A 72089-nucleotide genomic window follows, 5' to 3' on the forward strand; every position below is an offset into this window, starting at 1 on the left:
TACGCCCAGAACCATGGACCCGGTACTTGTGGTTCGGACTATCTCCAACCAGCCATAATGTTGTGAGAGTGAAATTATGTCTAAGTCCAGCTTTGGTACATTAGAAGCAACTCTCAAACTTAACCTAAGCGTTTTTCGAAGCTACTTTTTGGCTAACTTCTTATAGGAAGGTCTAGGAGCTACGAAAATGAATGTGCGCATCTTTCACTCTTCCCGAGGGACTTAGAAGAATTTTGTGATATTTTTTATTAAAATGGTGTATAAGGGTATATATATAAATATATTTTATGCACTGTATATGAGCTGGCGATTTCTAAGTCTGTGGTTCCGAGAGGGGGTAACCAGGCTCACTAATAAAGGTCAAGCCACTTGGCTGCCAGAATGCCCTGCTTCAGCACAGACCAGAAAGGCATTGTGATAAGCGTATCCCCGGTATAGTCAGGGGTTAATGGGAGTCGTTCCCGTCCCCCCCAGTATACGCCCAGAACCATGGACCCGGTACTTGTGGTTCGGACTGTCTCCAACCAGCCATAATGTTGTGAGAGTGAAATCATGTCTAAGTCCAGCTTTGGTACATTAGAAGCAACTCTCAAACTTAACCTACGCGTTTTTCGAAGCTACTTTTTGGCTAACTTCTTATAGGAAGGTCTAGGAGCTCTGAAAATGAACGTGCGCATCTTTCACTCTTCCCGAGGGACTTAGAAGAATTTTGTGATATTTTTTATTAAAATGGTGTATAAGGGTATATATATAAATATATTTTATGCACTGTATATGAGCTGGCGATTTCTAAGTCTGTGGTTCCGAGAGGGGGTAACCAGGCTCACTAATAAAGGTCAAGCCACTTGGCTGCCAGAATGCCCTGCTTCAGCACAGACCAGAAAGGCATTGTGATAAGCGTATCCCCGGTATAGTCAGGGGTTAATGGGAGTCGTTCCCGTCCCCCCCAGTATACGCCCAGAACCTTGGACCCGGTACTTGTGGTTCGGACTGTCTCCAACCAGCCATAATGTTGTGAGAGTGAAATCATGTCTAAGTCCAGCTTTGGTACATTAGAAGCAACTCTCAAACTTAACCTACGCGTTTTTCGAAGCTACTTTTTGGCTAACTTCTTATAGGAAGGTCTAGGAGCTCTGAAAATGAACGTGCGCATCTTTCACTCTTCCCGAGGGACTTAGAAGAATTTTGTGATATTTTTTATTAAAATGGTGTATAAGGGTATATATATAAATATATTTTATGCACTGTATATGAGCTGGCGATTTCTAAGTCTGTGGTTCCGAGAGGGGGTAACCAGGCTCACTAATAAAGGTCAAGCCACTTGGCTGCCAGAATGCCCTGCTTCAGCACAGACCAGAAAGGCATTGTGATAAGCGTATCCCCGGTATAGTCAGGGGTTAATGGGAGTCGTTCCCGTCCCCCCCAGTATACGCCCAGAACCATGGACCCGGTACTTGTGGTTCGGACTGTCTCCAACCAGCCATAATGTTGTGAGAGTGAAATCATGTCTAAGTCCAGCTTTGGTACATTAGAAGCAACTCTCAAACTTAACCAAAGCGTTTTTCGAAGCTACTTTTTGGCTAACTTCTTATAGGAAGGTCTAGGAGCTCTGAAAATGAACGTGCGCATCTTTCACTCTTCCCGAGGGACTTAGAAGAATTTTGTGATATTTTTTATTAAAATGGTGTATAAGGGTATATATATAAATATATTTTATGCACTGTATATGAGCTGGCGATTTCTAAGTCTGTGGTTCCGAGAGGGGGTAACCAGGCTCACTAATAAAGGTCAAGCCACTTGGCTGCCAGAATGCCCTGCTTCAGCACAGACCAGAAAGGCATTGTGATAAGCGTATCCCCGGTATAGTCAGGGGTTAATGGGAGTCGTTCCCGTCCCCCCCAGTATACGCCCAGAACCATGGACCCGGTACTTGTGGTTCGGACTGTCTCCAACCAGCCATAATGTTGTGAGAGTGAAATCATGTCTAAGTCCAGCTTTGGTACATTAGAAGCAACTCTCAAACTTAACCTACGCGTTTTTCGAAGCTACTTTTTGGCTAACTTCTTATAGGAAGGTCTAGGAGCTCTGAAAATGAACGTGCGCATCTTTCACTCTTCCCGAGGGACTTAGAAGAATTTTGTGATATTTTTTATTAAAATGGTGTATAAGGGTATATATATAAATATATTTTATGCACTGTATATGAGCTGGCGATTTCTAAGTCTGTGGTTCCGAGAGGGGGTAACCAGGCTCACTAATAAAGGTCAAGCCACTTGGCTGCCAGAATGCCCTGCTTCAGCACAGACCAGAAAGGCATTGTGATAAGCGTATCCCCGGTATAGTCAGGGGTTAATGGGAGTCGTTCCCGCCCCCCCAGTATACGCCCAGAACCATGGACCCAGTACTTGTGGTTCGGACTGTCTCCAACCAGCCATAATGTTGTGAGAGTGAAATCATGTCTAAGTCCAGCTTTGGTACATTAGAAGAAACTCTCAAACTTAACCTAAGCGTTTTTCGAAGCTACTTTTTGGCTAACTTCTTATAGGAAGGTCTAGAAGCTCTGAAAACGAACGTGCGCATCTTTCACTCTTCCCGAGGGACTTAGAAGAATTTTGTGATATTTTTTAATAAAATGGTGTATAAGGGTATATATATAAATATATTTTATGCACTGTATATGAGCTGGCGATTTCTAAGTCTGTGGTTCCGAGAGGGGGTAACCAGGCTCACTAATAAAGGTCAAGCCACTTGGCTGCCAGAATGCCCTGCTTCAGCACAGACCAGAAAGGCATTGTGATAAGCGTATCCCCGGTATAGTCAGGGGTTAATGGGATTCGTTCTCTTCCCCCCCAGTATACGCCCAGAACCATGGACCCGGTACTTGTGGTTCGGACTGTCTCCAACCAGCCATAATGTTGTGAGAGTGAAATTATGTCTAAGTCCAGCTTTGGTACATTAGAAGCAACTCTCAAACTTAACCTAAGCGTTTTTCGAAGCTACTTTTTGGCTAACTTCTTATAGGAAGGTCTAGGAGCTACGAAAATGAACGTGCGCATCTTTCACTCTTCCCGAGGGACTTAGAAGAATTTTGTGATATTTTTTATTAAAATGGTGTATAAGGGTATATATATAAATATATTTTATGCACTGTATATGAGCTGGCGATTTCTAAGTCTGTGGTTCCGAGAGGGGGTAACCAGGCTCACTAATAAAGGTCAAGCCACTTGGCTGCCAGAATGCCCTGCTTCAGCACAGACCAGAAAGGCATTGTGATAAGCGTATCCCCGGTATAGTCAGGGGTTAATGGGAGTCGTTCCCGTCCCCCCCAGTATACGCCCAGAACCATGGACCCGGTACTTGTGGTTCGGACTGTCTCCAACCAGCCATAATGTTGTGAGAGTGAAATCATGTCTAAGTCCAGCTTTGGTACATTAGAAGCAACTCTCAAACTTAACCTAAGCGTTTTTCGAAGCTACTTTTTGGCTAACTTCTTATAGGAAGGTCTAGGAGCTCTGAAAATGAACGTGCGCATCTTTCACTCTTCCCGAGGGACTTAGAAGAATTTTGTGATATTTTTTATTAAAATGGTGTATAAGGGTATATATATAAATATATTTTATGCACTGTATATGAGCTGGCGATTTCTAAGTCTGTGGTTCCGAGAGGGGGTAACCAGGCTCACTAATAAAGGTCAAGCCACTTGGCTGCCAGAATGCCCTGCTTCAGCACAGACCAGAAAGGCATTGTGATAAGCGTATCCCCGGTATAGTCAGGGGTTAATGGGAGTCGTTCCCGTCCCCCCCAGTATACGCCCAGAACCATGGACCCGGTACTTGTGGTTCGGACTGTCTCCAACCAGCCATAATGTTGTGAGAGTGAAATCATGTCTAAGTCCAGCTTTGGAACATTAGAAGCAACTCTCAAACTTAACCTACGCGTTTTTCGAAGCTACTTTTTGGCTAACTTCTTATAGGAAGGTCTAGGAGCTCTGAAAATGAACGTGCGCATCTTTCACTCTTCCCGAGGGACTTAGAAGAATTTTGTGATATTTTTTATTAAAATGGTGTATAAGGGTATATATATAAATATATTTTATGCACTGTATATGAGCTGGCGATTTCTAAGTCTGTGGTTCCGAGAGGGGGTAACCAGGCTCACTAATAAAGGTCAAGCCACTTGGCTGCCAGAATGCCCTGCTTCAGCACAGACCAGAAAGGCATTGTGATAAGCGTATCCCCGGTATAGTCAGGGGTTAATGGGAGTCGTTCCCGCCCCCCCAGTATACGCCCAGAACCATGGACCCAGTACTTGTGGTTCGGACTGTCTCCAACCAGCCATAATGTTGTGAGAGTGAAATCATGTCTAAGTCCAGCTTTGGTACATTAGAAGAAACTCTCAAACTTAACCTAAGCGTTTTTCGAAGCTACTTTTTGGCTAACTTCTTATAGGAAGGTCTAGAAGCTCTGAAAACGAACGTGCGCATCTTTCACTCTTCCCGAGGGACTTAGAAGAATTTTGTGATATTTTTTATTAAAATGGTGTATAAGGGTATATATATAAATATATTTTATGCACTGTATATGAGCTGGCGATTTCTAAGTCTGTGGTTCCGAGAGGGGGTAACCAGGCTCACTAATAAAGGTCAAGCCACTTGGCTGCCAGAATGCCCTGCTTCAGCACAGACCAGAAAGGCATTGTGATAAGCGTATCCCCGGTATAGTCAGGGGTTAATGGGATTCGTTCTCTTCCCCCCCAGTATACGCCCAGAACCATGGACCCGGTACTTGTGGTTCGGACTGTCTCCAACCAGCCATAATGTTGTGAGAGTGAAATTATGTCTAAGTCCAGCTTTGGTACATTAGAAGCAACTCTCAAACTTAACCTAAGCGTTTTTCGAAGCTACTTTTTGGCTAACTTCTTATAGGAAGGTCTAGGAGCTACGAAAATGAACGTGCGCATCTTTCACTCTTCCCGAGGGACTTAGAAGAATTTTGTGATATTTTTTATTAAAATGGTGTATAAGGGTATATATATAAATATATTTTATGCACTGTATATGAGCTGGCGATTTCTAAGTCTGTGGTTCCGAGAGGGGGTAACCAGGCTCACTAATAAAGGTCAAGCCACTTGGCTGCCAGAATGCCCTGCTTCAGCACAGACCAGAAAGGCATTGTGATAAGCGTATCCCCGGTATAGTCAGGGGTTAATGGGAGTCGTTCCCGTCCCCCCCAGTATACGCCCAGAACCATGGACCCGGTACTTGTGGTTCGGACTGTCTCCAACCAGCCATAATGTTGTGAGAGTGAAATCATGTCTAAGTCCAGCTTTGGTACATTAGAAGCAACTCTCAAACTTAACCTACGCGTTTTTCGAAGCTACTTTTTGGCTAACTTCTTATAGGAAGGTCTAGGAGCTCTGAAAATGAACGTGCGCATCTTTCACTCTTCCCGAGGGACTTAGAAGAATTTTGTGATATTTTTTATTAAAATGGTGTATAAGGGTATATACACTGGCGACACACTTTATTCGAGCTTGGCTAGTCCCACGAATTCGGGTATACCCGGGTGTATTGAGGTTTGTGACTGTTTTCTGCCCGAGTGCATTGAGTTATTTTCCAAGCAGGGATTGAAGCATTTTATTCCCGCTGGCTGCAATACTGCACAGTATATATATATAAACTGCATTACAATTCATAAATTTATGCCATCTGGTAGACACGCGAAGCATTGCAGCCTATTAAATCCTAATCATTATCATTTAACAGATCAGCCGCCCATCAGCCAGGCATGAACCCAGGCTGGGAAGGCAAATGCAACGGGGCTTGTCAGAGGTTAGGAGCGGCGCATTCCAGGTATCTGCCAGGTACATACCGGGTATTTGCTCGAATAAAGTGTGTCGGTGCAGTATATAAATATATTTTATGCACTGTATATGAGCTGGCGATTTCTAAGTCTGTGGTTCCGAGAGGGGGTAACCAGGCTCACTAATAAAGGTCAAGCCACTTGGCTGCCAGAATGCCCTGCTTCAGCACAGACCAGAAAGGCATTGTGATAAGCGTATCCCCGGTATAGTCAGGGGTTAATGGGAGTCGTTCCCGTCCCCCCCAGTATACGCCCAGAACCTTGGACCCGGTACTTGTGGTTCGGACTGTCTCCAACCAGCCATAATGTTGTGAGAGTGAAATCATGTCTAAGTCCAGCTTTGGTACATTAGAAGCAACTCTCAAACTTAACCTACGCGTTTTTCGAAGCTACTTTTTGGCTAACTTCTTATAGGAAGGTCTAGGAGCTCTGAAAATGAACGTGCGCGTCTTTCACTCTTCCCGAGGGACTTAGAAGAATTTTGTGATATTTTTTATTAAAATGGTGTATAAGGGTATATATATAAATATATTTTATGCACTGTATATGAGCTGGCGATTTCTAAGTCTGTGGTTCCGAGAGGGGGTAACCAGGCTCACTAATAAAGGTCAAGCCACTTGGCTGCCAGAATGCCCTGCTTCAGCACAGACCAGAAAGGCATTGTGATAAGCGTATCCCCGGTATAGTCAGGGGTTAATGGGAGTCGTTCCCGTCCCCCCCCCAGTATACGCCCAGAACCATGGACCCGGTACTTGTGGTTCGGACTGTCTCCAACCAGCCATAATGTTGTGAGAGTGAAATCATGTCTAAGTCCAGCTTTGGTACATTAGAAGCAACTCTCAAACTTAACCTAAGCGTTTTTCGAAGCTACTTTTTGGCTAACTTCTTATAGGAAGGTCTAGGAGCTCTGAAAATGAACGTGCGCATCTTTCACTCTTCCCGAGGGACTTAGAAGAATTTTGTGATATTTTTTATTAAAATGGTGTATAAGGGTATATATATAAATATATTTTATGCACTGTATATGAGCTGGCGATTTCTAAGTCTGTGGTTCCGAGAGGGGGTAACCAGGCTCACTAATAAAGGTCAAGCCACTTGGCTGCCAGAATGCCCTGCTTCAGCACAGACCAGAAAGGCATTGTGATAAGCGTATCCCCGGTATAGTCAGGGGTTAATGGGAGTCGTTCCCGTCCCCCCCAGTATACGCCCAGAACCATGGACCCGGTACTTGTGGTTCGGACTGTCTCCAACCAGCCATAATGTTGTGAGAGTGAAATCATGTCTAAGTCCAGCTTTGGTACATTAGAAGCAACTCTCAAACTTAACCTACGCGTTTTTCGAAGCTACTTTTTGGCTAACTTCTTATAGGAAGGTCTAGGAGCTCTGAAAATGAACGTGCGCATCTTTCACTCTTCCCGAGGGACTTAGAAGAATTTTGTGATATTTTTTATTAAAATGGTGTATAAGGGTATATATATAAATATATTTTATGCACTGTATATGAGCTGGCGATTTCTAAGTCTGTGGTTCCGAGAGGGGGTAACCAGGCTCACTAATAAAGGTCAAGCCACTTGGCTGCCAGAATGCCCTGCTTCAGCACAGACCAGAAAGGCATTGTGATAAGCGTATCCCCGGTATAGTCAGGGGTTAATGGGAGTCGTTCCCGCCCCCCCAGTATACGCCCAGAACCATGGACCCAGTACTTGTGGTTCGGACTGTCTCCAACCAGCCATAATGTTGTGAGAGTGAAATCATGTCTAAGTCCAGCTTTGGTACATTAGAAGAAACTCTCAAACTTAACCTAAGCGTTTTTCGAAGCTACTTTTTGGCTAACTTCTTATAGGAAGGTCTAGAAGCTCTGAAAACGAACGTGCGCATCTTTCACTCTTCCCGAGGGACTTAGAAGAATTTTGTGATATTTTTTATTAAAATGGTGTATAAGGGTATATATATAAATATATTTTATGCACTGTATATGAGCTGGCGATTTCTAAGTCTGTGGTTCCGAGAGGGGGTAACCAGGCTCACTAATAAAGGTCAAGCCACTTGGCTGCCAGAATGCCCTGCTTCAGCACAGACCAGAAAGGCATTGTGATAAGCGTATCCCCGGTATAGTCAGGGGTTAATGGGATTCGTTCTCTTCCCCCCCAGTATACGCCCAGAACCATGGACCCGGTACTTGTGGTTCGGACTGTCTCCAACCAGCCATAATGTTGTGAGAGTGAAATTATGTCTAAGTCCAGCTTTGGTACATTAGAAGCAACTCTCAAACTTAACCTAAGCGTTTTTCGAAGATACTTTTTGGCTAACTTCTTATAGGAAGGTCTAGGAGCTACGAAAATGAACGTGCGCATCTTTCACTCTTCCCGAGGGACTTAGAAGAATTTTGTGATATTTTTTATTAAAATGGTGTATAAGGGTATATATATAAATATATTTTATGCACTGTATATGAGCTGGCGATTTCTAAGTCTGTGGTTCCGAGAGGGGGTAACCAGGCTCACTAATAAAGGTCAAGCCACTTGGCTGCCAGAATGCCCTGCTTCAGCACAGACCAGAAAGGCATTGTGATAAGCGTATCCCCGGTATAGTCAGGGGTTAATGGGAGTCGTTCCCGTCCCCCCCAGTATACGCCCAGAACCATGGACCCGGTACTTGTGGTTCGGACTGTCTCCAACCAGCCATAATGTTGTGAGAGTGAAATCATGTCTAAGTCCAGCTTTGGTACATTAGAAGCAACTCTCAAACTTAACCTAAGCGTTTTTCGAAGCTACTTTTTGGCTAACTTCTTATAGGAAGGTCTAGGAGCTCTGAAAATGAACGTGCGCATCTTTCACTCTTCCCGAGGGACTTAGAAGAATTTTGTGATATTTTTTATTAAAATGGTGTATAAGGGTATATATATAAATATATTTTATGCACTGTATATGAGCTGGCGATTTCTAAGTCTGTGGTTCCGAGAGGGGGTAACCAGGCTCACTAATAAAGGTCAAGCCACTTGGCTGCCAGAATGCCCTGCTTCAGCACAGACCAGAAAGGCATTGTGATAAGCGTATCCCCGGTATAGTCAGGGGTTAATGGGAGTCGTTCCCGTCCCCCCCAGTATACGCCCAGAACCATGGACCCGGTACTTGTGGTTTGGACTGTCTCCAACCAGCCATAATGTTGTGAGAGTGAAATCATGTCTAAGTCCAGCTTTGGTACATTAGAAGCAACTCTCAAACTTAACCTACGCGTTTTTCGAAGCTACTTTTTGGCTAACTTCTTATACTGTAGGAAGGTCTAGGAGCTCTGAAAATGAACGTGCGCATCTTTCACTCTTCCCGAGGGACTTAGAAGAATTTTGTGATATTTTTTATTAAAATGGTGTATAAGGGTATATATATAAATATATTTTATGCACTGTATATGAGCTGGCGATTTCTAAGTCTGTGGTTCCGAGAGGGGGTAACCAGGCTCACTAATAAAGGTCAAGCCACTTGGCTGCCAGAATGCCCTGCTTCAGCACAGACCAGAAAGGCATTGTGATAAGCGTATCCCCGGTATAGTCAGGGGTTAATGGGAGTCGTTCCCGCCCCCCCAGTATACGCCCAGAACCATGGACCCAGTACTTGTGGTTCGGACTGTCTCCAACCAGCCATAATGTTGTGAGAGTGAAATCATGTCTAAGTCCAGCTTTGGTACATTAGAAGAAACTCTCAAACTTAACCTAAGCGTTTTTCGAAGCTACTTTTTGGCTAACTTCTTATAGGAAGGTCTAGAAGCTCTGAAAACGAACGTGCGCATCTTTCACTCTTCCCGAGGGACTTAGAAGAATTTTGTGATATTTTTTATTAAAATGGTGTATAAGGGTATATATATAAATATATTTTATGCACTGTATATGAGCTGGCGATTTCTAAGTCTGTGGTTCCGAGAGGGGGTAACCAGGCTCACTAATAAAGGTCAAGCCACTTGGCTGCCAGAATGCCCTGCTTCAGCACAGACCAGAAAGGCATTGTGATAAGCGTATCCCCGGTATAGTCAGGGGTTAATGGGATTCGTCTCTTCCCCCCCAGTATACGCCCAGAACCATGGACCCGGTACTTGTGGTTCGGACTGTCTCCAACCAGCCATAATGTTGTGAGAGTGAAATTATGTCTAAGTCCAGCTTTGGTACATTAGAAGCAACTCTCAAACTTAACCTAAGCGTTTTTCGAAGCTACTTTTTGGCTAACTTCTTATAGGAAGGTCTAGGAGCTACGAAAATGAACGTGCGCATCTTTCACTCTTCCCGAGGGACTTAGAAGAATTTTGTGATATTTTTTATTAAAATGGTGTATAAGGGTATATATATAAATATATTTTATGCACTGTATATGAGCTGGCGATTTCTAAGTCTGTGGTTCCGAGAGGGGGTAACCAGGCTCACTAATAAAGGTCAAGCCACTTGGCTGCCAGAATGCCCTGCTTCAGCACAGACCAGAAAGGCATTGTGATAAGCGTATCCCCGGTATAGTCAGGGGTTAATGGGAGTCGTTCCCGTCCCCCCCAGTATACGCCCAGAACCATGGACCCGGTACTTGTGGTTCGGACTGTCTCCAACCAGCCATAATGTTGTGAGAGTGAAATCATGTCTAAGTCCAGCTTTGGTACATTAGAAGCAACTCTCAAACTTAACCTACGCGTTTTTCGAAGCTACTTTTTGGCTAACTTCTTATAGGAAGGTCTAGGAGCGCTGAAAATGAACGTGCGCATCTTTCACTCTTCCCGAGGGACTTAGAAGAATTTTGTGATATTTTTTATTAAAATGGTGTATAAGGGTATATATATAAATATATTTTATGCACTGTATATGAGCTGGCGATTTCTAAGTCTGTGGTTCCGAGAGGGGGTAACCAGGCTCACTAATAAAGGTCAAGCCACTTGGCTGCCAGAATGCCCTGCTTCAGCACAGACCAGAAAGGCATTGTGATAAGCGTATCCCCGGTATAGTCAGGGGTTAATGGGAGTCGTTCCCGTCCCCCCCAGTATACGCCCAGAACCATGGACCCGGTACTTGTGGTTCGGACTGTCTCCAACCAGCCATAATGTTGTGAGAGTGAAATCATGTCTAAGTCCAGCTTTGGTACATTAGAAGCAACTCTCAAACTTAACCTACGCGTTTTTCGAAGCTACTTTTTGGCTAACTTCTTATAGGAAGGTCTAGGAGCTCTGAAAATGAACGTGCGCATCTTTCACTCTTCCCGAGGGACTTAGAAGAATTTTGTGATATTTTTTATTAAAATGGTGTATAAGGGTATATATATAAATATATTTTATGCACTGTATATGAGCTGGCGATTTCTAAGTCTGTGGTTCCGAGAGGGGGTAACCAGGCTCACTAATAAAGGTCAAGCCACTTGGCTGCCAGAATGCCCTGCTTCAGCACAGACCAGAAAGGCATTGTGATAAGCGTATCCCCGGTATAGTCAGGGGTTAATGGGAGTCGTTCCCGTCCCCCCCAGTATACGCCCAGAACCATGGACCCGGTACTTGTGGTTCGGACTGTCTCCAACCAGCCATAATGTTGTGAGAGTGAAATCATGTCTAAGTCCAGCTTTGGTACATTAGAAGCAACTCTCAAACTTAACCTAAGCGTTTTTCGAAGCTACTTTTTGGCTAACTTCTTATAGGAAGGTCTAGGAGCTCTGAAAATGAACGTGCGCATCTTTCACTCTTCCCGAGGGACTTAGAAGAATTTTGTGATATTTTTTATTAAAATGGTGTATAAGGGTATATATATAAATATATTTTATGCACTGTATATGAGCTGGCGATTTCTAAGTCTGTGGTTCCGAGAGGGGGTAACCAGGCTCACTAATAAAGGTCAAGCCACTTGGCTGCCAGAATGCCCTGCTTCAGCACAGACCAGAAAGGCATTGTGATAAGCGTATCCCCGGTATAGTCAGGGGTTAATGGGAGTCGTTCCCGTCCCCCCCAGTATACGCCCAGAACCATGGACCCGGTACTTGTGGTTCGGACTGTCTCCAACCAGCCATAATGTTGTGAGAGTGAAATCATGTCTAAGTCCAGCTTTGGTACATTAGAAGCAACTCTCAAACTTAACCTACGCGTTTTTCGAAGCTACTTTTTGGCTAACTTCTTATACTGTAGGAAGGTCTAGGAGCTCTGAAAATGAACGTGCGCATCTTTCACTCTTCCCGAGGGACTTAGAAGAATTTTGTGATATTTTTTATTAAAATGGTGTATAAGGGTATATATATAAATATATTTTATGCACTGTATATGAGCTGGCGATTTCTAAGTCTGTGGTTCCGAGAGGGGGTAACCAGGCTCACTAATAAAGGTCAAGCCACTTGGCTGCCAGAATGCCCTGCTTCAGCACAGACCAGAAAGGCATTGTGATAAGCGTATCCCCGGTATAGTCAGGGGTTAATGGGAGTCGTTCCCGTCCCCCCCAGTATACGCCCAGAACCATGGACCCGGTACTTGTGGTTCGGACTGTCTCCAACCAGCCATAATGTTGTGAGAGTGAAATCATGTCTAAGTCCAGCTTTGGTACATTAGAAGCAACTCTCAAACTTAACCTAAGCGTTTTTCGAAGCTACTTTTTGGCTAACTTCTTATAGGAAGGTCTAGGAGCTCTGAAAATGAACGTACGCATCTTTCACTCTTCCCGAGGGACTTAGAAGAATTTTGTGATATTTTTTATTAAAATGGTGTATAAGGGTATATATATAAATATATTTTATGCACTGTATATGAGCTGGCGATTTCTAAGTCTGTGGTTCCGAGAGGGGGTAACCAGGCTCACTAATAAAGGTCAAGCCACTTGGCTGCCCGAATGCCCTGCTTCAGCACAGACCAGAAAGGCATTGTGATAAGCGTATCCCCGGTATAGTCAGGGGTTAATGGGAGTCGTTCCCGCCCTCCCAGTATACGCCCAGAACCATGGACCCAGTACTTGTGGTTCGGACTGTCTCCAACCAGCCATAATGTTGTGAGAGTGAAATCATGTCTAAGTCCAGCTTTGGTACATTAGAAGAAACTCTCAAACTTAACCTAAGCGTTTTTCGAAGCTACTTTTTGGCTAACTTCTTATAGGAAGGTCTAGAAGCTCTGAAAACGAACGTGCGCATCTTTCACTCTTCCCGAGGGACAAGGAAGAATTTTGTGATATTTTTTATTAAAATGGTGTATAAGGGTATATATATAAATATATTTTATGCACTGTATATGAGTTGGCGATTTCTAAGTCTGTGGTTCCGAGAGGGGGTAACCAGGCTCACTAATAAAGGTCAAGCCACTTGGCTGCCAGAATGCCCTGCTTCAGCACAGACCAGAAAGGCATTGTGATAAGCGTATCCCCGGTATAGTCAGGGGTTAATGGGATTCGTTCCCTTCCCCCCCAGTATACGCCCAGAACCATGGACCCGGTACTTGTGGTTCGGACTGTCTCCAACCAGCCATAATGTTGTGAGAGTGAAATTATGTCTAAGTCCAGCTTTGGTACATTAGAAGCAACTCTCAAACTTAACCTAAGCGTTTTTCGAAGCTACTTTTTGGCTAACTTCTTATAGGAAGGTCTAGGAGCTACGAAAATGAACGTGCGCATCTTTCACTCTTCCCGAGGGACTTAGAAGAATTTTGTGATATTTTTTATTAAAATGGTGTATAAGGGTATATATATAAATATATTTTATGCACTGTATATGAGCTGGCGATTTCTAAGTCTGTGGTTCCGAGAGGGGGTAACCAGGCTCACTAATAAAGGTCAAGCCACTTGGCTGCCAGAATGCCCTGCTTCAGCACAGACCAGAAAGGCATTGTGATAAGCGTATCCCCGGTATAGTCAGGGGTTAATGGGAGTCGTTCCCGTCCCCCCCAGTATACGCCCAGAACCATGGACCCGGTACTTGTGGTTCGGACTGTCTCCAACCAGCCATAATGTTGTGAGAGTGAAATCATGTCTAAGTCCAGCTTTGGTACATTAGAAGCAACTCTCAAACGTAACCTACGCGTTTTTCGAAGATACTTTTTGGCTAACTTCTTATAGGAAGGTCTAGGAGCTCTGAAAATGAACGTGCGCATCTGTCACTCTTCCCGAGGGACTTAGAAGAATTTTGTGATATTTTTTATTAAAATGGTGTATAAGGGTATATATATAAATATATTTTATGCACTGTATATGAGCTGGCGATTTCTAAGTCTGTGGTTCCGAGAGGGGGTAACCAGGCTCACTAATAAAGGTCAAGCCACTTGGCTGCCAGAATGCCCTGCTTCAGCACAGACCAGAAAGGCATTGTGATAAGCGTATCCCCGGTATAGTCAGGGGTTAATGGGAGTCGTTCCCGTCCCCCCCAGTATACGCCCAGAACCATGGACCCGGTACTTGTGGTTCGGACTGTCTCCAACCAGCCATAATGTTGTGAGAGTGAAATCATGTCTAAGTCCAGCTTTGGTACATTAGAAGCAACTCTCAAACTTAACCTACGCGTTTTTCGAAGCTACTTTTTGGCTAACTTCTTATAGGAAGGTCTAGGAGCTCTGAAAATGAACGTGCGCATCTTTCACTCTTCCCGAGGGACTTAGAAGAATTTTGTGATATTTTTTATTAAAATGGTGTATAAGGGTATATATATAAATATATTTTATGCACTGTATATGAGCTGGCGATTTCTAAGTCTGTGGTTCCGAGAGGGGGTAACCAGGCTCACTAATAAAGGTCAAGCCACTTGGCTGCCAGAATGCCCTGCTTCAGCACAGACCAGAAAGGCATTGTGATAAGCGTATCCCCGGTATAGTCAGGGGTTAATGGGAGTCGTTCCCGTCCCCCCCAGTATACGCCCAGAACCATGGACCCGGTACTTGTGGTTCGGACTGTCTCCAACCAGCCATAATGTTGTGAGAGTGAAATCATGTCTAAGTCCAGCTTTGGTACATTAGAAGCAACTCTCAAACTTAACCTAAGCGTTTTTCGAAGCTACTTTTTGGCTAACTTCTTATAGGAAGGTCTAGGAGCTCTGAAAATGAACGTGCGCATCTTTCACTCTTCCCGAGGGACTTAGAAGAATTTTGTGATATTTTTTATTAAAATGGTGTATAAGGGTATATATATAAATATATTTTATGCACTGTATATGAGCTGGCGATTTCTAAGTCTGTGGTTCCGAGAGGGGGTAACCAGGCTCACTAATAAAGGTCAAGCCACTTGGCTGCCCGAATGCCCTGCTTCAGCACAGACCAGAAAGGCATTGTGATAAGCGTATCCCCGGTATAGTCAGGGGTTAATGGGAGTCGTTCCCGCCCCCCCAGTATACGCCCAGAACCATGGACCCAGTACTTGTGGTTCGGACTGTCTCCAACCAGCCATAATGTTGTGAGAGTGAAATCATGTCTAAGTCCAGCTTTGGTACATTAGAAGAAACTCTCAAACTTAACCTAAGCGTTTTTCGAAGCTACTTTTTGGCTAACTTCTTATAGGAAGGTCTAGAAGCTCTGAAAACGAACGTGCGCATCTTTCACTCTTCCCGAGGGACTTAGAAGAATTTTGTGATATTTTTTATTAAAATGGTGTATAAGGGTATATATATAAATATATTTTATGCACTGTATATGAGCTGGCGATTTCTAAGTCTGTGGTTCCGAGAGGGGGTAACCAGGCTCACTAATAAAGGTCAAGCCACTTGGCTGCCAGAATGCCCTGCTTCAGCACAGACCAGAAAGGCATTGTGATAAGCGTATCCCCGGTATAGTCAGGGGTTAATGGGATTCGTTCCCTTCCCCCCCAGTATACGCCCAGAACCATGGACCCGGTACTTGTGGTTCGGACTGTCTCCAACCAGCCATAATGTTGTGAGAGTGAAATTATGTCTAAGTCCAGCTTTGGTACATTAGAAGCAACTCTCAAACTTAACCTAAGCGTTTTTCGAAGCTACTTTTTGGCTAACTTCTTATAGGAAGGTCTAGGAGCGCTGAAAATGAACGTGCGCATCTTTCACTCTTCCCGAGGGACTTAGAAGAATTTTGTGATATTTTTTATTAAAATGGTGTATAAGGGTATATATATAAATATATTTTATGCACTGTATATGAGCTGGCGATTTCTAAGTCTGTGGTTCCGAGAGGGGGTAACCAGGCTCACTAATAAAGGTCAAGCCACTTGGCTGCCAGAATGCCCTGCTTCAGCACAGACCAGAAAGGCATTGTGATAAGCGTATCCCCGGTATAGTCAGGGGTTAATGGGAGTCGTTCCCGTCCCCCCCAGTATACGCCCAGAACCATGGACCCGGTACTTGTGGTTCGGACTGTCTCCAACCAGCCATAATGTTGTGAGAGTGAAATCATGTCTAAGTCCAGCTTTGGTACATTAGAAGCAACTCTCAAACTTAACCTACGCGTTTTTCGAAGCTACTTTTTGGCTAACTTCTTATAGGAAGGTCTAGGAGCTCTGAAAATGAACGTGCGCATCTTTCACTCTTCCCGAGGGACTTAGAAGAATTTTGTGATATTTTTTATTAAAATGGTGTATAAGGGTATATATATAAATATATTTTATGCACTGTATATGAGCTGGCGATTTCTAAGTCTGTGGTTCCGAGAGGGGGTAACCAGGCTCACTAATAAAGGTCAAGCCACTTGGCTGCCAGAATGCCCTGCTTCAGCACAGACCAGAAAGGCATTGTGATAAGCGTATCCCCGGTATAGTCAGGGGTTAATGGGAGTCGTTCCCGTCCCCCCCAGTATACGCCCAGAACCATGGACCCGGTACTTGTGGTTCGGACTGTCTCCAACCAGCCATAATGTTGTGAGAGTGAAATCATGTCTAAGTCCAGCTTTGGTACATTAGAAGCAACTCTCAAACTTAACCTAAGCGTTTTTCGAAGCTACTTTTTGGCTAACTTCTTATAGGAAGGTCTAGGAGCTCTGAAAATGAACGTGCGCATCTTTCACTCTTCCCGAGGGACTTAGAAGAATTTTGTGATATTTTTTATTAAAATGGTGTATAAGGGTATATATATAAATATATTTTATGCACTGTATATGAGCTGGCGATTTCTAAGTCTGTGGTTCCGAGAGGGGGTAACCAGGCTCACTAATAAAGGTCAAGCCACTTGGCTGCCAGAATGCCCTGCTTCAGCACAGACCAGAAAGGCATTGTGATAAGCGTATCCCCGGTATAGTCAGGGGTTAATGGGAGTCGTTCCCGTCCCCCCCAGTATACGCCCAGAACCATGGACCCGGTACTTGTGGTTCGGACTGTCTCCAACCAGCCATAATGTTGTGAGAGTGAAATCATGTCTAAGTCCAGCTTTGGTACATTAGAAGCAACTCTCAAACTTAACCTACGCGTTTTTCGAAGCTACTTTTTGGCTAACTTCTTATACTGTAGGAAGGTCTAGGAGCTCTGAAAATGAACGTGCGCATCTTTCACTCTTCCCGAGGGACTTAGAAGAATTTTGTGATATTTTTTATTAAAATGGTGTATAAGGGTATATATATAAATATATTTTATGCACTGTATATGAGCTGGCGATTTCTAAGTCTGTGGTTCCGAGAGGGGGTAACCAGGCTCACTAATAAAGGTCAAGCCACTTGGCTGCCAGAATGCCCTGCTTCAGCACAGACCAGAAAGGCATTGTGATAAGCGTATCCCCGGTATAGTCAGGGGTTAATGGGAGTCGTTCCCGTCCCCCCCAGTATACGCCCAGAACCATGGACCCGGTACTTGTGGTTCGGACTGTCTCCAACCAGCCATAATGTTGTGAGAGTGAAATCATGTCTAAGTCCAGCTTTGGTACATTAGAAGCAACTCTCAAACTTAACCTAAGCGTTTTTCGAAGCTACTTTTTGGCTAACTTCTTATAGGAAGGTCTAGGAGCTCTGAAAATGAACGTACGCATCTTTCACTCTTCCCGAGGGACTTAGAAGAATTTTGTGATATTTTTTATTAAAATGGTGTATAAGGGTATATATATAAATATATTTTATGCACTGTATATGAGCTGGCGATTTCTAAGTCTGTGGTTCCGAGAGGGGGTAACCAGGCTCACTAATAAAGGTCAAGCCACTTGGCTGCCCGAATGCCCTGCTTCAGCACAGACCAGAAAGGCATTGTGATAAGCGTATCCCCGGTATAGTCAGGGGTTAATGGGAGTCGTTCCCGCCCTCCCAGTATACGCCCAGAACCATGGACCCAGTACTTGTGGTTCGGACTGTCTCCAACCAGCCATAATGTTGTGAGAGTGAAATCATGTCTAAGTCCAGCTTTGGTACATTAGAAGAAACTCTCAAACTTAACCTAAGCGTTTTTCGAAGCTACTTTTTGGCTAACTTCTTATAGGAAGGTCTAGAAGCTCTGAAAACGAACGTGCGCATCTTTCACTCTTCCCGAGGGACAAGGAAGAATTTTGTGATATTTTTTATTAAAATGGTGTATAAGGGTATATATATAAATATATTTTATGCACTGTATATGAGTTGGCGATTTCTAAGTCTGTGGTTCCGAGAGGGGGTAACCAGGCTCACTAATAAAGGTCAAGCCACTTGGCTGCCAGAATGCCCTGCTTCAGCACAGACCAGAAAGGCATTGTGATAAGCGTATCCCCGGTATAGTCAGGGGTTAATGGGATTCGTTCCCTTCCCCCCCAGTATACGCCCAGAACCATGGACCCGGTACTTGTGGTTCGGACTGTCTCCAACCAGCCATAATGTTGTGAGAGTGAAATTATGTCTAAGTCCAGCTTTGGTACATTAGAAGCAACTCTCAAACTTAACCTAAGCGTTTTTCGAAGCTACTTTTTGGCTAACTTCTTATAGGAAGGTCTAGGAGCTACGAAAATGAACGTGCGCATCTTTCACTCTTCCCGAGGGACTTAGAAGAATTTTGTGATATTTTTTATTAAAATGGTGTATAAGGGTATATATATAAATATATTTTATGCACTGTATATGAGCTGGCGATTTCTAAGTCTGTGGTTCCGAGAGGGGGTAACCAGGCTCACTAATAAAGGTCAAGCCACTTGGCTGCCAGAATGCCCTGCTTCAGCACAGACCAGAAAGGCATTGTGATAAGCGTATCCCCGGTATAGTCAGGGGTTAATGGGAGTCGTTCCCGTCCCCCCCAGTATACGCCCAGAACCATGGACCCGGTACTTGTGGTTCGGACTGTCTCCAACCAGCCATAATGTTGTGAGAGTGAAATCATGTCTAAGTCCAGCTTTGGTACATTAGAAGCAACTCTCAAACTTAACCTACGCGTTTTTCGAAGATACTTTTTGGCTAACTTCTTATAGGAAGGTCTAGGAGCTCTGAAAATGAACGTGCGCATCTGTCACTCTTCCCGAGGGACTTAGAAGAATTTTGTGATATTTTTTATTAAAATGGTGTATAAGGGTATATATATAAATATATTTTATGCACTGTATATGAGCTGGCGATTTCTAAGTCTGTGGTTCCGAGAGGGGGTAACCAGGCTCACTAATAAAGGTCAAGCCACTTGGCTGCCAGAATGCCCTGCTTCAGCACAGACCAGAAAGGCATTGTGATAAGCGTATCCCCGGTATAGTCAGGGGTTAATGGGAGTCGTTCCCGTCCCCCCCAGTATACGCCCAGAACCATGGACCCGGTACTTGTGGTTCGGACTGTCTCCAACCAGCCATAATGTTGTGAGAGTGAAATCATGTCTAAGTCCAGCTTTGGTACATTAGAAGCAACTCTCAAACTTAACCTACGCGTTTTTCGAAGCTACTTTTTGGCTAACTTCTTATAGGAAGGTCTAGGAGCTCTGAAAATGAACGTGCGCATCTTTCACTCTTCCCGAGGGACTTAGAAGAATTTTGTGATATTTTTTATTAAAATGGTGTATAAGGGTATATATATAAATATATTTTATGCACTGTATATGAGCTGGCGATTTCTAAGTCTGTGGTTCCGAGAGGGGGTAACCAGGCTCACTAATAAAGGTCAAGCCACTTGGCTGCCAGAATGCCCTGCTTCAGCACAGACCAGAAAGGCATTGTGATAAGCGTATCCCCGGTATAGTCAGGGGTTAATGGGAGTCGTTCCCGTCCCCCCCAGTATACGCCCAGAACCATGGACCCGGTACTTGTGGTTCGGACTGTCTCCAACCAGCCATAATGTTGTGAGAGTGAAATCATGTCTAAGTCCAGCTTTGGTACATTAGAAGCAACTCTCAAACTTAACCTAAGCGTTTTTCGAAGCTACTTTTTGGCTAACTTCTTATAGGAAGGTCTAGGAGCTCTGAAAATGAACGTGCGCATCTTTCACTCTTCCCGAGGGACTTAGAAGAATTTTGTGATATTTTTTATTAAAATGGTGTATAAGGGTATATATATAAATATATTTTATGCACTGTATATGAGCTGGCGATTTCTAAGTCTGTGGTTCCGAGAGGGGGTAACCAGGCTCACTAATAAAGGTCAAGCCACTTGGCTGCCCGAATGCCCTGCTTCAGCACAGACCAGAAAGGCATTGTGATAAGCGTATCCCCGGTATAGTCAGGGGTTAATGGGAGTCGTTCCCGCCCCCCCAGTATACGCCCAGAACCATGGACCCAGTACTTGTGGTTCGGACTGTCTCCAACCAGCCATAATGTTGTGAGAGTGAAATCATGTCTAAGTCCAGCTTTGGTACATTAGAAGAAACTCTCAAACTTAACCTAAGCGTTTTTCGAAGCTACTTTTTGGCTAACTTCTTATAGGAAGGTCTAGAAGCTCTGAAAACGAACGTGCGCATCTTTCACTCTTCCCGAGGGACTTAGAAGAATTTTGTGATATTTTTTATTAAAATGGTGTATAAGGGTATATATATAAATATATTTTATGCACTGTATATGAGCTGGCGATTTCTAAGTCTGTGGTTCCGAGAGGGGGTAACCAGGCTCACTAATAAAGGTCAAGCCACTTGGCTGCCAGAATGCCCTGCTTCAGCACAGACCAGAAAGGCATTGTGATAAGCGTATCCCCGGTATAGTCAGGGGTTAATGGGATTCGTTCCCTTCCCCCCCAGTATACGCCCAGAACCATGGACCCGGTACTTGTGGTTCGGACTGTCTCCAACCAGCCATAATGTTGTGAGAGTGAAATTATGTCTAAGTCCAGCTTTGGTACATTAGAAGCAACTCTCAAACTTAACCTAAGCGTTTTTCGAAGCTACTTTTTGGCTAACTTCTTATAGGAAGGTCTAGGAGCTACGAAAATGAACGTGTGCATCTTTCACTCTTCCCGAGGGACTTAGAAGAATTTTGTGATATTTTTTATTAAAATGGTGTATAAGGGTATATATATAAATATATTTTATGCACTGTATATGAGCTGGCGATTTCTAAGTCTGTGGTTCCGAGAGGGGGTAACCAGGCTCACTAATAAAGGTCAAGCCACTTGGCTGCCAGAATGCCCTGCTTCAGCACAGACCAGAAAGGCATTGTGATAAGCGTATCCCCGGTATAGTCAGGGGTTAATGGGAGTCGTTTCCGTCCCCCCCAGTATACGCCCAGAACCATGGACCCGGTACTTGTGGTTCGGACTGTCTCCAACCAGCCATAATGTTGTGAGAGTGAAATCATGTCTAAGTCCAGCTTTGGTACATTAGAAGCAACTCTCAAACTTAACCTACGCGTTTTTCGAAGCTACTTTTTGGCTAACTTCTTATAGGAAGGTCTAGGAGCTCTGAAAATGAACGTGCGCATCTTTCACTCTTCCCGAGGGACTTAGAAGAATTTTGTGATATTTTTTATTAAAATGGTGTATAAGGGTATATATATAAATATATTTTATGCACTGTATATGAGCTGGCGATTTCTAAGTCTGTGGTTCCGAGAGGGGGTAACCAGGCTCACTAATAAAGGTCAAGCCACTTGGCTGCCAGAATGCCCTGCTTCAGCACAGACCAGAAAGGCATTGTGATAAGCGTATCCCCGGTATAGTCAGGGGTTAATGGGAGTCGTTCCCGTCCCCCCCAGTATACGCCCAGAACCATGGACCCGGTACTTGTGGTTCGGACTGTCTCCAACCAGCCATAATGTTGTGAGAGTGAAATCATGTCTAAGTCCAGCTTTGGTACATTAGAAGCAACTCTCAAACTTAACCTACGCGTTTTTCGAAGCTACTTTTTGGCTAACTTCTTATAGGAAGGTCTAGGAGCTCTGAAAATGAACGTGCGCATCTTTCACTCTTCCCGAGGGACTTAGAAGAATTTTGTGATATTTTTTATTAAAATGGTGTATAAGGGTATATATATAAATATATTTTATGCACTGTATATGAGCTGGCGATTTCTAAGTCTGTGGTTCCGAGAGGGGGTAACCAGGCTCACTAATAAAGGTCAAGCCACTTGGCTGCCAGAATGCCCTGCTTCAGCACAGACCAGAAAGGCATTGTGATAAGCGTATCCCCGGTATAGTCAGGGGTTAATGGGAGTCGTTCCCGTCCCCCCCAGTATACGCCTAGAACCATGGACCCGGTACTTGTGGTTCGGACTGTCTCCAACCAGCCATAATGTTGTGAGAGTGAAATCATGTCTAAGTCCAGCTTTGGTACATTAGAAGCAACTCTCAAACTTAACCTACGCGTTTTTCGAAGCTACTTTTTGGCTAACTTCTTATAGGAAGGTCTAGGAGCTCTGAAAATGAACGTGCGCATCTTTCACTCTTCCCGAGGGACTTAGAAGAATTTTGTGATATTTTTTATTAAAATGGTGTATAAGGGTATATATATAAATATATTTTATGCACTGTATATGAGCTGGCGATTTCTAAGTCTGTGGTTCCGAGAGGGGGTAACCAGGCTCACTAATAAAGGTCAAGCCACTTGGCTGCCAGAATGCCCTGCTTCAGCACAGACCAGAAAGGCATTGTGATAAGCGTATCCCCGGTACAGTCAGGGGTTAATGGGAGTCGTTCCCGTCCCCCCCAGTATACGCCCAGAACCATGGACCCGGTACTTGTGGTTCGGACTGTCTCCAACCAGCCATAATGTTGTGAGAGTGAAATCATGTCTAAGTCCAGCTTTGGTACATTAGAAGCAACTCTCAAACTTAACCTACGCGTTTTTCGAAGCTACTTTTTGGCTAACTTCTTATAGGAAGGTCTAGGAGCTCTGAAAATGAACGTGCGCATCTTTCACTCTTCCCGAGGGACTTAGAAGAATTTTGTGATATTTTTTATTAAAATGGTGTATAAGGGTATATATATAAATATATTTTATGCACTGTATATGAGCTGGCGATTTCTAAGTCTGTGGTTCCGAGAGGGGGTAACCAGGCTCACTAATAAAGGTCAAGCCACTTGGCTGCCAGAATGCCCTGCTTCAGCACAGACCAGAAAGGCATTGTGATAAGCGTATCCCCGGTATAGTCAGGGGTTAATGGGAGTCGTTCCCGTCCCCCCCAGTATACGCCCAGAACCATGGACCCGGTACTTGTGGTTCGGACTGTCTCCAACCAGCCATAATGTTGTGAGAGTGAAATCATGTCTAAGTCCAGCTTTGGTACATTAGAAGCAACTCTCAAACTTAACCTAAGCGTTTTTCGAAGCTACTTTTTGGCTAACTTCTTATAGGAAGGTCTAGGAGCTCTGAAAATGAACGTGCGCATCTTTCACTCTTCCCGAGGGACTTAGAAGAATTATGTGATATTTTTTATTAAAATGGTGTATAAGGGTATATATATATAAATATATTTTATGCACTGTATATGAGCTGGCGATTTCTAAGTCTGTGGTTCCGAGAGGGGGTAACCAGGCTCACTAATAAAGGTCAAGCCACTTGGCTGCCAGAATGCCCTGCTTCAGCACAGACCAGAAAGGCATTGTGATAAGCGTATCCCCGGTATAGTCAGGGGTTAATGGGAGTCGTTCCCGTCCCCCCCAGTATACGCCCAGAACCATGGACCCGGTACTTGTGGTTCGGACTGTCTCCAACCAGCCATAATGTTGTGAGAGTGAAATCATGTCTAAGTCCAGCTTTGGTACATTAGAAGCAACTCTCAAACTTAACCTACGCGTTTTTCGAAGCTACTTTTTGGCTAACTTCTTATAGGAAGGTCTAGGAGCTCTGAAAATGAACGTGCGCATCTTTCACTCTTCCCGAGGGACTTAGAAGAATTTTGTGATATTTTTTATTAAAATGGTGTATAAGGGTATATATATAAATATATTTTATGCACTGTATATGAGCTGGCGATTTCTAAGTCTGTGGTTCCGAGAGGGGGTAACCAGGCTCACTAATAAAGGTCAAGCCACTTGGCTGCCAGAATGCCCTGCTTCAGCACAGACCAGAAAGGCATTGTGATAAGCGTATCCCCGGTATAGTCAGGGGTTAATGGGAGTCGTTCCCGTCCCCCCCAGTATACGCCCAGAACCATGGACCCGGTACTTGTGGTTCGGACTGTCTCCAACCAGCCATAATGTTGTGAGAGTGAAATCATGTCTAAGTCCAGCTTTGGTACATTAGAAGCAACTCTCAAACTTAACCTACGCGTTTTTCGAAGCTACTTTTTGGCTAACTTCTTATAGGAAGGTCTAGGAGCTCTGAAAATGAACGTGCGCATCTTTCACTCTTCCCGAGGGACTTAGAAGAATTTTGTGATATTTTTTATTAAAATGGTGTATAAGGGTATATATATAAATATATTTTATGCACTGTATATGAGCTGGCGATTTCTAAGTCTGTGGTTCCGAGAGGGGGTAACCAGGCTCACTAATAAAGGTCAAGCCACTTGGCTGCCAGAATGCCCTGCTTCAGCACAGACCAGAAAGGCATTGTGATAAGCGTATCCCCGGTATAGTCAGGGGTTAATGGGAGTCATTCCCGTCCCCCCCAGTATACGCCCAGAACCATGGACCCGGTACTTGTGGTTCGGACTGTCTCCAACCAGCCATAATGTTGTGAGAGTGAAATCATGTCTAAGTCCAGCTTTGGTACATTAGAAGCAACTCTCAAACTTAACCTACGCGTTTTTCGAAGCTACTTTTTGGCTAACTTCTTATAGGAAGGTCTAGGAGCTCTGAAAATGAACGTGCGCATCTTTCACTCTTCCCGAGGGACTTAGAAGAATTTTGTGATATTTTTTATTAAAATGGTGTATAAGGGTATATATATAAATATATTTTATGCACTGTATATGAGCTGGCGATTTCTAAGTCTGTGGTTCCGAGAGGGGGTAACCAGGCTCACTAATAAAGGTCAAGCCACTTGGCTGCCAGAATGCCCTGCTTCAGCACAGACCAGAAAGGCATTGTGATAAGCGTATCCCCGGTATAGTCAGGGGTTAATGGGAGTCGTTCCCGTCCCCCCCAGTATACGCCCAGAACCATGGACCCGGTACTTGTGGTTCGGACTGTCTCCAACCAGCCATAATGTTGTGAGAGTGAAATCATGTCTAAGTCCAGCTTTGGTACATTAGAAGCAACTCTCAAACTTAACCTAAGCGTTTTTCGAAGCTACTTTTTGGCTAACTTCTTATAGGAAGGTCTAGGAGCTCTGAAAATGAACGTGCGCATCTTTCACTCTTCCCGAGGGACTTAGAAGAATTTTGTGATATTTTTTATTAAAATGGTGTATAAGGGTATATATATAAATATATTTTATGCACTGTATATGAGCTGGCGATTTCTAAGTCTGTGGTTCCGAGAGGGGGTAACCAGGCTCACTAATAAAGGTCAAGCCACTTGGCTGCCAGAATGCCCTGCTTCAGCACAGACCAGAAAGGCATTGTGATAAGCGTATCCCCGGTATAGTCAGGGGTTAATGGGAGTCGTTCCCGTCCCCCCCAGTATACGCCCAGAACCATGGACCCGGTACTTGTGGTTCGGACTGTCTCCAACCAGCCATAATGTTGTGAGAGTGAAATCATGTCTAAGTCCAGCTTTGGTACATTAGAAGCAACTCTCAAACTTAACCTACGCGTTTTTCGAAGCTACTTTTTGGCTAACTTCTTATAGGAAGGTCTAGGAGCTCTGAAAATGAACGTGCGCATCTTTCACTCTTCCCGAGGGACTTAGAAGAATTTTGTGATATTTTTTATTAAAATGGTGTATAAGGGTATATATATAAATATATTTTATGCACTGTATATGAGCTGGCGATTTCTAAGTCTGTGGTTCCGAGAGGGGGTAACCAGGCTCACTAATAAAGGTCAAGCCACTTGGCTGCCAGAATGCCCTGCTTCAGCACAGACCAGAAAGGCATTGTGATAAGCGTATCCCCGGTATAGTCAGGGGTTAATGGGAGTCGTTCCCGTCCCCCCCAGTATACGCCCAGAACCATGGACCCGGTACTTGTGGTTCGGACTGTCTCCAACCAGCCATAATGTTGTGAGAGTGAAATCATGTCTAAGTCCAGCTTTGGTACATTAGAAGCAACTCTCAAACTTAACCTAAGCGTTTTTCGAAGCTACTTTTTGGCTAACTTCTTATAGGAAGGTCTAGGAGCTCTGAAAATGAACGTGCGCATCTTTCACTCTTCCCGAGGGACTTAGAAGAATTTTGTGATATTTTTTATTAAAATGGTGTATAAGGGTATATATATAAATATATTTTATGCACTGTATATGAGCTGGCGATTTCTAAGTCTGTGGTTCCGAGAGGGGGTAACCAGGCTCACTAATAAAGGTCAAGCCACTTGGCTGCCAGAATGCCCTGCTTCAGCACAGACCAGAAAGGCATTGTGATAAGCGTATCCCCGGTATAGTCAGGGGTTAATGGGAGTCGTTCCCGTCCCCCCCAGTATACGCCCAGAACCATGGACCCGGTACTTGTGGTTCGGACTGTCTCCAACCAGCCATAATGTTGTGAGAGTGAAATCATGTCTAAGTCCAGCTTTGGTACATTAGAAGCAACTCTCAAACTTAACCTACGCGTTTTTCGAAGCTACTTTTTGGCTAACTTCTTATAGGAAGGTCTAGGAGCTCTGAAAATGAACGTGCGCATCTTTCACTCTTCCCGAGGGACTTAGAAGAATTTTGTGATATTTTTTATTAAAATGGTGTATAAGGGTATATATATAAATATATTTTATGCACTGTATATGAGCTGGCGATTTCTAAGTCTGTGGTTCCGAGAGGGGGTAACCAGGCTCACTAATAAAGGTCAAGCCACTTGGCTGCCAGAATGCCCTGCTTCAGCACAGACCAGAAAGGCATTGTGATAAGCGTATCCCCGGTATAGTCAGGGGTTAATGGGAGTCGTTCCCGTCCCCCCCAGTATACGCCCAGAACCATGGACCCGGTACTTGTGGTTCGGACTGTCTCCAACCAGCCATAATGTTGTGAGAGTGAAATCATGTCTAAGTCCAGCTTTGGTACATTAGAAGCAACTCTCAAACTTAACCTACGCGTTTTTCGAAGCTACTTTTTGGCTAACTTCTTATAGGAAGGTCTAGGAGCTCTGAAAATGAACGTGCGCATCTTTCACTCTTCCCGAGGGACTTAGAAGAATTTTGTGATATTTTTTATTAAAATGGTGTATAAGGGTATATATATAAATATATTTTATGCACTGTATATGAGCTGGCGATTTCTAAGTCTGTGGTTCCGAGAGGGGGTAACCAGGCTCACTAATAAAGGTCAAGCCACTTGGCTGCCAGAATGCCCTGCTTCAGCACAGACCAGAAAGGCATTGTGATAAGCGTATCCCCGGTATAGTCAGGGGTTAATGGGAGTCATTCCCGTCCCCCCCAGTATACGCCCAGAACCATGGACCCGGTACTTGTGGTTCGGACTGTCTCCAACCAGCCATAATGTTGTGAGAGTGAAATCATGTCTAAGTCCAGCTTTGGTACATTAGAAGCAACTCTCAAACTTAACCTACGCGTTTTTCGAAGCTACTTTTTGGCTAACTTCTTATAGGAAGGTCTAGGAGCTCTGAAAATGAACGTGCGCATTTTTCACTCTTCCCGAGGGACTTAGAAGAATTTTGTGATATTTTTTATTAAAATGGTGTATAAGGGTATATATATAAATATATTTTATGCACTGTATATGAGCTGGCGATTTCTAAGTCTGTGGTTCCGAGAGGGGGTAACCAGGCTCACTAATAAAGGTCAAGCCACTTGGCTGCCAGAATGCCCTGCTTCAGCACAGACCAGAAAGGCATTGTGATAAGCGTATCCCCGGTATAGTCAGGGGTTAATGGGAGTCGTTCCCGTCCCCCCCAGTATACGCCCAGAACCATGGATCCGGTACTTGTGGTTCGGACTGTCTCCAACCAGCCATAATGTTGTGAGAGTGAAATCATGTCTAAGTCCAGCTTTGGTACATTAGAAGCAACTCTCAAACTTAACCTACGCGTTTTTCGAAGCTACTTTTTGGCTAACTTCTTATAGGAAGGTCTAGGAGCTCTGAAAATGAACGTGCGCATCTTTCACTCTTCCCGAGGGACTTAGAAGAATTTTGTGATATTTTTTATTAAAATGGTGTATAAGGGTATATATATAAATATATTTTATGCACTGTATATGAGCTGGCGATTTCTAAGTCTGTGGTTCCGAGAGGGGGTAACCAGGCTCACTAATAAAGGTCAAGCCACTTGGCTGCCAGAATGCCCTGCTTCAGCACAGACCAGAAAGGCATTGTGATAAGCGTATCCCCGGTATAGTCAGGGGTTAATGGGAGTCGTTCCCGTCCCCCCCAGTATACGCCCAGAACCATGGACCCGGTACTTGTGGTTCGGACTGTCTCCAACCAGCCATAATGTTGTGAGAGTGAAATCATGTCTAAGTCCAGCTTTGGTACATTAGAAGCAACTCTCAAACTTAACCTACGCGTTTTTCGAAGCTACTTTTTGGCTAACTTCTTATAGGAAGGTCTAGGAGCTCTGAAAATGAACGTGCGCATCTTTCACTCTTCCCGAGGGACTTAGAAGAATTTTGTGATATTTTTTATTAAAATGGTGTATAAGGGTATATATATAAATATATTTTATGCACTGTATATGAGCTGGCGATTTCTAAGTCTGTGGTTCCGAGAGGGGGTAACCAGGCTCACTAATAAAGGTCAAGCCACTTGGCTGCCAGAATGCCCTGCTTCAGCACAGACCAGAAAGGCATTGTGATAAGCGTATCCCCGGTATAGTCAGGGGTTAATGGGAGTCATTCCCGTCCCCCCCAGTATACGCCCAGAACCATGGACCCGGTACTTGTGGTTCGGACTGTCTCCAACCAGCCATAATGTTGTGAGAGTGAAATCATGTCTAAGTCCAGCTTTGGTACATTAGAAGCAACTCTCAAACTTAACCTACGCGTTTTTCGAAGCTACTTTTTGGCTAACTTCTTATAGGAAGGTCTAGGAGCTCTGAAAATGAACGTGCGCATCTTTCACTCTTCCCGAGGGACTTAGAAGAATTTTGTGATATTTTTTATTAAAATGGTGTATAAGGGTATATATATAAATATATTTTATGCACTGTATATGAGCTGGCGATTTCTAAGTCTGTGGTTCCGAGAGGGGGTAACCAGGCTCACTAATAAAGGTCAAGCCACTTGGCTGCCAGAATGCCCTGCTTCAGCACAGACCAGAAAGGCATTGTGATAAGCGTATCCCCGGTATAGTCAGGGGTTAATGGGATTCGTTCCCTTCCCCCCCAGTATACGCCCAGAACCATGGACCCGGTACTTGTGGTTCGGACTGTCTCCAACCAGCCATAATGTTGTGAGAGTGAAATTATGTCTAAGTCCAGCTTTGGTACATTAGAAGCAACTCTCAAACTTAACCTAAGCGTTTTTCGAAGCTACTTTTTGGCTAACTTCTTATAGGAAGGTCTAGGAGCTCTGAAAATGAACGTGCGCATCTTTCACTCTTCCCGAGGGACTTAGAAGAATTTTGTGATATTTTTTATTAAAATGGTGTATAAGGGTATATATATAAATATATTTTATGCACTGTATATGAGCTGGCGATTTCTAAGTCTGTGGTTCCGAGAGGGGGTAACCAGGCTCACTAATAAAGGTCAAGACACTTGGCTGCCAGAATGCCCTGCTTCAGCACAGACCAGAAAGGCATTGTGATAAGCGTATCCCCGGTATAGTCAGGGGTTAATGGGAGTCGTTCCCGTCCCCCCCAGTATACGCCCAGAACCATGGACCCGGTACTTGTGGTTCGGACTGTCTCCAACCAGCCATAATGTTGTGAGAGTGAAATCATGTCTAAGTCCAGCTTTGGTACATTAGAAGCAACTCTCAAACTTAACCTACGCGTTTTTCGAAGCTACTTTTTGGCTAACTTCTTATAGGAAGGTCTAGGAGCTCTGAAAATGAACGTGCGCATCTTTCACTCTTCCCGAGGGACTTAGAAGAATTTTGTGATATTTTTTATTAAAATGGTGTATAAGGGTATATATATAAATATATTTTATGCACTGTATATGAGCTGGCGATTTCTAAGTCTGTGGTTCCGAGAGGGGGTAACCAGGCTCACTAATAAAGGTCAAGCCACTTGGCTGCCAGAATGCCCTGCTTCAGCACAGACCAGAAAGGAATTGTGATAAGCGTATCCCCGGTATAGTCAGGGGTTAATGGGAGTCGTTCCCGTCCCCCCCAGTATACGCCCAGAACCATGGACCCGGTACTTGTGGTTCGGACTGTCTCCAACCAGCCATAATGTTGTGAGAGTGAAATCATGTCTAAGTCCAGCTTTGGTACATTAGAAGCAACTCTCAAACTTAACCTACGCGTTTTTCGAAGCTACTTTTTGGCTAACTTCTTATAGGAAGGTCTAGGAGCTCTGAAAATGAACGTGCGCATCTTTCACTCTTCCCGAGGGACTTAGAAGAATTTTGTGATATTTTTTATTAAAATGGTGTATAAGGGTATATATATAAATATATTTTATGCACTGTATATGAGCTGGCGATTTCTAAGTCTGTGGTTCCGAGAGGGGGTAACCAGGCTCACTAATAAAGGTCAAGCCACTTGGCTGCCAGAATGCCCTGCTTCAGCACAGACCAGAAAGGCATTGTGATAAGCGTATCCCCGGTATAGTCAGGGGTTAATGGGAGTCATTCCCGTCCCCCCCAGTATACGCCCAGAACCATGGACCCGGTACTTGTGGTTCGGACTGTCTCCAACCAGCCATAATGTTGTGAGAGTGAAATCATGTCTAAGTCCAGCTTTGGTACATTAGAAGCAACTCTCAAACTTAACCTACGCGTTTTTCGAAGCTACTTTTTGGCTAACTTCTTATAGGAAGGTCTAGGAGCTCTGAAAATGAACGTGCGCATCTTTCACTCTTCCCGAGGGACTTAGAAGAATTTTGTGATATTTTTTATTAAAATGGTGTATAAGGGTATATATATAAATATATTTTATGCACTGTATATGAGCTGGCGATTTCTAAGTCTGTGGTTCCGAGAGGGGGTAACCAGGCTCACTAATAAAGGTCAAGCCACTTGGCTGCCAGAATGCCCTGCTTCAGCACAGACCAGAAAGGCATTGTGATAAGCGTATCCCCGGTATAGTCAGGGGTTAATGGGATTCGTTCCCTTCCCCCCCAGTATACGCCCAGAACCATGGACCCGGTACTTGTGGTTCGGACTGTCTCCAACCAGCCATAATGTTGTGAGAGTGAAATTATGTCTAAGTCCAGCTTTGGTACATTAGAAGCAACTCTCAAACTTAACCTAAGCGTTTTTCGAAGCTACTTTTTGGCTAACTTCTTATAGGAAGGTCTAGGAGCTCTGAAAATGAACGTGCGCATCTTTCACTCTTCCCGAGGGACTTAGAAGAATTTTGTGATATTTTTTATTAAAATGGTGTATAAGGGTATATATATAAATATATTTTATGCACTGTATATGAGCTGGCGATTTCTAAGTCTGTGGTTCCGAGAGGGGGTAACCAGGCTCACTAATAAAGGTCAAGACACTTGGCTGCCAGAATGCCCTGCTTCAGCACAGACCAGAAAGGCATTGTGATAAGCGTATCCCCGGTATAGTCAGGGGTTAATGGGAGTCGTTCCCGTCCCCCCCAGTATACGCCCAGAACCATGGACCCGGTACTTGTGGTTCGGACTGTCTCCAACCAGCCATAATGTTGTGAGAGTGAAATCATGTCTAAGTCCAGCTTTGGTACATTAGAAGCAACTCTCAAACTTAACCTACGCGTTTTTCGAAGCTACTTTTTGGCTAACTTCTTATAGGAAGGTCTAGGAGCTCTGAAAATGAACGTGCGCATCTTTCACTCTTCCCGAGGGACTTAGAAGAATTTTGTGATATTTTTTATTAAAATGGTGTATAAGGGTATATATATAAATATATTTTATGCACTGTATATGAGCTGGCGATTTCTAAGTCTGTGGTTCCGAGAGGGGGTAACCAGGCTCACTAATAAAGGTCAAGCCACTTGGCTGCCAGAATGCCCTGCTTCAGCACAGACCAGAAAGGCATTGTGATAAGCGTATCCCCGGTATAGTCAGGGGTTAATGGGAGTCGTTCCCGTCCCCCCCAGTATACGCCCAGAACCATGGACCCGGTACTTGTGGTTCGGACTGTCTCCAACCAGCCATAATGTTGTGAGAGTGAAATCATGTCTAAGTCCAGCTTTGGTACATTAGAAGCAACTCTCAAACTTAACCTACGCGTTTTTCGAAGCTACTTTTTGGCTAACTTCTTATAGGAAGGTCTAGGAGCTCTGAAAATGAACGTGCGCATCTTTCACTCTTCCCGAGGGACTTAGAAGAATTTTGTGATATTTTTTATTAAAATGGTGTATAAGGGTATATATATAAATATATTTTATGCACTGTATATGAGCTGGCGATTTCTAAGTCTGTGGTTCCGAGAGGGGGTAACCAGGCTCACTAATAAAGGTCAAGCCACTTGGCTGCCAGAATGCCCTGCTTCAGCACAGACCAGAAAGGCATTGTGATAAGCGTATCCCCGGTATAGTCAGGGGTTAATGGGAGTCGTTCCCGTCCCCCCCAGTATACGCCCAGAACCATGGACCCGGTACTTGTGGTTCGGACTGTCTCCAACCAGCCATAATGTTGTGAGAGTGAAATCATGTCTAAGTCCAGCTTTGGTACATTAGAAGCAACTCTCAAACTTAACCTACGCGTTTTTCGAAGCTACTTTTTGGCTAACTTCTTATAGGAAGGTCTAGGAGCTCTGAAAATGAACGTGCGCATCTTTCACTCTTCCCGAGGGACTTAGAAGAATTTTGTGATATTTTTTATTAAAATGGTGTATAAGGGTATATATATAAATATATTTTATGCACTGTATATGAGCTGGCGATTTCTAAGTCTGTGGTTCCGAGAGGGGGTAACCAGGCTCACTAATAAAGGTCAAGCCACTTGGCTGCCAGAATGCCCTGCTTCAGCACAGACCAGAAAGGCATTGTGATAAGCGTATCCCCGGTATAGTCAGGGGTTAATGGGAGTCATTCCCGTCCCCCCCAGTATACGCCCAGAACCATGGACCCGGTACTTGTGGTTCGGACTGTCTCCAACCAGCCATAATGTTGTGAGAGTGAAATCATGTCTAAGTCCAGCTTTGGTACATTAGAAGCAACTCTCAAACTTAACCTACGCGTTTTTCGAAGCTACTTTTTGGCTAACTTCTTATAGGAAGGTCTAGGAGCTCTGAAAATGAACGTGCGCATCTTTCACTCTTCCCGAGGGACTTAGAAGAATTTTGTGATATTTTTTATTAAAATGGTGTATAAGGGTATATATATAAATATATTTTATGCACTGTATATGAGCTGGCGATTTCTAAGTCTGTGGTTCCGAGAGGGGGTAACCAGGCTCACTAATAAAGGTCAAGCCACTTGGCTGCCAGAATGCCCTGCTTCAGCACAGACCAGAAAGGCATTGTGATAAGCGTATCCCCGGTATAGTCAGGGGTTAATGGGATTCGTTCCCTTCCCCCCCAGTATACGCCCAGAACCATGGACCCGGTACTTGTGGTTCGGACTGTCTCCAACCAGCCATAATGTTGTGAGAGTGAAATTATGTCTAAGTCCAGCTTTGGTACATTAGAAGCAACTCTCAAACTTAACCTAAGCGTTTTTCGAAGCTACTTTTTGGCTAACTTCTTATAGGAAGGTCTAGGAGCTCTGAAAATGAACGTGCGCATCTTTCACTCTTCCCGAGGGACTTAGAAGAATTTTGTGATATTTTTTATTAAAATGGTGTATAAGGGTATATATATAAATATATTTTATGCACTGTATATGAGCTGGCGATTTCTAAGTCTGTGGTTCCGAGAGGGGGTAACCAGGCTCACTAATAAAGGTCAAGACACTTGGCTGCCAGAATGCCCTGCTTCAGCACAGACCAGAAAGGCATTGTGATAAGCGTATCCCCGGTATAGTCAGGGGTTAATGGGAGTCGTTCCCGTCCCCCCCAGTATACGCCCAGAACCATGGACCCGGTACTTGTGGTTCGGACTGTCTCCAACCAGCCATAATGTTGTGAGAGTGAAATCATGTCTAAGTCCAGCTTTGGTACATTAGAAGCAACTCTCAAACTTAACCTACGCGTTTTTCGAAGCTACTTTTTGGCTAACTTCTTATAGGAAGGTCTAGGAGCTCTGAAAATGAACGTGCGCATCTTTCACTCTTCCCGAGGGACTTAGAAGAATTTTGTGATATTTTTTATTAAAATGGTGTATAAGGGTATATATATAAATATATTTTATGCACTGTATATGAGCTGGCGATTTCTAAGTCTGTGGTTCCGAGAGGGGGTAACCAGGCTCACTAATAAAGGTCAAGCCACTTGGCTGCCAGAATGCCCTGCTTCAGCACAGACCAGAAAGGCATTGTGATAAGCGTATCCCCGGTATAGTCAGGGGTTAATGGGAGTCGTTCCCGTCCCCCCCAGTATACGCCCAGAACCATGGACCCGGTACTTGTGGTTCGGACTGTCTCCAACCAGCCATAATGTTGTGAGAGTGAAATCATGTCTAAGTCCAGCTTTGGTACATTAGAAGCAACTCTCAAACTTAACCTAAGCGTTTTTCGATCCTACTTTTTGGCTAACTTCTTATAGGAAGGTCTAGGAGCTCTGAAAATGAACGTGCGCATCTTTCACTCTTCCCGAGGGACTTAGAAGAATTTTGTGATATTTTTTATTAAAATGGTGTATAAGGGTATATATATAAATATATTTTATGCACTGTATATGAGCTGGCGATTTCTAAGTCTGTGGTTCCGAGAGGGGGTAACCAGGCTCACTAATAAAGGTCAAGACACTTGGCTGCCAGAATGCCCTGCTTCAGCACAGACCAGAAAGGCATTGTGATAAGCGTATCCCCGGTATAATCAGGGGTTAATGGGAGTCGTTCCCGTCCCCCCCAGTATACGCCCAGAACCATGGACCCGGTACTTGTGGTTCGGACTGTCTCCAACCAGCCATAATGTTGTGAGAGTGAAATCATGTCTAAGTCCAGCTTTGGTACATTAGAAGCAAATCTCAAACTTAACCTACGCGTTTTTCGAAGCTACTTTTTGGCTAACTTCTTATAGGAAGGTCTAGGAGCTCTGAAAATGAACGTGCGCATCTTTCACTCTTCCCGAGGGACTTAGAAGAATTTTGTGATATTTTTTATTAAAATGGTGTATAAGGGTATATATATAAATATATTTTATGCACTGTATATGAGCTGGCGATTTCTAAGTCTGTGGTTCCGAGAGGGGGTAACCAGGCTCACTAATAAAGGTCAAGCCACTTGGCTGCCAGAATGCCCTGCTTCAGCACAGACCAGAAAGGCATTGTGATAAGCGTATCCCCGGTATAGTCAGGGGTTAATGGGAGTTGTTCCCGTCCCCCCCAGTATACGCCCAGAACCATGGACCCGGTACTTGTGGTTCGGACTGTCTCCAACCAGCCATAATGTTGTGAGAGTGAAATCATGTCTAAGTCCAGCTTTGGTACATTAGAAGCAACTCTCAAACTTAACCTAAGCGTTTTTCGAAGCTACTTTTTGGCTAACTTCTTATAGGAAGGTCTAGGAGCTCTGAAAATGAACGTGCGCATCTTTCACTCTTCCCGAGGGACTTAGAAGAATTTTGTGATATTTTTTATTAAAATGGTGTATAAGGGTATATATATAAATATATTTTATGCACTGTATATGAGCTGGCGATTTCTAAGTCTGTGGTTCCGAGAGGGGGTAACCAGGCTCACTAATAAAGGTCAAGCCACTTGGCTGCCAGAATGCCCTGCTTCAGCACAGACCAGAAAGGCATTGTGATAAGCGTATCCCCGGTATAGTCAGGGGTTAATGGGAGTCGTTCCCGCCCCCCCAGTATACGCCCAGAACCATGGACCCAGTACTTGTGGTTCGGACTGTCTCCAACCAGCCATAATGTTGTGAGAGTGAAATCATGTCTAAGTCCAGCTTTGGTACATTAGAAGAAACTCTCAAACTTAACCTAAGCGTTTTTTGAAGCTACTTTTTGGCTAACTTCTTATAGGAAGGTCTAGAAGCTCTGAAAACGAACGTGCGCATCTTTCACTCTTCCCGAGGGACTTAGAAGAATTTTGTGATATTTTTTATTAAAATGGTGTATAAGGGTATATATATAAATATATTTTATGCACTGTATATGAGCTGGCGATTTCTAAGTCTGTGGTTCCGAGAGGGGGTAACCAGGCTCACTAATAAAGGTCAAGCCACTTGGCTGCCAGAATGCCCTGCTTCAGCACAGACCAGAAAGGCATTGTGATAAGCGTATCCCCGGTATAGTCAGGGGTTAATGGGATTCGTTCCCTTCCCCCCCAGTATACGCCCAGAACCATGGACCCGGTACTTGTGGTTCGGACTGTCTCCAACCAGCCATAATGTTGTGAGAGTGAAATTATGTCTAAGTCCAGCTTTGGTACATTAGAAGCAACTCTCAAACTTAACCTAAGCGTTTTTCGAAGCTACTTTTTGGCTAACTTCTTATAGGAAGGTCTAGGAGCTACGAAAATGAACGTGCGCATCTTTCACTCTTCCCGAGGGACTTAGAAGAATTTTGTGATATTTTTTATTAAAATGGTGTATAAGGGTATATATTTAAATATATTTTATGCACTGTATATGAGCTGGCGATTTCTAAGTCTGTGGTTCCGAGAGGGGGTAACTAGGCTCACTAATAAAGGTCAAGCCACTTGGCTGCCAGAATGCCCTGCTTCAGCTCAGACCAGAAAGGCATTGGGATAAGCGTATCCCCGGTATAGTCAGGGGTTAATGGGAGTCGTCCCCGCCCCCCCAGTATACGCCCAGAACAATGGACCCGGTACTTGTGGTTCGGACTGTCTCCAACCAGCCATAATGTTGTGAGAGTGAAATCATGTCTAAGTCCAGCTTTGGTACATTAGAAGCAACTCTCAAACTTAACCTAAGCGTTTTTCGAAGCTACTTTTTGGCTAACTTCTTATAGGAAGGTCTAGGAGCTCTGAAAATGAACGTGCGCGTCTTTCACTCTTCCCGAGGGACTTAGAAGAATTTTGTGATATTTATTATTAAAATGGTGTATAAGGGTATGTATATAAATATATTTTATGCACTGTATATGAGCTGTCGATTTCTAAGTCTGTGGTTCCGAGAGGGGGTAACCAGGCTCACTAATAAAGGTCAAGCCTCTTGGCTGCCAGAATGCCCTGCTTCAGCACAGACCAGAAAGGCATTGTGATAAGCGTATCCCCGGTATAGTCAGGGGTTAATGGGATTCGTCCCCGCCCCCCCAGTATACGCCCAGAACCATGGACCCGGTACTTGTGGTTCGGACTGTCTACAACCAGCCATAATGTTGTGAGAGTGAAATCATGTTCAAGTCCAGCTTTGGTACATTAGAAGCAACTCTCAAACTTAACCTAAGCGTTTTTCGAAGCTACTTTTTGGCTAACTTCTTATAGGAAGGTCTAGGAGCTCTGAAAATGAACGTGCGCATCTTTCTCTCTTCCCGAGGGACTTAGAAGAATTTTGTGATATTTTTTATTAAAATGGTGTATAAGGGTATGTATATAAATATATTTTATGCACTGTATATGAGCTGGCGATTTCTAAGTCTGTGGTTCCGAGAGGGGGTAACCAGGCTCACTAATAAAGGTCAAGCCACTTGGCTGCCAGAATGCCCTGCTTCAGCACAGACCAGACAGGCATTGTGATAAGCGTATCCCCGGTATAGTCAGGGGTTAATGGGATTCGTTCCCGTCCCCCCAGTATACGCCCAGAACCATGGACCCGGTACTTGTGGTTCGGACTGTCTCCAACCAGCCATAATGTTGTGAGAGTGAAATTATGTTTAAGTCCAGCTTTGGTACATTAGAAGCAACTCTCAAACTTAACCTAAGCGTTTTTCGAAGCTACTTTAAGGCTAACTTCTTATAGGAAGGTCTAGGAGCTCTGAAAATGAACGTGCGCGTCTTTCACTCTTCCCGAGGGACTTAGAAGAATTTTGTGATATTTTTTATTAAAATGGTTTATAAGGGTATATATATAAATATATTTTATGCACTGTATATGAGCTGGCGATTTCTAAGTCTGTGGTTCCGAGAGGGGGTAACCAGGCTCACTAATAAAGGTCAAGCCACTTGGCTGCCAGAATGCCCTGCTTCAGCACAGACCAGAAAGGCATTGTGATAAGCGTATCCCCGGTATAGTCAGGGGTTAATGGGAGTTGTTCCCGTCCCCCCCAGTATACGCCCAGAACCATGGACCCGGTACTTGTGGTTCGGACTGTCTCCAACCAGCCATAATGTTGTGAGAGTGAAATCATGTCTAAGTCCAGCTTTGGTACATTAGAAGCAACTCTCAAACTTAACCTAAGCGTTTTTCGAAGCTACTTTTTGGCTAACTTCTTATAGGAAGGTCTAGGAGCTCTGAAAATGAACGTGCGCATCTTTCACTCTTCCCGAGGGACTTAGAAGAATTTTGTGATATTTTTTATTAAAATGGTGTATAAGGGTATATATATAAATATATTTTATGCACTGTATATGAGCTGGCGATTTCTAAGTCTGTGGTTCCGAGAGGGGGTAACCAGGCTCACTAATAAAGGTCAAGCCACTTGGCTGCCAGAATGCCCTGCTTCAGCACAGACCAGAAAGGCATTGTGATAAGCGTATCCCCGGTATAGTCAGGGGTTAATGGGAGTCGTTCCCGCCCCCCCAGTATACGCCCAGAACCATGGACCCAGTACTTGTGGTTCGGACTGTCTCCAACCAGCCATAATGTTGTGAGAGTGAAATCATGTCTAAGTCCAGCTTTGGTACATTAGAAGAAACTCTCAAACTTAACCTAAGCGTTTTTTGAAGCTACTTTTTGGCTAACTTCTTATAGGAAGGTCTAGGAGCTCTGAAAATGAACGTGCGCATCTTTCACTCTTCCCGAGGGACTTAGAAGAATTTTGTGATATTTTTTATTAAAATGGTGTATAAGGGTATATATATAAATATATTTTATGCACTGTATATGAGCTGGCGATTTCTAAGTCTGTGGTTCCGAGAGGGGGTAACCAGGCTCACTAATAAAGGTCAAGCCACTTGGCTGCCAGAATGCCCTGCTTCAGCACAGACCAGAAAGGCATTGTGATAAGCGTATCCCCGGTATAGTCAGGGGTTAATGGGAGTCGTTCCCGTCCCCCCCAGTATACGCCCAGAACCATGGACCCGGTACTTGTGGTTCGGACTGTCTCCAACCAGCCATAATGTTGTGAGAGTGAAATCATGTCTAAGTCCAGCTTTGGTACATTAGAAGCAACTCTCAAACTTAACCTAAGCGTTTTTCGATCCTACTTTTTGGCTAACTTCTTATAGGAAGGTCTAGGAGCTCTGAAAATGAACGTGCGCATCTTTCACTCTTCCCGAGGGACTTAGAAGAATTTTGTGATATTTTTTATTAAAATGGTGTATAAGGGTATATATATAAATATATTTTATGCACTGTATATGAGCTGGCGATTTCTAAGTCTGTGGTTCCGAGAGGGGGTAACCAGGCTCACTAATAAAGGTCAAGACACTTGGCTGCCAGAATGCCCTGCTTCAGCACAGACCAGAAAGGCATTGTGATAAGCGTATCCCCGGTATAGTCAGGGGTTAATGGGAGTCGTTCCCGTCCCCCCCAGTATACGCCCAGAACCATGGACCCGGTACTTGTGGTTCGGACTGTCTCCAACCAGCCATAATGTTGTGAGAGTGAAATCATGTCTAAGTCCAGCTTTGGTACATTAGAAGCAAATCTCAAACTTAACCTACGCGTTTTCCGAAGCTACTTTTTGGCTAACTTCTTATAGGAAGGTCTAGGAGCTCTGAAAATGAACGTGCGCATCTTTCACTCTTCCCGAGGGACTTAGAAGAATTTTGTGATATTTTTTATTAAAATGGTGTATAAGGGTATATATATAAATATATTTTATGCACTGTATATGAGCTGGCGATTTCTAAGTCTGTGGTTCCGAGAGGGGGTAACCAGGCTCACTAATAAAGGTCAAGCCACTTGGCTGCCAGAATGCCCTGCTTCAGCACAGACCAGAAAGGCATTGTGATAAGCGTATCCCCGGTATAGTCAGGGGTTAATGGGAGTTGTTCCCGTCCCCCCCAGTATACGCCCAGAACCATGGACCCGGTACTTGTGGTTCGGACTGTCTCCAACCAGCCATAATGTTGTGAGAGTGAAATCATGTCTAAGTCCAGCTTTGGTACATTAGAAGCAACTCTCAAACTTAACCTAAGCGTTTTTCGAAGCTACTTTTTGGCTAACTTCTTATAGGAAGGTCTAGGAGCTCTGAAAATGAACGTGCGCATCTTTCACTCTTCCCGAGGGACTTAGAAGAATTTTGTGATATTTTTTATTAAAATGGTGTATAAGGGTATATATATAAATATATTTTATGCACTGTATATGAGCTGGCGATTTCTAAGTCTGTGGTTCCGAGAGGGGGTAACCAGGCTCACTAATAAAGGTCAAGCCACTTGGCTGCCAGAATGCCCTGCTTCAGCACAGACCAGAAAGGCATTGTGATAAGCGTATCCCCGGTATAGTCAGGGGTTAATGGGAGTCGTTCCCGCCCCCCCAGTATACGCCCAGAACCATGGACCCAGTACTTGTGGTTCGGACTGTCTCCAACCAGCCATAATGTTGTGAGAGTGAAATCATGTCTAAGTCCAGCTTTGGTACATTAGAAGAAACTCTCAAACTTAACCTAAGCGTTTTTTGAAGCTACTTTTTGGCTAACTTCTTATAGGAAGGTCTAGAAGCTCTGAAAACGAACGTGCGCATCTTTCACTCTTCCCGAGGGACTTAGAAGAATTTTGTGATATTTTTTATTAAAATGGTGTATAAGGGTATATATATAAATATATTTTATGCACTGTATATGAGCTGGCGATTTCTAAGTCTGTGGTTCCGAGAGGGGGTAACCAGGCTCACTAATAAAGGTCAAGCCACTTGGCTGCCAGAATGCCCTGCTTCAGCACAGACCAGAAAGGCATTGTGATAAGCGTATCCCCGGTATAGTCAGGGGTTAATGGGATTCGTTCCCTTCCCCCCCAGTATACGCCCAGAACCATGGACCCGGTACTTGTGGTTCGGACTGTCTCCAACCAGCCATAATGTTGTGAGAGTGAAATTATGTCTAAGTCCAGCTTTGGTACATTAGAAGCAACTCTCAAACTTAACCTAAGCGTTTTTCGAAGCTACTTTTTGGCTAACTTCTTATAGGAAGGTCTAGGAGCTACGAAAATGAACGTGCGCATCTTTCACTCTTCCCGAGGGACTTAGAAGAATTTTGTGATATTTTTTATTAAAATGGTGTATAAGGGTATATATTTAAATATATTTTATGCACTGTATATGAGCTGGCGATTTCTAAGTCTGTGGTTCCGAGAGGGGGTAACTAGGCTCACTAATAAAGGTCAAGCCACTTGGCTGCCAGAATGCCCTGCTTCAGCTCAGACCAGAAAGGCATTGGGATAAGCGTATCCCCGGTATAGTCAGGGGTTAATGGGAGTCGTCCCCGCCCCCCCAGTATACGCCCAGAACAATGGACCCGGTACTTGTGGTTCGGACTGTCTCCAACCAGCCATAATGTTGTGAGAGTGAAATCATGTCTAAGTCCAGCTTTGGTACATTAGAAGCAACTCTCAAACTTAACCTAAGCGTTTTTCGAAGCTACTTTTTGGCTAACTTCTTATAGGAAGGTCTAGGAGCTCTGAAAATGAACGTGCGCGTCTTTCACTCTTCCCGAGGGACTTAGAAGAATTTTGTGATATTTATTATTAAAATGGTGTATAAGGGTATGTATATAAATATATTTTATGCACTGTATATGAGCTGTCGATTTCTAAGTCTGTGGTTCCGAGAGGGGGTAACCAGGCTCACTAATAAAGGTCAAGCCACTTGGCTGCCAGAATGCCCTGCTCCAGCACAGACCAGAAAGGCATTGTGATAAGCGTATCCCCGGTATAGTCAGGGGTTAATGGGATTCGTCCCCGCCCCCCCAGTATACGCCCAGAACCATGGACCCGGTACTTGTGGTTCGGACTGTCTACAACCAGCCATAATGTTGTGAGAGTGAAATCATGTTCAAGTCCAGCTTTGGTACATTAGAAGCAACTCTCAAACTTAACCTAAGCGTTTTTCGAAGCTACTTTTTGGCTAACTTCTTATAGGAAGGTCTAGGAGCTCTGAAAATGAACGTGCGCATCTTTCTCTCTTCCCGAGGGACTTAGAAGAATTTTGTGATATTTTTTATTAAAATGGTGTATAAGGGTATGTATATAAATATATTTTATGCACTGTATATGAGCTGGCGATTTCTAAGTCTGTGGTTCCGAGAGGGGGTAACCAGGCTCACTAATAAAGGTCAAGCCACTTGGCTGCCAGAATGCCCTGCTTCAGCACAGACCAGACAGGCATTGTGATAAGCGTATCCCCGGTATAGTCAGGGGTTAATGGGATTCGTTCCCGTCCCCCCAGTATACGCCCAGAACCATGGACCCGGTACTTGTGGTTCGGACTGTCTCCAACCAGCCATAATGTTGTGAGAGTGAAATTATGTTTAAGTCCAGCTTTGGTACATTAGAAGCAACTCTCAAACTTAACCTAAGCGTTTTTCGAAGCTACTTTAAGGCTAACTTCTTATAGGAAGGTCTAGGAGCTCTGAAAATGAACGTGCGCATCTTTCACTCTTCCCGAGGGACTTAGAAGAATTTTGTGATATTTTTTATTAAAATGGTTTATAAGGGTATATATATAAATATATTTTATGCACTGTATATGAGCTGGCGATTTCTAAGTCTGTGGTTCCGAGAGGGGGTAACCAGGCTCACTAATAAAGGTCAAGCCACTTGGCTGCCAGAATGCCCTGCTTCAGCACAGACCAGAAAGGCATTGTGATAAGCGTATCCCCGGTATAGTCAGGGGTTAATGGGAGTTGTTCCCGTCCCCCCCAGTATACGCCCAGAACCATGGACCCGGTACTTGTGGTTCGGACTGTCTCCAACCAGCCATAATGTTGTGAGAGTGAAATCATGTCTAAGTCCAGCTTTGGTACATTAGAAGCAACTCTCAAACTTAACCTAAGCGTTTTTCGAAGCTACTTTTTGGCTAACTTCTTATAGGAAGGTCTAGGAGCTCTGAAAATGAACGTGCGCATCTTTCACTCTTCCCGAGGGACTTAGAAGAATTTTGTGATATTTTTTATTAAAATGGTGTATAAGGGTATATATATAAATATATTTTATGCACTGTATATGAGCTGGCGATTTCTAAGTCTGTGGTTCCGAGAGGGGGTAACCAGGCTCACTAATAAAGGTCAAGCCACTTGGCTGCCAGAATGCCCTGCTTCAGCACAGACCAGAAAGGCATTGTGATAAGCGTATCCCCGGTATAGTCAGGGGTTAATGGGAGTCGTTCCCGCCCCCCCAGTATACGCCCAGAACCATGGACCCAGTACTTGTGGTTCGGACTGTCTCCAACCAGCCATAATGTTGTGAGAGTGAAATCATGTCTAAGTCCAGCTTTGGTACATTAGAAGAAACTCTCAAACTTAACCTAAGCGTTTTTTGAAGCTACTTTTTGGCTAACTTCTTATAGGAAGGTCTAGAAGCTCTGAAAACGAACGTGCGCATCTTTCACTCTTCCCGAGGGACTTAGAAGAATTTTGTGATATTTTTTATTAAAATGGTGTATAAGGGTATATATATAAATATATTTTATGCACTGTATATGAGCTGGCGATTTCTAAGTCTGTGGTTCCGAGAGGGGGTAACCAGGCTCACTAATAAAGGTCAAGCCACTTGGCTGCCAGAATGCCCTGCTTCAGCACAGACCAGAAAGGCATTGTGATAAGCGTATCCCCGGTATAGTCAGGGGTTAATGGGATTCGTTCCCTTCCCCCCCAGTATACGCCCAGAACCATGGACCCGGTACTTGTGGTTCGGACTGTCTCCAACCAGCCATAATGTTGTGAGAGTGAAATTATGTCTAAGTCCAGCTTTGGTACATTAGAAGCAACTCTCAAACTTAACCTAAGCGTTTTTCGAAGCTACTTTTTGGCTAACTTCTTATAGGAAGGTCTAGGAGCTACGAAAATGAACGTGCGCATCTTTCACTCTTCCCGAGGGACTTAGAAGAATTTTGTGATATTTTTTATTAAAATGGTGTATAAGGGTATATATTTAAATATATTTTATGCACTGTATATGAGCTGGCGATTTCTAAGTCTGTGGTTCCGAGAGGGGGTAACTAGGCTCACTATTAAAGGTCAAGCCACTTGGCTGCCAGAATGCCCTGCTTCAGCTCAGACCAGAAAGGCATTGGGATAAGCGTATCCCCGGTATAGTCAGGGGTTAATGGGAGTCGTCCCCGCCCCCCCAGTATACGCCCAGAACAATGGACCAGGTACTTGTGGTTCGGACTGTCTCCAACCAGCCATAATGTTGTGAGAGTGAAATCATGTCTAAGTCCAGCTTTGGTACATTAGAAGCAACTCTCAAACTTAACCTAAGCGTTTTTCGAAGCTACTTTTTGGCTAACTTCTTATAGGAAGGTCTAGGAGCTCTGAAAATGAACGTGCGCGTCTTTCACTCTTCCCGAGGGACTTAGAAGAATTTTGTGATATTTATTATTAAAATGGTGTATAAGGGTATGTATATAAATATATTTTATGCACTGTATATGAGCTGGCGATTTCTAAGTCTGTGGTTCCGAGAGGGGGTAACCAGGCTCACTAATAAAGGTCAAGCCACTTGGCTGCCAGAATGCCCTGCTTCAGCACAGACCAGACAGGCATTGTGATAAGCGTATCCCCGGTATAGTCAGGGGTTAATGGGATTCGTTCCCGTCCCCCCAGTATACGCCCAGAACCATGGACCCGGTACTTGTGGTTCGGACTGTCTCCAACCAGCCATAATGTTGTGAGAGTGAAATTATGTTTAAGTCCAGCTTTGGTACATTAGAAGCAACTCTCAAACTTAACCTAAGCGTTTTTCGAAGCTACTTTAAGGCTAACTTCTTATAGGAAGGTCTAGGAGCTCTGAAAATGAACGTGCGCGTCTTTCACTCTTCCCGAGGGACTTAGAAGAATTTTGTGATATTTTTTATTAAAATGGTTTATAAGGGTATATATATAAATATATTTTATGCACTGTATATGAGCTGGCGATTTCTAAGTCTGTGGTTCCGAGAGGGGGTAACCAGGCTCACTAATAAAGGTCAAGCCACTTGGCTGCCAGAATGCCCTGCTTCAGCACAGACTAGAAAGGCATTGTGATAAGCGTATCCCCGGTATAGTCAGGGGTTAATGGGAGTCGTTCCCGTCCCCCCCAGTATACGCCCAGAACCATGGACCCGGTACTTGTGGTTCGGACTGTCTCCAACCAGCCATAATGTTGTGAGAGTGAAATTATGTCTAAGTCCAGCTTTCGTACATTAGAAGCAACTCTCAAACTTAACCTAAGCGTTTTTCGAAGCTACTTTTTGGCTAACTTCTTATAGGAAGGTCTAAGAGCTCTAAAAAAGAACGTGCGCATCTTTCACTCTTCCCGAGGGACTTAGAAGAATTTTGTGATATTTTTTATTAAAATGGTGTATAAGGGTATATATTTAAATATATTTTATGCACTGTATATGAGCTGGCAATTTCTAAGTCTGTGGTTCCGAGAGGGGGTAACCAGGCTCACTAATAAAGGTCAAGCCACTTGGCTGGCAGAATGCCCTGCTTCAGCACAGACCAGAAAGGCATTGTGATAAGCGTATCCCCGGTATAGTCAGGGGTTAATGGGAGTCGTTCCCGTCCCCCCCAGTATACGCCCAGAACCATGGACCCGGTACTTGTGGTTCGGACTGTCTCCAACCAGCCATAATGTTGTGAGAGTGAAATTATGTCTAAGTCCAGCTTTCGTACATTAGAAGCAACTCTCAAACTTAACCTAAGCGTTTTTCGAAGCTACTTTTTGGCTAACTTCTTATAGGAAGGTCTAGGAGCTCTAAAAAAGAACGTGCGCATCTTTCACTCTTCCCGAGGGACTTAGAAGAATTTTGTGATATTTTTTATTAAAATGGTGTATAAGGGTATATATTTAAATATATTTTATGCACTGTATATGAGCTGGCGATTTCTAAGTCTGTGGTTCCGAGAGGGGGTAACTAGGCTCACTAATAAAGGTCAAGCCACTTGGCTGCCAGAATGCCCTGCTTCAGCTCAGACCAGAAAGGCATTGGGATAAGCGTATCCCCGGTATAGTCAAGGGTTAATGGGAGTCGTCCCCGCCCCCCCAGTATACGCCCAGAACAATGGACCCGGTACTTGTGGTTCGGACTGTCTCCAACCAGCCATAATGTTGTGAGAGTGAAATCATGTCTAAGTCCAGCTTTGGTACATTAGAAGCAACTCTCAAACTTAACCTAAGCGTTTTTCGAAGCTACTTTTTGGCTAACTTCTTATAGGAAGGTCTAGGAGCTCTGAAAATGAACGTGCGCGTCTTTCACTCTTCCCGAGGGACTTAGGAGAATTTTGTGATATTTATTATTAAAATGGTGTATAAGGGTATGTATATAAATATATTTTATGCACTGTATATGAGCTGGCGATTTCTAAGTCTGTGGTTCCGAGAGGGGGTAACCAGGCTCACTAATAAAGGTCAAGCCACTTGGCTGCCAGAATGCCCTGCTTCAGCACAGACCAGAAAGGCATTGTGATAAGCGTATCCCCGGTATAGTCAGGGGTTAATGGGAGTCGTTCCCGTCCCCCCCAGTATACGCCCAGAACCATGGACCCGGTACTTGTGGTTCGGACTGTCTCCAACCAGCCATAATGTTGTGAGAGTGAAATTATGTCTAAGTCCAGCTTTCGTACATTAGAAGCAACTCTCAAACTTAACCTAAGCGTTTTTCGAAGCTACTTTTTGGCTAACTTCTTATAGGAAGGTCTAGGAGCTCTAAAAAAGAACGTGCGCATCTTTCACTCTTCCCGAGGGACTTAGAAGAATTTTGTGATATTTTTTATTAAAATGGTGTATAAGGGTATATATTTAAATATATTTTATGCACTGTATATGAGCTGGCAATTTCTAAGTCTGTGGTTCCGAGAGGGGGTAACCAGGCTCACTAATAAAGGTCAAGCCACTTGGCTGCCAGAATGCCCTGCTTCAGCTCAGACCAGAAAGGCATTGGGATAAGCGTATCCCCGGTATAGTCAAGGGTTAATGGGAGTCGTCCCCGCCCCCCCAGTATACGCCCAGAACAATGGACCCGGTACTTGTGTTTCGGACTGTCTCCAACCAGCCATAATGTTGTGAGAGTGAAATCATGTCTAAGTCCAGCTTTGGTACATTAGAAGCAACTCTCAAACTTAACCTAAGCGTTTTTCGAAGCTACTTTTTGGCTAACTTCTTATAGGAAGGTCTAGGAGCTCTGAAAATGAACGTGCGCGTCTTTCACTCTTCCCGAGGGACTTAGGAGAATTTTGTGATATTTATTATTAAAATGGTGTATAAGGGTATGTATATAAATATATTTTATGCACTGTATATGAGCTGGCGATTTCTAAGTCTGTGGTTCCGAGAGGGGGTAACCAGGCTCACTAATAAAGGTCAAGCCACTTGGCTGCCAGAATGCCCTGCTTCAGCACAGACCAGAAAGGCATTGTGATAAGCGTATCCCCGGTATAGTCAGGGGTTAATGGGATTCGTCCCCGCCCCCCCAGTATACGCCCAGAACCATGGACCCGGTACTTGTGGTTCGGACTGTCTACAACCAGCCATAATGTTGTGAGAGTGAAATCATGTTCAAGTCCAGCTTTGGTACATTAGAAGCAACTCTCAAACTTAACCTAAGCGTTTTTCGAAGCTACTTTTTGGCTAACTTCTTATAGGAAGGTCTAGGAGCTCTGAAAATGAACGTGCGCATCTTTCTCTCTTCCCGAGGGACTTAGAAGAATTTTGTGATATTTTTTATTAAAATGGTGTATAAGGGTATGTATATAAATATATTTTATGCACTGTATATGAGCTGGCAATTTCTAAGTCTGTGGTTCCGAGAGGGGGTAACCAGGCTCACTAATAAAGGTCAAGCCACTTGGCTGCCAGAATGCCCTGCTTCAGCACAGACCAGACAGGCATTGTGATAAGCGTATCCCCGGTATAGTCAGGGGTTAATGGGATTCGTTCCCGTCCCCCCAGTATACGCCCAGAACCATGGACCCGGTACTTGTGGTTCGGACTGTCTCCAACCAGCCATAATGTTGTGAGAGTGAAATTATGTTTAAGTCCAGCTTTGGTACATTAGAAGCAACTCTCAAACTTAACCTAAGCGTTTTTCGAAGCTACTTTAAGGCTAACTTCTTATAGGAAGGTCTAGGAGCTCTGAAAATGAACGTGCGCGTCTTTCACTCTTCCCGAGGGACTTAGAAGAATTTTGTGATATTTTTTATTAAAATGGTGTATAAGGGTATATATATAAATATATTTTATGCACTGTATATGAGCTGGCGATTTCTAAGTCTGTGGTTCCGAGAGGGGGTAACCAGGCTCACTAATAAAGGTCAAGCCACTTGGCTGCCAGAATGCCCTGCTTCAGCACAGACCAGAAAGGCATTGTGATAAGCGTATCCCCGGTATAGTCAGGGGTTAATGGGAGTCGTTCCCGTCCCCCCCAGTATACGCCCAGAACCATGGACCCGGTACTTGTGGTTCGGACTGTCTCCAACCAGCCATAATGTTGTGAGAGTGAAATTATGTCTAAGTCCAGCTTTCGTACATTAGAAGCAACTCTCAAACTTAACCTAAGCGTTTTTCGAAGCTACTTTTTGGCTAACTTCTTATAGGAAGGTCTAGGAGCTCTAAAAAAGAACGTGCGCATCTTTCACTCTTCCCGAGGGACTTAGAAGAATTTTGTGATATTTTTTATTAAAATGGTGTATAAGGGTATATATTTAAATATATTTTATGCACTGTATATGAGCTGGCAATTTCTAAGTCTGTGGTTCCGAGAGGGGGTAACCAGGCTCACTAATAAAGGTCAAGCCACTTGGCTGCCAGAATGCCCTGCTTCAGCTCAGACCAGAAAGGCATTGGGATAAGCGTATCCCCGGTATAGTCAAGGGTTAATGGGAGTCGTCCCCGCCCCCCCAGTATACGCCCAGAACAATGGACCCGGTACTTGTGTTTCGGACTGTCTCCAACCAGCCATAATGTTGTGAGAGTGAAATCATGTCTAAGTCCAGCTTTGGTACATTAGAAGCAACTCTCAAACTTAACCTAAGCGTTTTTCGAAGCTACTTTTTGGCTAACTTCTTATAGGAAGGTCTAGGAGCTCTGAAAATGAACGTGCGCGTCTTTCACTCTTCCCGAGGGACTTAGGAGAATTTTGTGATATTTATTATTAAAATGGTGTATAAGGGTATGTATATAAATATATTTTATGCACTGTATATGAGCTGGCGATTTCTAAGTCTGTGGTTCCGAGAGGGGGTAACCAGGCTCACTAATAAAGGTCAAGCCACTTGGCTGCCAGAATGCCCTGCTTCAGCACAGACCAGAAAGGCATTGTGATAAGCGTATCCCCGGTATAGTCAGGGGTTAATGGGATTCGTCCCCGCCCCCCCAGTATACGCCCAGAACCATGGACCCGGTACTTGTGGTTCGGACTGTCTACAACCAGCCATAATGTTGTGAGAGTGAAATCATGTTCAAGTCCAGCTTTGGTACATTAGAAGCAACTCTCAAACTTAACCTAAGCGTTTTTCGAAGCTACTTTTTGGCTAACTTCTTATAGGAAGGTCTAGGAGCTCTGAAAATGAACGTGCGCATCTTTCTCTCTTCCCGAGGGACTTAGAAGAATTTTGTGATATTTTTTATTAAAATGGTGTATAAGGGTATGTATATAAATATATTTTATGCACTGTATATGAGCTGGCAATTTCTAAGTCTGTGGTTCCGAGAGGGGGTAACCAGGCTCACTAATAAAGGTCAAGCCACTTGGCTGCCAGAATGCCCTGCTTCAGCACAGACCAGACAGGCATTGTGATAAGCGTATCCCCGGTATAGTCAGGGGTTAATGGGATTCGTTCCCGTCCCCCCAGTATACGCCCAGAACCATGGACCCGGTACTTGTGGTTCGGACTGTCTCCAACCAGCCATAATGTTGTGAGAGTGAAATTATGTTTAAGTCCAGCTTTGGTACATTAGAAGCAACTCTCAAACTTAACCTAAGCGTTTTTCGAAGCTACTTTAAGGCTAACTTCTTATAGGAAGGTCTAGGAGCTCTGAAAATGAACGTGCGCGTCTTTCACTCTTCCCGAGGGACTTAGAAGAATTTTGTGATATTTTTTATTAAAATGGTGTATAAGGGTATATATATAAATATATTTTATGCACTGTATATGAGCTGGCGATTTCTAAGTCTGTGGTTCCGAGAGGGGGTAACCAGGCTCACTAATAAAGGTCAAGCCACTTGGCTGCCAGAATGCCCTGCTTCAGCACAGACCAGAAAGGCATTGTGATAAGCGTATCCCCGGTATAGTCAGGGGTTAATGGGAGTCGTTCCCGTCCCCCCCAGTATACGCCCAGAACCATGGACCCGGTACTTGTGGTTCGGACTGTCTCCAACCAGCCATAATGTTGTGAGAGTGAAATTATGTCTAAGTCCAGCTTTCGTACATTAGAAGCAACTCTCAAACTTAACCTAAGCGTTTTTCGAAGCTACTTTTTGGCTAACTTCTTATAGGAAGGTCTAGGAGCTCTAAAAAAGAACGTGCGCATCTTTCACTCTTCCCGAGGGACTTAGAAGAATTTTGTGATATTTTTTATTAAAATGGTGTATAAGGGTATATATTTAAATATATTTTATGCACTGTATATGAGCTGGCGATTTCTAAGTCTGTGGTTCCGAGAGGGGGTAACCAGGCTCACTAATAAAGGTCAAGCCACTTGGCTGCCAGAATGCCCTGCTTCAGCACAGACCAGAAAGGCATTGTGATAAGCGTATCCCCGGTATAGTCAGGGGTTAATGGGAGTCGTTCCCGTCCCCCCCAGTATACGCCCAGAACCATGGACCCGGTACTTGTGGTTCGGACTGTCTCCAACCAGCCATAATGTTGTGAGAGTGAAATTATGTCTAAGTCCAGCTTTCGTACATTAGAAGCAACTCTCAAACTTAACCTAAGCGTTTTTCGAAGCTACTTTTTGGCTAACTTCTTATAGGAAGGTCTAGGAGCTCTAAAAAAGAACGTGCGCATCTTTCACTCTTCCCGAGGGACTTAGAAGAATTTTGTGATATTTTTTATTAAAATGGTGTATAAGGGTATATATTTAAATATATTTTATGCACTGTATATGAGCTGGCGATTTCTAAGTCTGTGGTTCCGAGAGGGGGTAACTAGGCTCACTAATAAAGGTCAAGCCACTTGGCTGCCAGAATGCCCTGCTTCAGCTCAGACCAGAAAGGCATTGGGATAAGCGTATCCCCGGTATAGTCAGGGGTTAATGGGAGTCGTCCCCGCCCCCCCAGTATACGCCCAGAACAATGGACCCGGTACTTGTGGTTCGGACTGTCTCCAACCAGCCATAATGTTGTGAGAGTGAAATCATGTCTAAGTCCAGCTTTGGTACATTAGAAGCAACTCTCAAACTTAACCTAAGCGTTTTTCGAAGCTACTTTTTGGCTAACTTCTTATAGGAAGGTCTAGGAGCTCTGAAAATGAACGTGCGCGTCTTTCACTCTTCCCGAGGGACTTAGAAGAATTTTGTGATATTTATTATTAAAATGGTGTATAAGGGTATGTATATAAATATATTTTATGCACTGTATATGAGCTGGCGATTTCTAAGTCTGTGGTTCCGAGAGGGGGTAACCAGGCTCACTAATAAAGGTCAAGCCACTTGGCTGCCAGAATGCCCTGCTTCAGCACAGACCAGAAAGGCATTGTGATAAGCGTATCCCCGGTATAGTCAGGGGTTAATGGGATTTGTCCCCGCCCCCCCAGTATACGCCCAGAACCATGGACCCGGTACTTGTGGTTCGGACTGTCTCCAACCAGCCATAATGTTGTGAGAGTGAAATCATGTCTAAGTCCAGCTTTGGTACATTAGAAGCAACTCTCAAACTTAACCTAAGCGTTTTTCGAAGCTACTTTTTGGCTAACTTCTTATAGGAAGGTCTAGGAGCTCTGAAAATGAACGTGCGCATCTTTCTCTCTTCCCGAGGGACTTAGAAGAATTTTGTGATATTTTTTATTAAAATGGTGTATAAGGGTATGTATATAAATATATTTTATGCACTGTATATGAGCTGGCGATTTCTAAGTCTGTGGTTCCGAGAGGGGGTAACCAGGCTCACTAATAAAGGTCAAGCCACTTGGCTGCCAGAATGCCCTGCTTCAGCACAGACCAGACAGGCATTGTGATAAGCGTATCCCCGGTATAGTCAGGGGTTAATGGGATTCGTTCCCGTCCCCCCAGTATACGCCCAGAACCATGGACCCGGTACTTGTGGTTCGGACTGTCTCCAACCAGCCATAATGTTGTGAGAGTGAAATTATGTTTAAGTCCAGCTTTGGTACATTAGAAGCAACTCTCAAACTTAACCTAAGCGTTTTTCGAAGCTACTTTAAGGCTAACTTCTTATAGGAAGGTCTAGGAGCTCTGAAAATGAACGTGCGCGTCTTTCACTCTTCCCGAGGGACTTAGAAGAATTTTGTGATATTTTTTATTAAAATGGTTTATAAGGGTATATATATAAATATATTTTATGCACTGTATATGAGCTGGCGATTTCTAAGTCTGTGGTTCCGAGAGGGGGTAACCAGGCTCACTAATAAAGGTCAAGCCACTTGGCTGCCAGAATGCCCTGCTTCAGCACAGACCAGAAAGGCATTGTGATAAGCGTATCCCCGGTATAGTCAGGGGTTAATGGGAGTCGTTCCCGTCCCCCCCAGTATACGCCCAGAACCATGGACCCGGTACTTGTGGTTCGGACTGTCTCCAACCAGCCATAATGTTGTGAGAGTGAAATCATGTCTAAGTCCAGCTTTGGTACATTAGAAGCAACTCTCAAACTTAACCTACGCGTTTTTCGAAGCTACTTTTTGGCTAACTTCTTATAGGAAGGTCTAGGAGCTCTGAAAATGAACGTGCGCATCTTTCACTCTTCCCGAGGGACTTAGAAGAATTTTGTGATATTTTTTATTAAAATGGTGTATAAGGGTATATATACAAATATATTTTATGCACTGTATATGAGCTGGCGATTTCTAAGTCTGTGGTTCCGAGAGGGGGTAACCAGGCTCACTAATAAAGGTCAAGCCACTTGGCTGCCAGAATGCCCTGCTTCAGCACAGACCAGACAGGCATTGTGATAAGCGTATCCCTGGTATAGTCAGGGGTTAATGGGATTCGTTCCCGTCCCCCCAGTATACGCCCAGAACCATGGACCCGGTACTTGTGGTTCGGACTGTCTCCAACCAGCCATAATGTTGTGAGAGTGAAATTATGTTTAAGTCCAGCTTTGGTACATTAGAAGCAACTCTCAAACTTAACCTAAGCGTTTTTCGAAGCTACTTTAAGGCTAACTTCTTATAGGAAGGTCTAGGAGCTCTGAAAATGAACGTGCGCGTCTTTCACTCTTCCCGAGGGACTTAGAAGAATTTTGTGATATTTTTTATTAAAATGGTTTATAAGGGTATATATATAAATATATTTTATGCACTGTATATGAGCTGGCGATTTCTAAGTCTGTGGTTCCGAGAGGGGGTAACCAGGCTCACTAATAAAGGTCAAGCCACTTGGCTGCCAGAATGCCCTGCTTCAGCACAGACCAGAAAGGCATTGTGATAAGCGTATCCCCGGTATAGTCAGGGGTTAATGGGAGTCGTTCCCGTCCCCCCCAGTATACGCCCAGAACCATGGACCCGGTACTTGTGGTTCGGACTGTCTCCAACCAGCCATAATGTTGTGAGAGTGAAATCATGTCTAAGTCCAGCTTTGGTACATTAGAAGCAACTCTCAAACTTAACCTAAGCGTTTTTCGAAGCTACTTTTTGGCTAACTTCTTATAGGAAGGTCTAGGAGCTCTGAAAATGAACGTGCGCATCTTTCACTCTTCCCGAGGGACTTAGAAGAATTTTGTGATATTTTTTATTAAAATGGTGTATAAGGGTATATATATAAATATATTTTATGCACTGTATATGAGCTGGCGATTTCTAAGTCTGTGGTTCCGAGAGGGGGTAACCAGGCTCACTAATAAAGGTCAAGCCACTTGGCTGCCAGAATGCCCTGCTTCAGCACAGACCAGAAAGGCATTGTGATAAGCGTATCCCCGGTATAGTCAGGGGTTAATGGGAGTCGTTCCCGTCCCCCCCAGTATACGCCCAGAACCATGGACCCGGTACTTGTGGTTCGGACTGTCTCCAACCAGCCATAATGTTGTGAGAGTGAAATCATGTCTAAGTCCAGCTTTGGTACATTAGAAGCAACTCTCAAACTTAACCTACGCGTTTTTCGAAGCTACTTTTTGGCTAACTTCTTATAGGAAGGTCTAGGAGCTCTGAAAATGAACGTGCGCATCTTTCACTCTTCCCGAGGGACTTAGAAGAATTTTGTGATATTTTTTATTAAAATGGTGTATAAGGGTATATATATAAATATATTTTATGCACTGTATATGAGCTGGCGATTTCTAAGTCTGTGGTTCCGAGAGGGGGTAACCAGGCTCACTAATAAAGGTCAAGCCACTTGGCTGCCAGAATGCCCTGCTTCAGCACAGACCAGAAAGGCATTGTGATAAGCGTATCCCCGGTATAGTCAGGGGTTAATGGGAGTCGTTCCCGTCCCCCCCAGTATACGCCCAGAACCATGGACCCGGTACTTGTGGTTCGGACTGTCTCCAACCAGCCATAATGTTGTGAGAGTGAAATCATGTCTAAGTCCAGCTTTGGTAAATTAGAAGCAACTCTCAAACTTAACCTAAGCGTTTTTCGAAGCTACTTTTTGGCTAACTTCTTATAGGAAGGTCTAGGAGCTCTGAAAATGAACGTGCGCATCTTTCACTCTTCCCGAGGGACTTAGAAGAATTTTGTGATATTTTTTATTAAAATGGTGTATAAGGGTATATATATAAATATATTTTATGCACTGTATATGAGCTGGCGATTTCTAAGTCTGTGGTTCCGAGAGGGGGTAACCAGGCTCACTAATAAAGGTCAAGCCACTTGGCTGCCAGAATGCCCTGCTTCAGCACAGACCAGAAAGGCATTGTGATAAGCGTATCCCCGGTATAGTCAGGGGTTAATGGGAGTCGTTCCCGCCCCCCCAGTATACGCCCAGAACCATGGACCCAGTACTTGTGGTTCGGACTGTCTCCAACCAGCCATAATGTTGTGAGAGTGAAATCATGTCTAAGTCCAGCTTTGGTACATTAGAAGAAACTCTCAAACTTAACCTAAGCGTTTTTCGAAGCTACTTTTTGGCTAACTTCTTATAGGAAGGTCTAGAAGCTCTGAAAACGAACGTGCGCATCTTTCACTCTTCCCGAGGGACTTAGAAGAATTTTGTGATATTTTTTATTAAAATGGTGTATAAGGGTATATATATAAATATATTTTATGCACTGTATATGAGCTGGCGATTTCTAAGTCTGTGGTTCCGAGAGGGGGTAACCAGGCTCACTAATAAAGGTCAAGCCACTTGGCTGCCAGAATGCCCTGCTTCAGCACAGACCAGAAAGGCATTGTGATAAGCGTATCCCCGGTATAGTCAGGGGTTAATGGGATTCGTTCCCTTCCCCCCCAGTATACGCCCAGAACCATGGACCCGGTACTTGTGGTTCGGACTGTCTCCAACCAGCCATAATGTTGTGAGAGTGAAATTATGTCTAAGTCCAGCTTTGGTACATTAGAAGCAACTCTCAAACTTAACCTAAGCGTTTTTCGAAGCTACTTTTTGGCTAACTTCTTATAGGAAGGTCTAGGAGCTACGAAAATGAACGTGCGCATCTTTCACTCTTCCCGAGGGACTTAGAAGAATTTTGTGATATTTTATATTAAAATGGTGTATAAGGGTATATATTTAAATATATTTTATGCACTGTATATGAGCTGGCGATTTCTAAGTCTGTGGTTCCGAGAGGGGGTAACTAGGCTCACTAATAAAGGTCAAGCCACTTGGCTGCCAGAATGCCCTGCTTCAGCTCAGACCAGAAAGGCATTGTGATAAGCGTATCCCCGGTATAGTCAGGGGTTAATGGGAGTCGTCCCCGCCCCCCCAGTATACGCCCAGAACAATGGACCCGGTACTTGTGGTTCGGACTGTCTCCAACCAGCCATAATGTTGTGAGAGTGAAATCATGTCTAAGTCCAGCTTTGGTACATTAGAAGCAACTCTCAAACTTAACCTAAGCGTTTTTCGAAGCTACTTTTTGGCTAACTTCTTATAGGAAGGTCTAGGAGCTCTGAAAATGAACGTGCGCGTCTTTCACTCTTCCCGAGGGACTTAGGAGAATTTTGTGATATTTATTATTAAAATGGTGTATAAGGGTATGTATATAAATATATTTTATGCACTGTATATGAGCTGGCGATTTCTAAGTCTGTGGTTCCGAGAGGGGGTAACCAGGCTCACTAATAAAGGTCAAGCCACTTGGCTGCCAGAATGCCCTGCTTCAGCACAGACCAGAAAGGCATTGTGATAAGCGTATCCCCGGTATAGTCAGGGGTTAATGGGATTCGTCCCCGCCCCCCCAGTATACGCCCAGAACCATGGACCCGGTACTTGTGGTTCGGACTGTCTACAACCAGCCATAATGTTGTGAGAGTGAAATCATGTTCAAGTCCAGCTTTGGTACATTAGAAGCAACTCTCAAACTTAACCTAAGCGTTTTTCGAAGCTTCTTTTTGGCTAACTTCTTATAGGAAGGTCTAGGAGCTCTGAAAATGAACGTGCGCGTCTTTCACTCTTCCCGAGGGACTTAGAAGAATTTTGTGATATTTTTTATTAAAATGGTTTATAAGGGTATATATATAAATATATTTTATGCACTGTATATGAGCTGGCGATTTCTAAGTCTGTGGTTCCGAGAGGGGGTAACCAGGCTCACTAATAAAGGTCAAGCCACTTGGCTGCCAGAATGCCCTGCTTCAGCACAGACCAGAAAGGCATTGTGATAAGCGTATCCCCGGTATAGTCAGGGGTTAATGGGAGTCGTTCCCGTCCCCCCCAGTATACGCCCAGAACCATGGACCCGGTACTTGTGGTTCGGACTGTCTCCAACCAGCCATAATGTTGTGAGAGTGAAATTATGTCTAAGTCCAGCTTTCGTACATTAGAAGCAACTCTCAAACTTAACCTAAGCGTTTTTCGAAGCTACTTTTTGGCTAACTTCTTATAGGAAGGTCTAGGAGCTCTAAAAAAGAACGTGCGCATCTTTCACTCTTCCCGAGGGACTTAGAAGAATTTTGTGATATTTTTTATTAAAATGGTGTATAAGGGTATATATTTAAATATATTTTATGCACTGTATATGAGCTGGCGATTTCTAAGTCTGTGGTTCCGAGAGGGGGTAACCAGGCTCACTAATAAAGGTCAAGCCACTTGGCTGCCAGAATGCCCTGCTTCAGCACAGACCAGAAAGGCATTGTGATAAGCGTATCCCCGGTATAGTCAGGGGTTAATGGGAGTCGTTCCCGTCCCCCCCAGTATACGCCCAGAACCATGGACCCGGTACTTGTGGTTCGGACTGTCTCCAACCAGCCATAATGTTGTGAGAGTGAAATCATGTCTAAGTCCAGCTTTGGTACATTAGAAGCAACTCTCAAACTTAACCTAAGCGTTTTTCGAAGCTACTTTTTGGCTAACTTCTTATAGGAAGGTCTAGGAGCTCTGAAAATGAACGTGCGCGTCTTTCACTCTTCCCGAGGGACTTAGAAGAATTTTGTGATATTTATTATTAAAATGGTGAATAAGGGTATGTATATAAATATATTTTATGCACTGTATATGAGCTGGCGATTTCTAAGTCTGTGGTTCCGAGAGGGGGTAACCAGGCTCACTAATAAAGGTCAAGCCACTTGGCTGCCAGAATGCCCTGCTTCAGCACAGACCAGAAAGGCATTGTGATAAGCGTATCCCCGGTATAGTCAGGGGTTAATGGGATTTGTCCCCGCCCCCCCAGTATACGCCCAGAACCATGGACCCGGTACTTGTGGTTCGGACTGTCTCCAACCAGCCATAATGTTGTGAGAGTGAAATCATGTCTAAGTCCAGCTTTGGTACATTAGAAGCAACTCTCAAACTTAACCTAAGCGTTTTTCGAAGCTACTTTTTGGCTAACTTCTTATAGGAAGGTCTAGGAGCTCTGAAAATGAACGTGCGCATCTTTCTCTCTTCCCGAGGGACTTAGAAGAATTTTGTGATATTTTTTATTAAAATGGTGTATAAGGGTATGTATATAAATATATTTTATGCACTGTATATGAGCTGGCGATTTCTAAGTCTGTGGTTCCGAGAGGGGGTAACCAGGCTCACTAATAAAGGTCAAGCCACTTGGCTGCCAGAATGCCCTGCTTCAGCACAGACCAGACAGGCATTGTGATAAGCGTATCCCCGGTATAGTCAGGGGTTAATGGGATTCGTTCCCGTCCCCCCAGTATACGCCCAGAACCATGGACCCGGTACTTGTGGTTCGGACTGTCTCCAACCAGCCATAATGTTGTGAGAGTGAAATTATGTTTAAGTCCAGCTTTGGTACATTAGAAGCAACTCTCAAACTTAACCTAAGCGTTTTTCGAAGCTACTTTAAGGCTAACTTCTTATAGGAAGGTCTAGGAGCTCTGAAAATGAACGTGCGCGTCTTTCACTCTTCCCGAGGGACTTAGAAGAATTTTGTGATATTTTTTATTAAAATGGTTTATAAGGGTATATATATAAATATATTTTATGCACTGTATATGAGCTGGCGATTTCTAAGTCTGTGGTTCCGAGAGGGGGTAACCAGGCTCACTAATAAAGGTCAAGCCACTTGGCTGCCAGAATGCCCTGCTTCAGCACAGACCAGAAAGGCATTGTGATAAGCGTATCCCCGGTATAGTCAGGGGTTAATGGGAGTCGTTCCCGTCCCCCCCAGTATACGCCCAGAACCATGGACCCGGTACTTGTGGTTCGGACTGTCTCCAACCAGCCATAATGTTGTGAGAGTGAAATTATGTCTAAGTCCAGCTTTCGTACATTAGAAGCAACTCTCAAACTTAACCTAAGCGTTTTTCGAAGCTACTTTTTGGCTAACTTCTTATAGGAAGGTCTAGGAGCTCTAAAAAATAACGTGCGCATCTTTCACTCTTCCCGAGGGACTTAGAAGAATTTTGTGATATTTTTTATTAAAATGGTGTATAAGGGTATATATTTAAATATATTTTATGCACTGTATATGAGCTGGCGATTTCTAAGTCTGTGGTTCCGAGAGGGGGTAACTAGGCTCACTAATAAAGGTCAAGCCACTTGGCTGCCAGAATGCCCTGCTTCAGCTCAGACCAGAAAGGCATTGGGATAAGCGTATCCCCGGTATAGTCAGGGGTTAATGGGAGTCGTCACCGCCCCCCCAGTATACGCCCAGAACAATGGACCCGGTACTTGTGGTTCGGACTGTCTCCAACCAGCCATAATGTTGTGAGAGTGAAATCATGTCTAAGTCCAGCTTTGGTACATTAGAAGCAACTCTCAAACTTAACCTAAGCGTTTTTCGAAGCTACTTTTTGGCTAACTTCTTATAGGAAGGTCTAGGAGCTCTGAAAATGAACGTGCGCGTCTTTCACTCTTCCCGAGGGACTTAGAAGAATTTTGTGATATTTATTATTAAAATGGTGTATAAGGGTATGTATATAAATATATTTTATGCACTGTATATGAGCTGGCGATTTCTAAGTCTGTGGTTCCGAGAGGGGGTAACCAGGCTCACTAATAAAGGTCAAGCCACTTGGCTGCCAGAATGCCCTGCTTCAGCACAGACCAGAAAGGCATTGTGATAAGCGTATCCCCGGTATAGTCAGGGGTTAATGGGATTCGTCCCCGCCCCCCCAGTATACGCCCAGAACCATGGACCCGGTACTTGTGGTTCGGACTGTCTCCAACCAGCCATAATGTTGTGAGAGTGAAATCATGTTCAAGTCCAGCTTTGGTACATTAGAAGCAACTCTCAAACTTAACCTAAGCGTTTTTTCGAAGCTACTTTTTGGCTAACTTCTTATAGGAAGGTCTAGGAGCTCTGAAAATGAACGTGCGCATCTTTCTCTCTTCCCGAGGGACTTAGAAGAATTTTGTGATATTTTTTATTAAAATGGTGTATAAGGGTATGTATATAAATATATTTTATGCACTGTATATGAGCTGGCGATTTCTAAGTCTGTGGTTCCGAGAGGGGGTAACCAGGCTCACTAATAAAGGTCAAGCCACTTGGCTGCCAGAATGCCCTGCTTCAGCACAGACCAGAAAGGCATTGTGATAAGCGTATCCCCGGTATAGTCAGGGGTTAATGGGATTCGTTCCCGTCCCCCCAGTATACGCCCAGAACAATGGACCCGGTACTTGTGGTTCGGACTGTCTCCAACCAGCCATAATGTTGTGAGAGTGAAATTATGTCTAAGTCCAGCTTTGGTACATTAGAAGCAACTCTCAAACTTAACCTAAGCGTTTTTCGAAGCTACTTTTTGGCTAACTTCTTATAGGAAGGTCTAGGAGCTCTGAAAATGAACGTGCGCGTCTTTAACTCTTCCTGAGGGACTTAGAAGAATTTTGTGATATTTTTTATTAAAATGGTGTATAAGGGTATATATATAAATATATTTTATGCACTGTATATGAGCTGGCGATTTCTAAGTCTGTGGTTCCGAGAGGGGGTAACCAGGCTCACTAATAAAGGTCAAGCCACTTGGCTGCCAGAATGCCCTGCTTCAGCACAGACCAGAAAGGCATTGTGATAAGCGTATCCCCGGTATAGTCAGGGGTTAATGGGAGTCGTCCCCGTCCCCCCAGTATACGCCCAGAACCATGGACCCAGTACTTGTGGTTCGGACTGTCTCCAACCAGCCATAATGTTGTGAGAGTGAAATTATGTCTAAGTCCAGCTTTGGTACATTAGAAGCAACTCTCAAACTTAACCTAAGCGTTTTTCGAAGCTACTTTTTGGCTAACTTCTTATAGGAAGGTCTAGGAGCACTGAAAATGAACGTGCGCATCTTTCACTCTTCCCGAGGGACTTAGAAGAATTTTGTGATATTTTTTATTAAAATGGTGTATAAGGGTATATATTTAAATATATTTTATGCACTGTATATGAGCTGGCGATTTCTAAGTCTGTGGTTCCGAGAGGGGGTAACCAGGCTCACTAATAAAGGTCAAGCCACTTGGCTGCCAGAATGCAATGCTTCAGCACAGACCAGAAAGGCATTGTGATAAGCGTATCCCCGGAATAGTCAGGGGTTAATGGGAGTCGTTCCCGTCCCCCCCCAGTATACGCCCAGAACCATGGACCCGGTACTTGTGGTTCGGACTGTCTCCAACCAGCCATAATGTTGTGAGAGTGAAATTATGTCTAAGTCCAGCGTTGGTACATTAGAAGCATCTCTGAAACTTAACCTAAGCATAGTCAGGGGTTAATGTATGTATTATTACATAGCACTGACAGTGACGCGGCGCTGTACATACATGGATAAGGATAGTATTACATAGCACTGACAGTGACGGTGGCGCTGTACATACAGGGATAAGGATAGTATTACACAGCACTGACAGTGACGGCGGCGCTGTACATACAGGGATAAGGATAGTATTACATAGCACTGACAGTGACGGCGGCGCTGTACATACACGGATAAGGATATTATTATCACATAGCACTGACAGTGAAGGAGGCGCCGTACATACAGGGATAAGGATAGTATTATTACATAGCAGTGACAGTGACGGCGGCGCTGTACATACAGGGATAAGGATAGTATTACAAAGCACTGACAGTGACGGCGGTGCTGTACATACAGGGATAAGGATAGTATTACATAGCACTGACAGTGACGGCGGCGTTGTACATACAGGCATAAGGATATTATTATTGCATAGCACTGACTGTGACGGCGGCGCTGTACATACAGGGATAAGGATAGTATTATTACATAGCAGTGACAGTGACGGCGGCGCTGTACATAAAGGGATAAGGATAGTATTACATAGAACTGACAGTGACGGCGGTGCTGTACATACAGGGATAAGGATAGTATTACATAGCACTGACAGTGACGGTGGCGCTGTTAGCCAAGAAGTTAGCCAAAAAGTAGCTTCGAAAAATGCTTAGGTTAAGTTTGAGAGTTGCTTCTAATGTACCAAAGCTGGACTTAGACATGATTTCACTCTCACAACATTATGGCTGGTTGGAGACAGTCCGAACCACAAGTACCGGGTCCATGGTTCTGGGCGTATACTGGGGGGGACGGGAACGACTCCCATTAACCCCTGACTATACCGGGGATACGCTTATCACAATGCCTTTCTGGTCTGTGCTGAAGCAGGGCATTCTGGCAGCCAAGTGGCTTGACCTTTATTAGTGAGCCTGGTTACCCCCTCTCGGAACCACAGACTTAGAAATCGCCAGCTCATATACAGTGCATAAAATATATTTATATAAATACCCTTATACACCATTTTAATAAAAAATATCACAAAATTCTTCCAAGTCCCTCGGGAAGAGTGAAAGATGCGCACGTTCATTTTCAGAGCTCCTAGACCTTCCTATAAGAAGTTAGCCAAAAAGTTGCTTCGAAAAACGCTTAGGTTAAGTTTGAGAGTTGCTTCTAATGTACCAAAGCTGGACTTAGATATGATTTCACTCTCACAACATTATGGCTGGTTGGAGACAGTCCGAACCACAAGTACCGGGTCCATGGTTCTGGGCGTATACTGGGGGGGCGGGGCGAATCCCATTAACCCCTGACTATACCGGGGATACGCTTATCACAATGCCTTTCTGGTCTGTGCTGAAGCAGGGCATTCTGGCAGCCAAGTGGCTTGACCTTTATTAGTGAGCCTGGTTACCCCCTCTCGGAACCACAGACTTAGAAATCGTCAGCTCATATACAGTGCATAAAATATATTTATATATATACCCTTATACACCATTTTAATAAAAAATATCACAAAATTCTTCTAAGTCCCTCGGGAAGAGAGAAAGAGGCGCACGTTCATTTTCAGAGCTCCTAGACCTTCCTATAAGAAGTTAGCCAAAAAGTAGCTTCGAAAAACGATTAGGTTAAGTTTGAGAGTTGCTTCTAATCAGTCAGACTGTCAGTGTTAACAACACATCTGAAGCTCAATATTTCTGGGCTGAAGCGGGGAGGATTAGACACAATGTGCACTGTAAAGTGGAAGTCTGTGGCATTAACAGGAAGGGAGAAAAAGTACTTTCTACCCATTTTTAGGTTCCGGTGTTAAACTGAAGTTTCTATGGAACTGCAGCTCGGCTTGTGACTCTGGTTTTCCCGGTCACACAAAAATGCTGAAATTCGACTTATGCAGTGTTTGTGCTTATTAAACTTGATGAATTCTCTCCTCTTGACGTTAGAATAGTGTGTAAAGCAAAGCACAATACATTGCTATGTGTAGAAGCAAAGATATACGCGATTTCAGAATGTGTTCCTAGAACAGCTGCGAGCAACTTTTCTCCTCAACGTTAACAACACATCTGAAGCTCAATATTTCTGGGCTGAAGCGGGGAGGATTAGACACAGTGTGCCCTGTAAAGGGGACGTCTGTGGCATTAACAGGAAGGGAGAAAAAGTACTTTCTACCCATTTTTAGGTTCAGCGGTAAAACTGAAGTTTCTATGGAACTTCAGCTCGACTTGTGACTGTGGTTTTCCCGGTCACACAAAAATGCTGAAATTCGACTTATACAGTGTTTGTGCTTATTAACCATGATGAATTCTCTCCTCTTGACGGTAGAATAGTGTGTAAAGCAAAGCACAATACATTGCTATGTGTAGAAGCAAAGATATACGCGATTTCAGAATGTGTTCCTAGAACAGCTGCGAGCAACTTTTTTACTCAACGTTAACAACACATCTGAAGCTCAATATTTCTGGGCTGAAGCGGGGAGGATTAGACACAGTGTGCACTGTAAAGGGGAAGTCTGTGGCATTAACAGGACGGGAGAAAAAGTACTTTCTACCCATTTTTAGGTTCAGCGGTAAAACTGAAGTTTCTAGGGAACTGCAGCTCGGCTTGTGACTGGGTTTTCCCGGTCACACAAAAATGCTGAAATTCGACTTATACAGTGTTTGTGCTTATTAACCTTGATGAATTCTCTCCTCTTGACGGTAGAATAGTGTGTAAAGCAAAGCACAATACATTGCTATGTGTAGAAGCAAAGATATACGCGATTTCAGAATGTGTTCCTAGAACAGCTGCGAGCAACTTTTTTACTCAACGTTAACAACACATCTGAAGCTCAATATTTCTGGGCTGAAGCGGGGAGGATTAGACACAGTGTGCACTGTAAAGGGGAAGTCTGTGGCATTAACAGGAAGGGAGAAAAAGTACTTTCTACCCATTTTTAGGTTCAGCGGTAAAACTGAAGTTTCTATGGAACTGCAGCTCGGCTTGTGACTGTGGTTTTCCTGGGCACAGAAAAATGCTGAAATTCGACTTATACAGTGTTTGTGCTTATTAACCTTGATGAATTCTCTCCTCTTGACGGTAGAATAGTGTGTAAAGCAAAGCACAATACATTGCTATGTGTAGAAGCAAAGATATACGCGATTTCAGAATGTGTTCCTAGAACAGCTGCGAGCAACTTTTTTACTCAACGTTAACAACACATCTGAAGCTCAATATTTCTGGGCTGAAGCGGGGAGGATTAGACACAGTGTGCACTGTAAAGGGGAAGTCTGTGGCATTAACAGGAAGGGAGAAAAAGTACTTTCTACCCATTTTTAGGTTCAGCGGTAAAACTGAAGTTTCTATGGAACTGCAGCTCGGCTTGTGACTGTGATTTTCCCGGTCACACAAAAATTCTGAAATTCGACTTATACAGTGTTTGTGCTTATTAACCTTGATGAATTCTCTCCTCTTGACGGTAGAATAGTGTGTAAAGCAAAGCACAATACATTGCTACGTGTAGAAGCAAAGATAAACGCGATTTCAGAATGTGTTCCTAGAACAGCTGCGAGCAACTTTTTTACTCAAAGTTAACAACACATCTGAAGCTCAATATTTCTGGGCTGAAGCGGGGAGGATTAGACACAGTGTGCATTGTAAAGGGGAAGTCTGTGGCATTAACAGGAAGGGAGAAAAAGTACATTCTACCCATTTTTAGCTTCAGCGGTAAAACTGAAGTTTCTATGGAACTGCAGCTCGGCTTTTGACTGTGGTTTTCCCGGTCACACAAAAATGCTGAAATTCGACTTATACAGTGTTTGTGCTTATTAACCTTGATGAATTCTCTCCTCTTGACGGTAGAATAGTGTGTAAAGCAAAGCACAATACATTGCTATGTGTAGAAGCAAAGATATACGCGATTTCAGAATGTGTTCCTAGAACAGCTGCGAGCAACTTTTTTACTCAACGTTAACAACACATCTGAAGCTCAATATTTCTGGGCTGAAGCGGGGAGGATTAGACACAATGTGCACTGTAAAGGGGAAGTCTGTGGCATTAACAGGAAGGGAGAAAAAGTACTTTCTACCCATTTTTAGGTTCAGCGGTAAAACTGAAGTTTCTATGGAACTGCAGCTCGTCTTGTGACTGTGGTTTTCATGGTCACACAAAAATGCTGAAATTCGACTTATACTGTGTTTGTGCTTATTAACCTTGATGATTTCTCTCCTCTTGACGGTAGAATAGTGTGTAAAGCAAAGCACAATACATTGCTATGTGTAGAAGCAAAGATATACGCGATTTCAGAATGTGTTCCTAGAACAGCTGCGAGCAACTTTTTTACTCAACGTTAACAACACATCTGAAGCTCAATATTTCTGGGCTGAAGCGGGGAGGATTAGACACAGTGTGCACTGTAAAGGGGAAGTCTGTGGCATTAACAGGAAGGGAGAAAAAGTACTTTCTACCCATTTTTAGGTTCGGCGGTAAAACTGAAGTTTCTATGCAACTGCAGCTCGGCTTGTGAATGTGGTTTTCCCGGTCACACAAAAATGCTGAAATTCGACTTATACAGTGTTTGTGCTTATTAACCTTGATGAATTCTCTCCTCTTGACGGTAGAATAGTGTGTAAAGCAAAGCACAATACATTGCTATGTGTAGAAGCAAAGATAAACGCGATTTCAGAATGTGTTCCTAGAACATCTGCGAGCAACTTTTTTACTCAACGTTAACAACACATCTGAAGCTCAATATTTCTGGGCTGAAGCGGGGAGGATTAGACACAGTGTGCACTGTAAAGGGGAAGTCTGTGGCATTAACAGGAAGGGAGAAAAAGTACTTTCTACCCATTTTTAGGTTCAGCTGTAAAACTGAAGTTTCTATGGAACTGGAGCTCGGCTTTTGACTGTGGTTTTCCCGGTCACACAAAAATGCTGAAATTCGACTTATACAGTGTTTGTGCTTATTAACCTTGATGAATTCTCTCCTCTTGACGGTAGAATAGTGTGTAAAGCAAAGCACAATACATTGCTATGTGTAGAAGCAAAGATAAAGGCGATTTCAGAATGTGTTCCTAGAACAGCTGCGAGCAACTTTTTTACTCAACGTTAACAACACATCTGAAGCTCAATATTTCTGGGCTGAAGCGGGGAGGATTAGACACAGTGTGCAGTGTAAAGGGGAAGTCGTGGCATTAACAGGAAGGGAGAAAAAGTACTTTCTACCCATTTTTAGCTTCAGCGGTAAAACTGAAGTTTCTATGGAACTGCAGCTCGGCTTGTGACTGTGGTTTTCCCGGTCACACAAAAATGCTGAAATTCGACTTATACAGTGTTTGTGCTTATTAACCTTGATGAATTTTCTCCTCTCTTCTTAACAGTAGAATAGTGTGTAAAGCAAAGCACAATACATTGCTATGTGTAGAAGCAAAGATAAAGGCGATTTCAGAATGTTTTCCTAGAACAGCTGCGAGCAACTTTTTTACTCAACGTTAACAACACATCTGAAGCTCAATATTTCTGGGCTGAAGCGGGGAGGATTAGACACAGTGTGCACTGTAAAGGGGAAGTCTGTGGCATTAACAGGAAGGGAGAAAAAGTACTTTCTACCCATTTTTAGGTTCAGCGGTAAAACTGAAGTTTCTATGGAACTGCAGCTCGGCTTGTGACTGTGGTTTTCCCTGTCACACAAAAATGCTGAAATTCGACTTATACAGTGTTTGTGCTTATTAACCTTGATGAATTCTCTCCTCTTGACGGTAGAATAGTGTGTAAAGCAAAGCACAATACATTGCTATGTGTAGAAGCAAAGATATACGCGATTTCAGAATGTGTTCCTAGAACAGCTGCGAGCAACTTTTTTACTCAACGTTAACAACACATCTGAAGCTCAATATTTCTGGGCTGAAGCGGGGAGGATTAGACACAATGTGCACTGTAAAGGGGAAGTCTGTGGCATTAACAGGAAGGGAGAAAAAGTACTTTCTACCCATTTTTAGGTTCAGCGGTAAAACTGAAGTTTCTATGGAACTGCAGCTCGTCTTGTGACTGTGGTTTTCATGGTCACACAAAAATGCTGAAATTCGACTTATACTGTGTTTGTGCTTATTAACCTTGATGATTTCTCTCCTCTTGACGGTAGAATAGTGTGTAAAGCAAAGCACAATACATTGCTATGTGTAGAAGCAAAGATATACGCGATTTCAGAATGTGTTCCTAGAACAGCTGCGAGCAACTTTTTTACTCAACGTTAACAACACCTCTGAAGCTCAATATTTCTGGGCTGAAGCGGGGAGGATTAGACACAGTGTGCACTGTAAAGGGGAAGTCTGTGGCATTAACAGGAAGGGAGAAAAAGTACTTTCTACCCATTTTTAGGTTCAGCTGTAAAACTGAAGTTTCTATGGAACTGGAGCTCGGCTTTTGACTGTGGTTTTCCCGGTCACACAAAAATGCTGAAATTCGACTTATACAGTGTTTGTGCTTATTAACCTTGATGAATTCTCTCCTCTTGACGGTAGAATAGTGTGTAAAGCAAAGCACAATACATTGCTATGTGTAGAAGCAAAGAAAAAGGCGATTTCAGAATGTGTTCCTAGAACAGCTGCGAGCAACTTTTTTACTCAACGTTAACAACACATCTGAAGCTCAATATTTCTGGGCTGAAGCGGGGAGGATTAGACACAGTGTGCAGTGTAAAGGGGAAGTCTGTGGCATTAACAGGAAGGGAGAAAAAGTACTTTCTACCCATTTTTAGCTTCAGCGGTAAAACTGAAGTTTCTATGGAACTGCAGCTCGGCTTGTGACTGTGGTTTTCCCGGTCACACAAAAATGCTGAAATTCGACTTATACAGTGTTTGTGCTTATTAACCTTGATGAATTTTCTCCTCTCTTCTTAACAGTAGAATAGTGTGTAAAGCAAAGCACAATACATTGCTATGTGTAGAAGCAAAGATAAAGGCGATTTCAGAATGTTTTCCTAGAACAGCTGCGAGCAACTTTTTTACTCAACGTTAACAACACATCTGAAGCTCAATATTTCTGGGCTGAAGCGGGGAGGATTAGACACAGTGTGCACTGTAAAGGGGAAGTCTGTGGCATTAACAGGAAGGGAGAAAAAGTACTTTCTACCCATTTTTAGGTTCAGCGGTAAAACTGAAGTTTCTATGGAAGTGCAGCTCGGCTTGTGACTGTGGTTTTCCCTGTCACACAAAAATGCTGAAATTCGACTTATACAGTGTTTGTGCTTATTAACCTTGATGAATTCTCTCCTCTTGACGGTAGAATAGTGTGTAAAGCAAAGCACAATACATTGCTATGTGTAGAAGCAAAGATATACGCGATTTCAGAATGTGTTCCTAGAACAGCTGCGAGCAACTTTTTTACTCAACGTTAACAACACATCTGAAGCTCAATATTTCTGGGCTGAAGCGGGGAGGATTAGACACAATGTGCACTGTAAAGGGGAAGTCTGTGGCATTAACAGGAAGGGAGAAAAAGTACTTTCTACCCATTTTTAGGTTCAGCGGTAAAACTGAAGTTTCTATGGAACTGCAGCTCGTCTTGTGACTGTGGTTTTCATGGTCACACAAAAATGCTGAAATTCGACTTATACTGTGTTTGTGCTTATTAACCTTGATGATTTCTCTCCTCTTGACGGTAGAATAGTGTGTAAAGCAAAGCACAATACATTGCTATGTGTAGAAGCAAAGATATACGCTATTTCAGAATGTGTTCCTAGAACAGCTGCGAGCAACTTTTTTACTCAACGTTAACAACACATCTGAAGCTCAATATTTCTGGGCTGAAGCGGGGAGGATTAGACACAGTGTGCACTGTAAAGGGGAAGTCTGTGGCATTAACAGGAAGGGAGAAAAAGTACTTTCTACCCATTTTTAGGTTCGGCGGTAAAACTGAAGTTTCTATGCAACTGCAGCTCGGCTTGTGAATGTGGTTTTCCCGGTCACACAAAAATGCTGAAATTCGACTTATACAGTGTTTGTGCTTATTAACCTTGATGAATTCTCTCCTCTTGACGGTAGAATAGTGTGTAAAGCAAAGCACAATACATTGCTATGTGTAGAAGCAAAGATAAAGGCGATTTCAGAATGTGTTCCTAGAACAGCTGCGAGCAACTTTTTTACTCAACGTTAACAACACATCTGAAGCTCAATATTTCTGGGCTGAAGCGGGGAGGATTAGACACAGTGTGCAGTGTAAAGGGGAAGTCGTGGCATTAACAGGAAGGGAGAAAAAGTACTTTCTACCCATTTTTAGCTTCAGCGGTAAAACTGAAGTTTCTATGGAACTGCAGCTCGGCTTGTGACTGTGGTTTTCCCGGTCACACAAAAATGCTGAAATTCGACTTATACAGTGTTTGTGCTTATTAACCTTGATGAATTTTCTCCTCTCTTCTTAACAGTAGAATAGTGTGTAAAGCAAAGCACAATACATTGCTATGTGTAGAAGCAAAGATAAAGGCGATTTCAGAATGTTTTCCTAGAACAGCTGCGAGCAACTTTTTTACTCAACGTTAACAACACATCTGAAGCTCAATATTTCTGGGCTGAAGCGGGGAGGATTAGACACAGTGTGCACTGTAAAGGGGAAGTCTGTGGCATTAACAGGAAGGGAGAAAAAGTACTTTCTACCCATTTTTAGGTTCAGCGGTAAAACTGAAGTTTCTATGGAACTGCAGCTCGGCTTGTGACTGTGGTTTTCCCTGTCACACAAAAATGCTGAAATTCGACTTATACAGTGTTTGTGCTTATTAACCTTGATGAATTCTCTCCTCTTGACGGTAGAATAGTGTGTAAAGCAAAGCACAATACATTGCTATGTGTAGAAGCAAAGATATACGCGATTTCAGAATGTGTTCCTAGAACAGCTGCGAGCAACTTTTTTACTCAACGTTAACAACACATCTGAAGCTCAATATTTCTGGGCTGAAGCGGGGAGGATTAGACACAATGTGCACTGTAAAGGGGAAGTCTGTGGCATTAACAGGAAGGGAGAAAAAGTACTTTCTACCCATTTTTAGGTTCAGCGGTAAAACTGAAGTTTCTATGGAACTGCAGCTCGTCTTGTGACTGTGGTTTTCATGGTCACACAAAAATGCTGAAATTCGACTTATACTGTGTTTGTGCTTATTAACCTTGATGATTTCTCTCCTCTTGACGGTAGAATAGTGTGTAAAGCAAAGCACAATACATTGCTATGTGTAGAAGCAAAGATATACGCGATTTCAGAATGTGTTCCTAGAACAGCTGCGAGCAACTTTTTTACTCAACGTTAACAACACCTCTGAAGCTCAATATTTCTGGGCTGAAGCGGGGAGGATTAGACACAGTGTGCACTGTAAAGGGGAAGTCTGTGGCATTAACAGGAAGGGAGAAAAAGTACTTTCTACCCATTTTTAGGTTCAGCTGTAAAACTGAAGTTTCTATGGAACTGGAGCTCGGCTTTTGACTGTGGTTTTCCCGGTCACACAAAAATGCTGAAATTCGACTTATACAGTGTTTGTGCTTATTAACCTTGATGAATTCTCTCCTCTTGACGGTAGAATAGTGTGTAAAGCAAAGCACAATACATTGCTATGTGTAGAAGCAAAGAAAAAGGCGATTTCAGAATGTGTTCCTAGAACAGCTGCGAGCAACTTTTTTACTCAACGTTAACAACACATCTGAAGCTCAATATTTCTGGGCTGAAGCGGGGAGGATTAGACACAGTGTGCAGTGTAAAGGGGAAGTCTGTGGCATTAACAGGAAGGGAGAAAAAGTACTTTCTACCCATTTTTAGCTTCAGCGGTAAAACTGAAGTTTCTATGGAACTGCAGCTCGGCTTGTGACTGTGGTTTTCCCGGTCACACAAAAATGCTGAAATTCGACTTATACAGTGTTTGTGCTTATTAACCTTGATGAATTTTCTCCTCTCTTCTTAACAGTAGAATAGTGTGTAAAGCAAAGCACAATACATTGCTATGTGTAGAAGCAAAGATAAAGGCGATTTCAGAATGTTTTCCTAGAACAGCTGCGAGCAACTTTTTTACTCAACGTTAACAACACATCTGAAGCTCAATATTTCTGGGCTGAAGCGGGGAGGATTAGACACAGTGTGCACTGTAAAGGGGAAGTCTGTGGCATTAACAGGAAGGGAGAAAAAGTACTTTCTACCCATT

Source organism: Ascaphus truei, chromosome 2 (genome assembly GCF_040206685.1).
Source record: "Ascaphus truei isolate aAscTru1 chromosome 2, aAscTru1.hap1, whole genome shotgun sequence".
In the NCBI taxonomy this organism is placed as follows: domain Eukaryota; kingdom Metazoa; phylum Chordata; class Amphibia; order Anura; family Ascaphidae; genus Ascaphus; species Ascaphus truei.